This window comes from Gopherus flavomarginatus, chromosome 3 (assembly GCF_025201925.1).
Source record: "Gopherus flavomarginatus isolate rGopFla2 chromosome 3, rGopFla2.mat.asm, whole genome shotgun sequence".
Lineage (NCBI taxonomy): Eukaryota > Metazoa > Chordata > Testudines > Testudinidae > Gopherus > Gopherus flavomarginatus.
The window spans coordinates 6,101,651-6,162,598 of record NC_066619.1 but is presented as its reverse complement, the minus strand read 5'-3'; the positions used below and the strand labels follow the sequence as shown (position 1 = coordinate 6,162,598).

Here is a 60,948-nt window from a genome sequence, read left to right as displayed (position 1 = left end):
CGAGTCTCAGAGCCTGGATCAACTGAACAGAGGGGTAGCTGTGTTAGTCTGGATCTGTAAAAGCAGCAAAGAATCCTGTGGCATCCGCTCCCCCCTCCAGTGTAGACCAGGCCTAAAACTCCAAATGATGGAGAATCCACCACAACTATTGGCAATCTGTTCTAGTAATTATCCTCACTGTTAAAAAAAAAAGTGTGTTTTATAATAGTAGATTTTGTTCTTATTTCAAAATAAATTTATTACAAAAGCTTATGAGGACATTTACAGTTGAACAAAGTGGTGAAGAGGTATCTTCAAAAGAACTCATTGTTTTGACATTGAAGTATGAAAGAAGGAAAGAAGACTCTATTTTTAACAGTAACACACAAACTCAAAGAATAGCTTTCACAACAATTTTCTTTCCAGGTATCTAATGTGAGTGCAAACAGGACTACAACTTGACAGGAATGGCAGCTGCCCTTGAAGGTGCCATCTGAATGTAACATTATGACTTAGTCTCTAAGGTGCCACAAGTACTCCTGTTCTTTTTTAGCTCTAAAACCATGTACTAAGATTTTGTGTGGCCTAAAACACTCTCTAATCTGCCATCCTTATAGGGTTGCCATACGGATCTTTGTTGCACATGGAACACACATCTCTTGACCTTGAATCTCCATATGCACCTAGAATAGGGTTAATCTCTTCCAAATTAGACTGAAATGAGCTGAGATTCAAAGAAAGCTCTGTTTATTTCCTCTACTATGACTGCTCCTCTGATATAAGCAAGAACATGATGCTCTTCATTTCTAAAGGGTGTTCAAAGCCAGCCTGGGTTCATCTCATCCTGTGCTTTTCCTTGTCTTTTAGCAAATCTATTACCAATTGCCAGTGCACTCTATGGGCTGGCTTCTTGGTTTTTGTATTAACAAGAGTAGGTGCATGATTCTACATCTGTAAGAGGTCCTTCCCATATCCCTGATCTTTGCATAACCTCACCTTTGCACCCTAAAGTACAATTCAGAAGGAAAGGAATACAGCATGAAGGTAGCACTCAGCTGCTGTGCCCAGTAAAGGTAGATTTCCCTTTCCTTTTACAGAGTCTCATGAGACAAAAGGGGGTGAGAGCACTCTGACAGGCATGTTATTGTCACTGATGCCTTTCTAAGTGTCAAAGTTTACTGGAAGTGGTTTAAAAATAAACAAAATAAAATTGACACAGTCATTTTACAATCTCAATATTGACACACAAAAAAAGCACGAACGAATACAAAGTTTTACTGACTGTAAATATGTACTGACTATGAGAAACATATTAAAAGGAATTCATGCATTAAAGGAACAGTTATCAAAGGGGTCTCTAATAATATGATGCCTTGGGAATCAGAGAGTGACATTATGCCATCACTGGTATCAAAGAGGGTCACATAGAATGGCACAATGGGAACTAGAGATTCTCTGCCAAGAGGGCATCATGGATCTCAAAGACAATCGAATAACATGATGCCATGAGACCTGGAGCTACAACGTGGCACCATGGGAATTGAGATGCTCTTACAACGTGGTGCTATGGGTATCAAAAATGATCTAATAACATGAGAGTTGGAATTTCTCTGCCAACATGATTGTACTTTGAAAATGCAATGATAGTATCGGAAAGCAGGTCAGTGAATAGACAACTGTATTATGTCACCCTTGAATTAACTCTTCCCTGTCCTGGCATTATGTACATAAAGCTAATGTGAAATTTACACGAACAAACACAGCCTTATCGAGAGTCAAGCACCATGTTTTCAATTAAACATGACTATAAGCTTGGAATCCTGTATAAGCCTCTCTAATGCGAAAGAATCGCTAATGCATTCAGGAAGGAAGCTTTCCCAGGCAAGCTTCTGGTGGATTAGTGTTTTCCTAAATCTTGTCTTCAATGACCTAGTGAACGCTGAGGATCAAATATCCATGTGAAGTGGGCTTGTAAAGATTTTGTCCTTATACAAAATTAAAGTCCAGTGCATTGTTGCATTCTCTCTATTGTGACGTTATACCTAGGCAAAGCCTGATTGATGTGGATCTTAATGCTATGCTATTAATGGCATGCACTACAGATTTAATGGGCTACGGTCATCCCTAGTGTAACACCATTGACCTCAGTGGAGTTGCACCAGGAATGAATTCAACAGCAACCGCCTGCTTCTCTTTTGCATTTAGATATTTTCATTCGTTGATCTCTAAGCCCTTTATAAAGCAGCGTGTGAGGAGGCCTCGTCATCCCCATCCTGCTGATGGAGAAACAAGTTCAGAGAGGTGAAGTGATTTGCCCGAGGTCACGCAGTAAGCCAGTAGCAGAGCCTGATTAGAACTCAGGTTGCCTGAGTCAGGTCAGCACTCTAACGACTTGACTGCACTGCCAACCCCCCCTTTACCAAGATGAGACTATATGGTGCCTTTGGCAAAGGTTCATGGGCAAATTTCTAAAGCAAATGCATCAGGGTGTACAAAGAAACTAGGATAGAATATCTCAAGAAGTGGAGTCTCTTGTTGTTCTTGAATCTTTCTCCTTCTTCTCCTTCTCTTCTTTGGTTTCTGCAGTCCTGTGAAAAGTGTCCATATCTGCCAGCCTCCTCAGACCCTTTCCTTATGCTTCACGTTGGCCAACCTGACATTTTCCTGCTCAGTGGATGGTGGAGACGGCTCATCGTGGCATCCAATCATCAGCTGGTAAACCAGCACTCCAGCAACTGCCCCAAGGAAAGGGGCCACGATTGGGACCCACCACCATTGCTTGCCAGTACTGAAAGACACAAGAAAATGAGAGATGAGGAATGGGTAGCAGGACATCAACCAGAATTACCCAAACCCTGGGCATCTTCGAATATTTCCAATGACTTTCAATCAGATGTAGGCTCCTAAGTGCCTGAGGCCCTTATGAAAATGGGATGTAGGTGCCTAAGTCATCTAGGCACTAGAAAATGTTCACCCCTGAGCTTGACTGACCCAGAGAACTGGGGCTCTCTCTGGCTTTGCTATCACCCTATCAGAGAACAGTGACTTCCTAAGCATGAATACAGCCTTTTAAGAGAGCTGTCAGTGCTGTCCCACCCACATCAGTAGGGAGAGGACTTTCCTCTGCCCTGTTATTTCCCCATCGCTTCCATTTGGCAATAGCCAGGAAAGTCTCCAAATGACCTTATGTTCAGGGAATGGCTGCCCTTCCCCTGCTCACTCATAGGCCCACTGCTTGATAGCAACACCAGGGCATAAGCTCTGATCTCTGGAAAGGGCTCTGCTCTGGCTGTTTCTCATTGCTCAGGAAGGGAGATTAATGCCTTTTAGGAATGTTAACGTGACCCCAAAGGTGCCTCAAAATGCAGAGACTGCTTAGGTGTCCCTTTTTTTAAAAGGCTTGGCAGTATGATCTTAAAGAGATAGAATGTCATCTAGTCCAACCCCCCGTTCAGGGTAGGACTAGTCCCCAAACAGATTTTTACCTGAGATCCCTAAATGGCTCCCTTGAGGATTGAGCTTACAACCTTGGCTTTAGCAGGCCAAGGCCCAAACCTCTGAGCTATTCCTCCCTCCCCTTTTCTAATAGCCACTTCCAGAAGTGCTTGGGTAAGTTACTTTTTGGCCACCATGTGCCTTGATCCCATCAGAGCTGAGTAACCCGCGCTCCATGGAGAAAACACTTACGAGAACACTTCCGTGCCCCAGCCAGCAATGGAGGTGAAAAGACGAGGCCCAAAGTCCCTGGCTGGGTTGACGGCATATCCAGAGTTGAAGCCCATGGATGTCCCAATAACCAGGACCACAAAGCCAACAGTGAATGCCTCTAGGCCCCGGGGGATAGGGTTGTTGTAGGGATCCACAATAGCCAAGACGCAAACAATCAAGGATGCTGTGCCAATGAACTAGCAGGAAAAGGAGGGAGAGAGACGTGGTTGAGGTTTGATCAGTCTTTAAACAAAGTCACCTAGCTACTGGGTGGAATGCTGAATGTTTAGAACTTATCCTCTGGGGTGATGAACAGAGATAGTGAAGGATGTGATCTCATTAAACACAGGGAACACCAAAGGGAATATGAAGTGGGGAATATTATAGCAAAGGGAACATATCCAGAAAAGAACCCACCCTTAGCAATAGCCTCATGGAAACATTTGGAGCAGAGAACATCTCTTTCTCAGTAAAGCTTCTTAGGAGTAGAGAGCTGGGTCTTTGAGTTCCCATGAGTCTAAGGATGCATTCTTAGCCGCATCAGCAGGAGAAACTGCACCACAAGGAGGACATTAAATAGTCCTCTAGTAACCTGCAGTGATACCAGCTCTGGCTAGGATCTCACAAGCTAAACAAGGTCAGTCAGAGTTGACACTTAGAAGGAGACCAAGGTACCACAGAGATCCATGGTTCCCCTCGTGCTACTATTACTATTCCTTCTGTAGGTGTGACCCAGCATGGTGTATAGTGGCACTATGTGTTGGAAGATGCTACTTTTCTGGAGAGAAATAAAACCAGGGTTCTGCCGCCATGTGATCATTACAGATCCTAGGGCACATTTTATTAGAGTAGGGGTCTTAGCCCTGGTGTCCTGGCCAAATTTTAGTCTGTTTTCATGTGCAGACCGCACTCTGGCCACCTATATCCTCCTGTACCCAGGCACACCCTGGCACTCTGATCCTCATGCTGACCAGTGGATTATTGGGTCTCGACTGGTGAATATCACTGATCTAAATCCCAGGAAACGCAGCGCTGTTCCTCTTGAAATTGAGTGAGAGGCCCAGGATTGTCCTGCAAGGTCTCTTACCAGCACCCCCAACTCTCTTACCTGGTCAAAGAATCCATTCACTACATCCAGATGCTCAGACGGGTATGTGGCAAAAATGCCAGCAGTGCCATTCTGTCCCAGTACAAACAACTGGTTATTGCCAAAAGCCCATATGGCATCTAGAATGGAAAACAGGGTTGGGTCAGTCATTCATCGCCTGATTGTTCAACAACACAGGAGAATCCGGGGCAGGGGGTGTTATTTGGGAAGCCTAACAAGTCTTCTGGACTTAAAACCTATGAATATTAACAATAGAGAATCACAATATTTGTCCATCATACACATTACTGAGCACCATACTACTGGCTGCAATACAGCCAACTGCCGCTCAGGAGACACAGTTACTTAGCATATGGAGGAACATCCATATCCATGAGCAATTCCTGGACAGTATCCATGTGGAGACAGCTGATGTAGCTGTCCCAGATCACAGGACTACTGACACACCAGTGGAGGAGGAGATGGCTCAGGGTGTATCTGACACACCAGTGGAGGAGATGGCTCAGGGTGGACACAGCCAGCTGGTTACTTCTGGCAGCAGGCAGTGCTCCACCCCTGCTGCAAACCCTCCTGCTGTGGTAATAGATAACTGTTATGCTCTTCTTGATACAGGAGAGAAGGAATCACCCCCAACAGTTAAGGAGGCGAAGACTCGTACCCCTAAGGCTGGGAGGTCTGCTGCCACCACTGATAATAAGAAACGTAGGGTAGTGGTGGTTGGAGACTCTCTGCTGAGGGGGACGGAGACACCCATCTGTCGCCCTGACCGTTCATCCCAGGAGGTATGCTGCCTGCCAGGGACCCGTATCCGAGATGTTACAGAGGCATTGTCGAAGATTATCCGGCCTTCTGACTACTACCCCATGCTACTCATCCATGTGGGCACAAATGATACTGTGAGGTGTGACACTGAGCAGATCAAGAGTGACTACAGGGCTCTGGGAGTACGGGTTAAGGAGTTTGGAGCGCAGGTGGTATTCTCTTCGATTCTTCTTGTCGAAGGTAGGGGCCCGGGCAGAGACAGATGCATCGTGGAGGTGAATGCCTGGCTGCAAAGATGGTGTCGCCAGGAGGGCTTTGGTTTCCTCGACCACGGGATGCTATTCGAGGAAGGACTGCTAGGCACAGATGGTGTTCACCTTTCGAGGAGGGGAAAGGCCTTATCTGCGCACAGACTGGCTAACCTAGTAAGGAGGGCTTTAAACTAGGTTCGACGGGGACAGGTGAGCAAAGCCCACAGGTAAGTGGGGAACAAGACCTGGGAGATGGGTTGGAAACAGGAGGGAGCACGGGCTATGATGACAGAGAGAAAGGAGGGTCAGGGCAAAGCTGGGAGGCAAGATCAAACCAGTATCTTAGATGCCTATATACAAATGCAAGAAGTATGGGTAATAAGCAGGAAGAACTGGAAGTGCTAATAAATAAATACAACTATGACATTGTTGGCATTACTGAAACTTGGTGGGATAATACACACAACTGGAATGTTGGTGTGGATGGGTATAGTTTGCTCAGGAAGGATAGACAGGGGAAAAAGGGAGGAGGTGTTGCCTTATATATTAAAAATGTACACACTTGGACTGAGGTAGAGATGGACATAGGAGATGGGAGTGTTGAGAGTCTCTGGGTTAGGCTAAAAGGGGTAAAAAACACGGGTGATGTCGTGCTGGGAGTCTACTACAGGCCACCTAATCAGGTGGAAGAGGTGGATGAGGCTTTTTTCAAACAACTAACAAAATCATCCAAAGCCCAAGATTTGGTGGTGATGGGGGACTTCAACTATCCAGATATATGTTGGGAAAATAAGACCGCGGGGCACAGACTATCCAATAAGTTCCTGGACTGCATTGCAGACAACTTTTTATTTCAGAAAGTTGAAAAAGCTACTAGAGGGGAAGCTGTTCTAGACTTGATTTTAACAAATAGGGAAGAACTCGTTGAGAATTTGAAAGTAGAAGGAAGCTTGGGTGAAAGTGATCATGAAATCATAGAGTTTGCAATTCTAAGGAAGGGTAGAAGGGAGTACAGCAAAATAGAGACAATGGATTTCAGGAAGGCGGATTTTGGTAAGCTCAGAGAGCTGATAGGTAAGGTCCCATGGGAATCAAGACTGAGGGGAAAAACAACTGAGGAGAGTTGGCAGTTTTTCAAAGGGACGCTATTAAGGGCCCAAAAGCAAGCTATTCCGATGGTTAGGAAAGATAGAAAATGTGGCAAAAGACCACCTTGGCTTAACCACGAGATCTTGCGTGACCTACAAAATAAAAAGGCGTCATATAAAAAATGGAAACTAGGTCAGATTACAAAGGATGAATATAGGCAAATAACACAGGAATGCAGAGGCAAGATTAGAAAGGCAAAGGCACAAAATGAGCTCAAACTAGCTATGGGAATAAAGGGAAACAAGAAGACTTTTTATCAATACATTAGAAGCAAGAGGAAGACCAAGGAGAGGATAGGCCCACTGCTCAGTGAGGAGGGGGAAACAGTAACGGGAGACTTGGAAATGGCAGAGATGCTTAATGACTTCTTTGTTTCGGTCTTCACTGAGAAGTCTGAAGGAATGTCTAGTATAGTGAATGCTTACGGGAAGAGGGTAGGTTTAGAAGATAAAATAAAAAAAGAGCAAGTAAAAAATCACTTAGAAAAGTTAGATGCCTGCAAGTCACCAGGGCCTGATGAAATGCATCCTAGAATACTCAAGGAGTTAATAGAGGAGGTATCTGAGCCTCTAGCTATTATCTTTGGGAAATCATGGGAGACGGGGGAGATTCCAGAAGACTGGAAGGGGGCAAATATAGTGCCCATCTATAAAAAGGGAAATAAAAACAACCCAGGAAACTACAGACCAGTTAATTTAACTTCTGTACCAGGGAAGATAATGGAGCAGATAATTAAAGAAATCATCTGCAAACACTTGGAAGGTGGTAAAGTGATAGGGAATAGGCAGCATGGATTTGTAAAGAACAAATCATGTCAAACTAATCTGATAGCATTCTTTGATAGGATAACGAGCCTTGTGGATAAGGGAGAAGCGGTGGATGTGATATACCTAGACTTTAGTAAGGCATTTGATACGGTCTCACATGATATTCTTATAGATAAACTAGGAAAGTACAATTTAGATGGGGCTACTATAAGGTGGGTGCATAACTGACTGGATAACCGTACTCAGAGAGCAGTTATTAATGGCTCCCAATCCTGCTGGAAAGGTATAATGAGTGGTGTTCCACAGGGGTCTGTTTTGGGACCAGTTCTGTTCAATATCTTCATCAACGATTTAGATGTTGGCATAGAAAGTACGCTTATTAAGTTTGCGGACGATACCAAACTGGGAGGGATTGCAACTGCTTTGGAGGACAGGGTCAAAATTCAAAATGATCTGGACAAATTGGAGAAATGGTCTGAGGTAAACAGGATGAAGTTCAATAAAGATAAATGCAAAGTGCTCCACTTAGGAAGGAACAATCAGTTTCACACATACAGAATGGGAAGAGACTGTCTAGGAAGGAGTATGGCAGAAAGAGATCTAGGGGTCATAGTGGACCACAAGCTTAATATGAGTCAACAGTGTGATACTGTTGCAAAAAAAGCAAATGTGATTCTGGGATGCATTAACAGGTGTGTTGTAAACAAGACACGAGAAGTCATTCTTCTGCTTTACTCTGCGCTGGTTAGGCCTCAACTGGAGTATTGTGTCCAGTTCTGGGCACCGCATTTCAAGAAAGATGTGGAGAAACTGGAGAGGGTCCAGAGAAGAGCAACAAGAATGATTAAAGGTCTTGAGAACATGACCTATGAAGGAAGGCTGAAGGAATTGGGTTTGTTTAGTTTGGAAAAGAGAAGACTGAGAGGGGACATGATAGCAGTTTTCAGGTATCTAAAAGGGTGTCATCAGGAGGAGGGAGAAAACTTGTTCACCTTAGCCTCCAATGATAGAACAAGAAGCAATGGGCTTAAACTGCAGCAAGGGAGATTTAGGTTGGACATTAGGAAAAAGGTCCTAACTGTCAGGGTAGTTAAACACTGGAATAGATTGCCTAGGGAAGTTGTGGAATCTCCATCTCTGGAGATATTTAAGAATAGGTTAGATAAATGTCTATTAGGGATGGTCTAGACAGTATTTGGTCCTGCCATGAGGGCAGGGGACTGGACTCGATGACCTCTCGAGGTCCCTTCCAGTCCTAGAGTCTATGAGTCTATGAGCAGCTATTGGCTACCGGAGGCCCTATGACTTCTTCAACATCCTGTGCAGACTTCACAGGCTCAGCACCTGCTATAGGATGAATAATCATGTCCCATAATTTAGTAACACTTAACATTGACCTCGGTCTTTCCTGTTGTCTGACTGTGACTTCTCTCCTGAGGGCTATAACAGGTTGGTCTCATTCTGGTTGTTGGGTTTGGTGTGTGGGTAGCTGGGTGGGTGGTGTTGGTGGCCTGTGATACACAGGAGGTGAGACTGGATGATCTGGGGTCCTTTCTGGCCTTGAACTCTATGACTGTTATGGCAGTGGGCAATGCTCTCAATTTAGAGATGATAATGAGCCGGAGTCTCTGCTCAGATACGCATGCACAAGTCCCATTGACTTGAAGGGGATGTGTATCTGAGGCCAAAGTCTGGTTCAAGGAGTTGTCACTGATCTTTAATAAAATTAATTATTTAATTAACAATTGATTATTGAGAATGTTTTCCTAATTTTAAACAGCAACTAGAGGTATAAAACACACAACAGTTAGTAATAGAGCCTAACAACCAATTGGCCTTAACTGTAGCACCCAAGAGGGGCTTGTCTGCAGGGCAGCACGTTGCGGTCTACGGGGATGTGAATTGTAGAGCTCTCTATTGGGTCGTGCTTGAATTACCTCCTGTAGACCCTGCTGACGTGAGCTGAAGGGTACCTAGATTGCATTGATGTAGTCCCTCAAACGGGACTACGTTAACGTGAACTGGTGCCTTTTGGTTCATGCCAGCAAGGTCTACCTGGGTCAGTTAGAGGGCAACACATTAGCATGGTCTTCTATTCACACCCTTGTGGACCTCACAGTGCTTCCATGTAGACAAGCCCTAACCAGCTCATTCAATCAGGAAAGCTGGATCACAAACGCTGTTAGTTACTGATTGTTTGCACTCTGTTAGGTAATGGAGTTAACTGTTGCCTGGATGTTAATCCTTATTTATTCTTTTTCTTGGCTGTGTAAAACAAGAGGAGTTAATTGAGTGTCACCCCAGAGGCTGCCAATCAGGAGACACAAAAACATCAGGCATGGGAGGGCTCCGAATAGAATTTCCTTGATGGGATAAAGCCAACTGTCACAATGTTGTTGCTTGAGCACATATCGTGAAGATGTTACATGGGGGCCTGCGGTTGATTTTGTGAGTTTTGAATGCGAGATCACCCTGGAAAAGCCCAGAGATACTAGGATGACCGTCAGCCCAACTGCAGGAAAATACTCCAATTTGGACGAGGAAGATATTTTTCACAGCACAAGAAAACAGAGTGAGGAGGGATGGCATAAAAGCCGAATGGTTTGTTCACTTACCAAAGTACAAGCCAAAGACGATGCCCGCTCCTAGGAAAGCACCGAGGGTTTGTGCCAGGATGTAAATAGGCAGCTTAATCCACGGCTCCCGGGCCATGAGGCACAGAGCAAAAGTTACAGCAGGATTCAAGTGGCCACCTGGGAAAGAGTTTCTTGTTAGTGCATTCTGGGTTTAGGATCTGGCCCCAGAATACATGGAAAGGGACCAACACGTTCAGAAAGACACGCCTGCATTCATGTAAAAAGCGCAGCTGCTGGCCCTTGAAGGAGGGGCAGCCGCTGAAAACCAGGCCAGATATGTGGCGCTGTTCATTGGAAGCACTAGGTTAATCCACGTGCCCAGAGCTAGGCAATACCTGGTCTTTAGGGAAACACACGGGATAAAGCCTTTGAGCTTGTACTGCAGGGAACGGGACTGGGGAAAGGATTCAATGCTCCAGTAGGCCTTTTTCCATCTCTAATTTCTATGACTCAGTGAGGCTCTCAACAACAATGAGTTGCTCTCTCTGAATCTATCTAGCTATCTGTCTTTGCCATTGACTTCCAACAGTGATAGTCGTGTCCACTCACATTGGTTCTCCTGTGCCAGAAGCAGGCATTCAGCAATAGGGTGGGTGGACAGTTGCAAAGAGCAAGAAATATTGAGAAACAAATGACCAAAAAAGGGTTCTATTCTCTTCTCAGTGTGGGTTCGTCGGTTGCATGCATGCAGAGACGAAACTATGTTATTAACTATGAGTAGGGCCCTACCAAATTCACAGCCATGAAAAACGCGTCACGGACCATGAAATCTGGTCTTTTGTGTGCTTTTACCCTACACTATAGTATACATTTAAAATGGGAGACCAGAGTTTCTCAAATTGAGGGTCCTGCCCAAAAGGGAGTTGGGGGGGTCACAAGGTTATTTTAGGAGGGTTGCAGTATTGCCATCCTTCTGCGCTGCCTTCAAAGTGGAGTGGCTGCAGAGCGGCAGCTGTTGGCCGGACACCAGCTCTGAAGGCAGTGATCCTCCAGCAGAAGCACAGAAGTAAGGGTGGCAATATCATACCATACCACCATTACTTCTGCACTGCTGCCTTCAGAGTTGGGCAGCCGGAGAGTGGTGGCTGCTGACTGAGGGCCCAGCTGTGCAGGCAGCAGTGCAGTAGTAAAGGTGACAATACCTGGCAACAGTGCTGCCTTCAGAGCTGGGCTCCTGGCCAGCATCCGCCCCTCTCCAGCTGCCCAGCTCTGAAGGCAGTGCCACTTGCAGTAGTGCAGAAGTAAAGGTAGCAGTATCGCAACCCCCGCTACAATAACCTTGTGATTCCTCCACAGTTCCTTTTTGGGTCATGACCCCTACAATTACAACACTGTGAAATTTCAGATTTAAATGGCTGAAATCATGAAATTTATGATTTTCAAAATCCTATGCCCGTGAAATTGACTAAAATGGACCGTGAATATGGTAGGGCCCTAATTATGAAGCAATACACTTTGACCTTTGGATCCCCAACTGCGCATGGCCGGGAGCTTAGAGCAAGAGGGAGCCCTAGGTTTGCAGCAAACCCTTGAAGTGGAAGCCACATACCTGACACTTCCCCTGCTATCAGAATTCCAAGGGTAACAGCAAAGCCGAAGGCCAGGTTCACAGTCAAGAAGCCTCCGTGGGTTCCTCTACTGAGAACGATCTGAGCGACCGAGCCACAGCCAAACAACTGAAAGAAGAAAAGAACTGATCAAAACTGGCCCAGTGAGTTTTCTTTCAGGAGCGAGAAACTGGCCAAGGACTCCTGAGTGCTCTCCACTGGAGTTCTCCAGCCCAAGTCCATGACCAACTTCACTAGGTGTGTTTGTGCTGCAGTACAAAATGGGAAAGGCTGCAGGGAAACTTGCTGGCTTGGGTGGAAAATGCCAGGGAGCAGGGTCATGAATTTGCTAGGGACTTGAGCACCTCCATCTTCTGATACCTACAAAATACTTTCCCTTCTGGTCTTCAAGATCCTCCATAGGCTTGCCAGTCTTCTCCAAACCCCTCTCTGCTGCCTCCAGCCAATTCCCTGGTCTCTTAAAACACCAGACTCTTTTCTGTCTCCACTTCTTGTTTCTCCACAGTGGTTGGTACATCCTTCCTCAAGGCTGCCTTCACCAATTCCCTTTCCTGATTATCTGTACCTAGCTGATTCCTTAACCCTTCCCAAAGCCTTCCATCCCAAGATGCATCTCTCCTCTTGGCCTCCTACTTATCCGAACTCTCCCTTTAATAAAACCATCAAAATCTTCCCCCAGAGACCTCCAACTTTCAACCATTCTGCCCTGCATCTCTCTTTTCTCCCTTGCCTAGCACACCTAGGGACACTATATGATGCATTTAAACCTACTATCCCCAGCCTGCAGTCCTTCTTTATATGGAACTGAAATCAGTGGAAGTTTAGGATCTGGACTGGAAACAGGATCAGTTCGTACTTTGCTGGCATTTGCAGAGATGACTATACATGGCTGGAAAACATTGTAACGACAATACACTTGATATAAGGAGTTCCCAGCAGCACAGGTGCTCGTCTGCAGCTGTCAGCAAGGCAAAGCTTGGATGGTGTAAGAACACTGTCCGCCATCAGCTGGTGCTAGGATTTACACAGCAATTCAAACGCTTGATTACAGCCAGCAAACCTGCTTAGGGGGCTTCATGCTGCACGTAACACAAAGCTGACTAAGACAACCACAGACATTAAACGCTTCAGTCCAGGCACCTCGTAAATTACACCTTGTCTCTGGCATTGTGAGAGGCGCTGTGCCTCGCCTCTTCCTTTGGAGGGCTGGAGACTGGAAAGTATTTGGTGAGCGGGCGGTTATTTGCACAGGATGATAAGGGCTGTTTGCATGCAGTGAAAGGAGGAAGCAAGCTGCAGCCCAAGGATGTTTGCTGGGGTCAATCCCTCATTTCCGGCCCATGTCCAAGAGTTAAAATGCTCTCTCTCCTCCTCGTCTCGCTCCACCTCGCTAGCAGTCCAGCCCATTTCAGATTATAGCTGGTGTCTGAATCGTTGGCTTGTATCTAACCCATGGGGGGAGATCCTGATCTCCGGTGTGTCTCCAAGGGCTTCAGTGGAGTTAATCCTGATTTACGCTGCAGAACATGAGCTCTGCTCAGCATTAGGCTCTGTAGCTGTGCTGGACTGCCTCCTTATAATTACACAGAGGACCCAGAGCTTGTATGCTGACTTCCTCCTAAAGTTCAGGGATGCTCACAGCCAGGGCCTGAAGCCTCTTCCATTACTAGTGATATGTGGCTCTTCCCCGTTAGGGCTGAAGGATGCAGCCGGCTGCCAGCCCTAGGAGCAAGGTATCAGACCCAGAATCCAACCCATGTAACCGCTCTTCTCCCATACAATTGACAGCTGATGAAAGAGTAATGAAATAAACACCGTGCCCTGCTATCTCCTGGGCAGAGATTGGAATGGTCTGATAGACTCCAAGTTGACTCACTAGATCGACTTCCCACACCTAAGTCCCTCTGAACTAAAGAGCCCAGGTCTCCACCCACACAGACTCAGGTTGCAGATAAGGAAAACAACAAAGGAACCTACAATGGCACTGTGGTGAACTGACTAGGGTGGATGCAGAGCACCCTCTACTGGATGGAATGAGATCTCCTCGTCTGCACGTCATAGGCCCGGCACTGCTCAAAGCGGTTTTCCTTTAGCGCACTGTGCTTTGGGACCGGGAGGCTCTGAGTACCAACCCCACCAAATACTGAGTGAGCAGCAGAATTGCGGCAGTGAAGCCCCAGCTAAGAGACCCCAGACATGTTCCAATATTTTGCCCTTTGATGAGTGACTGTCACCTAAGGTCTCAAAGAGATCTACAGGCCCTAGGCAGAAGGGGAAGAACTATTACCCGGACTTTACAGCTGGGGAAGCAGGGATGGAGGAGGCCTGTGGCAAAGTTAGAAACAGACCTCAAGCATCCTGATTCCCATTCCTGCGCAGTAACCACTTGACTGCCTTTTCGGCCTGCGCTCAGTGGAGCACCGAGGGTGAAATCCGACGTGCGTTATGAAGCCAACAATTACTAGCTAGTGAGCTAATGGGAAGTTCTTCCCTTTCCTTTCTGACACGTAAATCACTTCCAAGATAATATTAGTTGAAGGTTCGGTTGCTACTGTAGCTTCTTGTTGTACTCCTCTCTCAGGTGGTCCCTTCAGCTGCCGTGTCTGGCCACGCACAGGGAGTGGATGGAGGGCATTCAAAGCTGTAATGTCTGGAGTGTGTCTTCTTTCTTTTAGTTTATTCAGGGTTATTTTCTTAGGCAAATATTTATTTTTCTCATGCTCAACGACCTGGCAGTCCTGCAAATTGATGGAGTTTGATAGTAATCTACATACATTTAGGCTGCAGAATACCACAGTGTAAAATTACCCCACATTTCCCACTAAGCCCTTTGATCTCAGCCTGAATAAATTCCAAATTTGCCAGTGGATGAGATTTTAATGCCCATTTCCCCCATGAATGGTGATAAACTCCTGGCTTGTCCTGGGCAGCGCCTACCAGTCAGGCAAGATGCCACATGGCACCTCTGCCTTGAGTGCTCCAAAGTCTGGTGAGCCCCTGTGCGTGGGACAATCCATTGCGTTAGGGGGCCAATGGGGTAAAACTGGTGTAATGCAATCAGAGGCAGATTAAGCTTTTGTTGTGCCCTGGGCCAGAGCAAGTGGGAGCCCCTCCCCACCCCTTCTGACTGCAGTCCCAGCCCCCCTGCTCCACCTCGCCTACTGGGGAGCTTTCCCGCCCCCACTCCCTGGCAGGAGCACCAGATGGGCAGCTAAGTGAGTCGGGGCATGGGGAGGCCCATTTTTTTGGGGCCCTCCAATTGGCTGGGGACCCTGAGCACAAGCCCCGTTAGCCTAATGGCTAATCTGCCACTGAGAAAATCTGGCCCTACAAGCACAGAAAAGAGGCAGGCAGGCTGGCATTTAGGGCCAAATTCTGCTTGTGATGTGCATGTCTGTATTTTTATTGGGCCCCAGCAAACCAAGCCGAACCTTGATCCCAGTGGCTTCCACAAGACACACACACACCGCACATACACACCTTTCTATCAGTTGCATTTGACCCTAGGAAGCATTTCAAATTGCACTCGCCATGGCTGCTCTGTTGTCCTGCAGTTTACTGAGGGTGTGGCCACACAGCCGCTAGACCCTCAGGCTGGCTGTGCAGATGTCTGGGCTCAGGCTGGAGTCTAGCATCACTGGAATCTAGCCACACTGACAAGGCTCTAAATGCAATTCACTAGGGCCACGGTGAGAGGTTTTCCTTGGGAACCTGCTGCTAGGGATGATGTGTGTGAAATATGGAGACGCTGAAACCCTGCTCTGTTGACTTTAACTAGCTACCCCAGCTCCAGCATTTTCATGTTACCAATAAACTGTCACACATGCCATCGAAATAAAAAGCTTCGGTATCAAGGTTTGCATCACGCACTCTCGCATGATCTGCTATTGTATTTCAGGTCCCTTATGCTCCGCGGGACGATTTCAATGATTATTTTAGGAGTATTAATAAAATGTACGAAACCACTTCACTGTGAAGTATTAACATTACTCCCACGGGCATTTATTAAGTTAAATCTATGCATTTGACTGGTCAGGCAAAGTATTGTGTCCAATTCTGGGCAACACACTTTAGGAAAGTTGTGGACAAATCGGAGGGCAACAAAAAACAGTCAAAAGTTTAGAAAACCTGATCTGTCAGGAAAGGTTAAAACAGCTGGGCATGTTTAGTCTTGAGAAAAGGAAACTGATGGGGGGGACCTGATAACTGTCTTCAAATTTATAGAGGACAGTGATCAATTGTCATTAACACATTGAATCTATTTCCCCATGGTAAGTATTCTCACACCTCTTGTCAAACTGTCTGGAATGGGCTATCTTGATTATCACTACAAAAGTGTTTTCTCTTAATTAGTTAGTCTCTTAGAGTTGGTAGGACAACTCTCACCTTTTCATGTTCTCTGTATGTGTATATCTATATATCTATAGATACCTTCACTATATGTTCCATTCTATGCGTCCGATGAAGTGGGCTGTAGCTTATGCTCAGATAAATTTGTTAGTCTCTAAGGTGCCACAAGGACTCCTGTTGTTCTCTGTGTCCACTAAAGGAAGGACAAGAAGGAATGGGCTTTATCTGCAGCAAAGGAGATTTAGGTTGGATATTAGGAAAAACTTCCTAACGACAAGGGTAGTTAAGCTCTGGAACAGGCTTCCCAGGGAGGCTGTGGAATTCCCACCACTGGAGGTTTATAAGAACAGGTTGGACAAACACCTGCCACTCTCAGGGATGAACTAGGTTTACCTTGTCCTGCCTCCGGGCAGGGGGCTGGACTTGGAGAAGGTCCCTTCCAGCCCGACATGTCTATGATTCTGTGTATGTGCCTACGTAGGGACTGGCTCCACACCTGCTGAAGTCAATGGGAATCTCTCCGCACTGATTTCAAAGGGCTTTGGATTAGACCCTGATAGGGCACGCATCACCGCGGTACCTGAGCACCAAAGGCGATGTAATGCAGCAGATGTACTACTAGGGGGATCCAGAGCAGCAGCTGCAGCACTGTAGGGAGGAATACTGCCCAGTCCTATACTGTCCGCACCAGGGGCAGGCAAACTTTTTGGCCTAAGGGCCACATCGGGTTTTGTAAATCGTATGGAAGGCTGGTTAGGGGAGGGAGTCATGGCCTGGCCCCCACCTCCTATCTGCCCACCCCCAGGACTCCTGCCCCATCCAACCTCCCTTGTTCCCTGACAGCCCCCCCAACAACCCCTGACCCATCCACACACCCTCACTCCCTGTCCCCGGACCGCCCCATCCAACCCCTCCTCTCATTCCTGATGGCCCCCTCAGGACCCTGCCCCATCCAACCACCCCTTCTCCCTGTCCCCTGACTGCCCCCAGAACCCCTGCCCGCCCCATCCAACCCCCCCTCCTTTCGGACTGCTCGTCCGGGACCCCTGCCCCCATTCAATCCCCTGTTCCCTCCCAACTCCTATCCACATCCCCGCCCCCTGACCACCACCCCAAACTCCCCTGCCCTCTATCCAACCCCCCCGCTCCCTGCCCTCTTACTGCGCTGCCTAGAGCACCGGTGGCTGGCAGCACTACAGCCACGCCACCCGGCTGGAGCTGGGCAACGCTACCGCCGCCACCACACAGCACAGAGACCAGGTCAGGCTGCCCCAGGAGCTCACAGCCCCACCGCCCAGAGCATTGCGCTGGCAGCAAGGCGAGTGAGCTGAGGCTGCGGGGGAGGGGGAACAGCAGGGGAGGGGCCGGGGGCTAACCTCACGGGCCAGGAGCTTGGGGGCCAGGCAGGACGGTCCTGCTGGCTGGATGTGGCCTGCGGGCCGTAGTTTGCCCACCTTTGGTCTACACTGATGCAGGTCAGTGTAACGTGCATCGCTGGCGGGGTGGCTTTTTCACACCCCTGCGCAACGTCCTTTATATTGATATACGCAGTCATGTAGACCTGCCCTGGGATAAAAAAACACCCCACGCCCTTCTTAGCGGAGAAGACAAGGCCTGAGTTTGGAAAGGTCCGGAGCTGACGAAGGTAGTACAAGATTTTGGCAGGAAACAGAAATGGGTAAATAATACTGGAGAGATTACATAACCGATGGGTTTATAAACAGCTCTGGAGAAGAGTGACTCTGTTTGCACACTCAAGAAGGGATAATCACCGGCATTCTTCTGCACAACAGCTCTCTGATTAACCTTTCCTTGCCTAGTGGCTCCTTTTGGCATCTACGAAGGAGCCACAAAAGACCTGAAAAAAGAACAGGAGTCCTTGTGGCACCTTAGAGACTAACAGATTTATTTGAGCATAAGCTTTCGTAGGCTAGAACCCACTTCATCAGATGCATAGAATGGAATGTATTTGACCTGAACGTATTTGCTCTTGCATTTACATGGCCCTGATCCCTGGATTAATCTGGGAAGACTTTGTAGCATTGGCACAACCCGACCCAGTGTTATCGTCTGAGAAACAACTGTTCTCTTCAGCAGGCAAAGAGAGCAGGGATTAGGCAATGAACCTTGTGTAAATCTAGCCTGATTGCACCAATGAATGGGAAGGAGATTCGGATGGGGTTGCAGCCAAGTCACCTGAATAAGGCTGTTGAAAACTCTTGAGCTGCGATGACAGGTTGAAGGAGGAAGATTTTCAGCAGCTCCGTGCAGCACATGAGAGTTAAACGCCCACTCACAATGAGAGTTAAAGCTGGACCCCAAACAAGGGACTCTCCCTCCAAATGGGTGAGGCTGGGTGGGTCTGGGGCCCTCATCCTGCAGCTGGCTCTGTTCACCCTCTTCTTTTGCAAAGCTACAGCTTGATTGAAAGCCTACTGAGCAGCGGCGGCTCCAAGCACCAGCGCTCCAAGTGCGTGCCTGGGGTGGCAAGCTGTGGGAGGCGCCCTGCCGGTCCCTGCAAGGGCGGCAGTGAGGCTGCCTTTGGCGGCTTGCCTGCGAGAGGTCTGCCAGTCCGCGGATTCGGCGGCAATTCGGTGGCAGGTATGCTGAATCCGCGGGACTGGGGACCTCCCGCAGGTATGCCGCTGAAGGCAGCCTGCCTGCCGTGCTTGGGGCAGCAAAAAGGCTAGAGTCACCCCTGCCACGGCAAAGCCTCCCTTTGGCTTCCTTCACAGCTGTCCCAGCTACACGCCAGCAGTGAATCAGAGGGATGGTGCTGGTGCAGCTGAGCTCCATGGAGTTTTGGGAGCAACTCAAGTGGCCTGTTATGCTGGCTGAATACTGTGAGCCCATGGCAGTGGCAGTCTCCAATGGTGGAATCAGTGCAGAAGCTGCAAGGGGCTTTGGGCCCTGCTCAGCTTCAAACCTGTCTCCTTTTAAAGTTCAAATCTACATGCGTTCATAGCTTTGAATTCATAACTCTTCAGGCTATAATCATCTTGTCGGTCTGCCCCCTCCCTAGCACAGTTATATTCAGTGTGTTCAGAGCCATATTGCAGCAGCCATCGCAGTGAAAAAGGGGGAGGGGGATGAGGGAGAGTCAGTAACAATAAGGTTTGTAATGGATCTTTCTGAAGAAGAGTTGGAATTCACCCCCTGTGCAGAGGCGCAGCCCAAGGCTTATGCACCACTTAAGAACTCAAGAGATAAGAGGGCTTACGTGGGGTTTATGTGGTACACAGATCTTGGGCTGGCTCCCTGCACAGGGGGTGAATTTCACCCCATGTGAGAAAGTTATAACAAATGGCATTGGAAGAGTCTGTTAAGGCAGAATGTATACGCTACTTTTTTCCCACTAAAGCAAGCTCAGCCATTCCCCACTGATTTGCGGTAGAAAGGCAAATGCACAGGACGAAGGGTCAGGAGACCAGAGTTCCATTTCTAGCTCTGCCACAGACTTCCCATGATGTCTTGGTCAAGTCATTTAAGGCCTGATCCTGCAGCAAGGAAGAAAGACACTGAGTACAGTGGGCACAGGATTAGGCTGTTAATTTGTGCCTCATTTCTCCCATCTTTAAAATGGGGAGATCACACTTCCCTACTTCACTGGAGTGGGGATGGCCTCGTTAGGGCTTGTGAAGTGCTTTGAGATCCTCAAATGAAAGGCACTAGAGGGAAGGTGGTCTTATTGCCATTTCCTTAAATGACTTCCTTGCCAACAAGACACATCCACTATGACCACTCTTTCAGCACTGCGGTATTATGACCTGCATGTGACAGTTTTGCTGGTGTTCGAAGTTGATTGAATTTACACTTAAGTTTTTTAAACTCTAGTAAAATATTAACACAATGCAAGGGCCATGCTTAGCAAGACTGAAAGCAAACCAGCTTTTCCAAGTCCTAGATAAAGCAAATATGGTGTAGCAAACTTCCTAGTATGTCCGAGTACTGCTGCCCTCTACTGGATGGAATCAGAACAGCTTAACTATGTTTCATAGGCCTTATACTGCTAACAACTGAAGAAGATTCTCCTTTACTTTTAGCCCTACAATCATGCTATGAAATTCAGGTTTCCATGGCATGTGGCATAGTTACAACCATGAAGTTCCAATTTATAACAGTAAAGTCTTTCATCAGACCAGTCTTGTTTGAAGAATGACCAAGGGAGTTGGATTCAAAACTGCTCTTTGTTCCTTCCTTGTGTCTAAACAACAGTGAAAACCAGCTAATCCACCATGCAAAGTCCGCCAGAGAGCCGAACTATTATACCAGCCAGATAGGAAGGATACAAAGTCTGAACTTTTAGCTAGCCCCAGTGTTTCAAACAAAGCAGGTCTGTAGCAGTGTAACAGTTGCAACCCTTTTATTTTAGGCCGGGTGCAAAAAGCTGGGCTGATGGAATTTTTTTTTTAATTGGCTGCTACAGTAATGATACAAACAACAACCAGCTTGTGAAATTCGTTTGATATTTGCATTGTTTAACTATTGCCAGTAGGTGACGCCTTGGAGCAGGCAAGAAGGAAGACGAAGTAGGAAAAAAAGATTTTAATAATTTGTTGAACTGCAGGGGCACCAGGGCATAAATCGCCCCCTCCTAAAATGAGAAGAGAGATGGCAGTGACTGGAATCTTTAGGTAAGTTCAACTAATTTCCTCGGCTTCTTTTGCTGCATGATTTCCCTGATTATCTATGAAGGAGGAACATTTATTGACATGCTTCCCGTATGCAGATATTTGTTGCAGGGTAAGGTGCCTCTCTTGGCGCTGAGATCTTTGTGCCAGCCAAAGGCAAGAGATCTGTTGGGGAGAAACTGGGACCATGTCCAGTGCCTTTGGGTGTCACAAATCTTCCATTCCAAAACTCAGGCCTAACGTTAGGTGCACAGTCCCACACCTGTTGAAGTCAATGGAAGTTTGACCTCAGTGAGAGCAGGAGCCAAACCTTAAGCCCACCCTCAATATTAACCTTAATGTACACTAAACCCGGAGAGATGGGGACAAATCCAGCCAACTCTGAGCCTGATCCTACATCTTTTGCACAGCCAAAACCCCCACTGATGTTAATGAAAGTTATGGGTGCAAACAGATGCTGGGATTGGGCTCTGTGGGAGGTTAAAAATTACCCTATAAAAATAAACATATTTCCTTACACATGATCACATGCACCACTCCACACACCAGCCGGGTGAGAGTCAGCCTGCTGGGACTCCCATAAGGGCAGCTTAGCTACCCAGGCTGTGCTCCCACCAGACAGTATTGTTCCTCCAGTGGAGACTGCCAGACTCGGAAAGGTGTCTGAGTGTATTCACACTAAAAAGGTAGTCAGTGGGCTCAAAGCTGGGGATGGAAAGGCCCACAGGCAGATCCCAGCATTAACCAACCCTACCTGCTACCAGGCTTACATGGAAAGGAAAATATGGGCTAACCAGACCCCAGAACAAGGGATGATCTGGGACTGGGAGCAAACTGAAAAAAGCAAGAAGGGAATCATCAATCAGCCTTTCGAAATGGCCCTTTCCTACCTCTTTTCTGACAGCCAGAGATTAAATACAGCCACTGAATACATTTAACAATGTTAGGGGAGACTGAAGCTGGAAATAGCGGGGGGTGTGGAGCAAAGCAGCCTCCCTGCATTGAATCTCTTTGGAAGGTGCTCCTGGCTCCTAACCCCAGCTTCCAATGCAACCCATGATATGTGTGAAGCCTCACAGGCAGTGCCCTGCTATCTGTCTTCAGCAGATCTATTTCCAAGAGAAGTTGTAAAAAAGTTTTTGTCATTTCCACAAACCCTGTAAGCATGAGTTCAGAGTCTGCCAGCCTGACTCTAAATCCTGCCTTTTCTTTGCTAACCGTTTCCAGAAGCTCTGTCCAAACCACTGACCCATGAATGCTGTGCCTCCTCTGCTCATTAGGGCTAGTAAAACACAACAGGTGATGTGCCTCGGGTTGTTCCCATTGCCACTTTCACCAACTTTTACCTACAGCCCCTAGAAGAACACACGGATTTTCCTGGAGTTGTACAGGAGGGGCCTGATCCAAACCCAAGACACACACGCGCACACCCCAAATGCCAGGGGATTTTGGATCAGTCTCTGAGCAGCTGGAATGAGCTTGATTTTCTTCCCCTGCCAAATAGCACCAGTGATTCACAGCCAGAAACTGCACAATCATTCAATCAGCTCCTACCCATCCTTATTCCAAATAATCCTCTCAAAGCAAAGCATGGCCACTTGGCTGCAAGTAGTTATTGCGAAAGTTGGTCTTTCCGCAGATACAAAAATGATGCTATGGGAAACACGGCATCCCCATTAGAGAGGGTAACATTCTACTGCTTCTCTTGAGCAGCGAGATGTACAGCAGATACATCCGCCTCTCTGCCCCTGTTGCTTTTTAAAATGCAAGAGGCCGTGTCTTTCCATTTTCGGGAGGTGGCTGGAGGTGCGTAGAGCTTTTCAAAGTTGCCACCACCCTTAGCTATTCCGGCTACTGAACAATTTCCGAACCAATTCTGATCTCAACTGATATAAATCCACAGTAGCTCAGCTGAAGTTGATGGAATTGCTGAGGATTTACACCTTGGTAAATGAGATCAGAATCTGATCACATATCTTCAAAGTGATGCACAAACATTAACTGGCCAGTAGTAGAATATCAGCAAATTAGACAAATTACACCTGTCTGCAGTGTCATCTATATACCTACCTACCATATGTGGAAGGGCCAATACTTTCAAAGTTGGATGCCTAGAGCAAGAAACCTATATCCATATTTAGCCACTTAAACCATTGTCCTGATTTTCAGAGATGCTGAGTACTAGCAACTACTTTGGAATTAGGCCTGGTTCACACGTAGAAATTAGATCGACCTAGCTACACGGAAAATTTCTCACCTTAAGCACAGTAGTTAGGTTGACTTAACCCTAATGTAGATGCAACTAGGTCGATGGAAGAATTATTCTGTCAACTAGGTACTGCCCCTCAGACAGGTGAATTAACCATATCACTCCGTTGTGGCAGGAAACATCTACACTACAGAGGTGTAGCTGAAGCACTGGAGCAATAAACATACCCCTAGATACCAGTGGTGGAGCTCAGCTCTCATCCCTGTAATCAGATAACTTCGTGATTTAAATGCCCAGATATAGACGCAGGTTCCCAACTTTAGGCACTCGGGTTTGAACCCGTTCACCAAGGCACATATTGTCCTGGGGTCTAAGCACTGAATCTTTTGTGTCTATTTACCATTAACATATGATGGGGGATAGCTCTCCGATCCTAGACATGTGGCAAGCAGAGGTAGGCATTCAGCCATCCCAGTTAGTATTTTGCAGTGAGCCACAAAACAGCCCTGCTATTCCCCCTCTCACTCCATCCCAGGACAGGCTGTTGAGAACTGTTATTAACACTTTCAACACCAGCACATTTTTAAAATGGTGCTTTAAGAAAAACAATCCAAGAAGAGGAACTTTCCCCTTCATGTATCTTCTCTCCTTTAGATGGCTCTTTAAAGGTTCTTTAAAGTTCAGACAGTTTCAAGATCAGAGAAATACATAGAGGCGTGAGAGCAATTTCCTCCCAGCAATACACTTGCTGTTCACACATGTGCCTCCTTCTTTGGTCTACTCTGCTGCTTGTACATACAGAAAGTTAAATCTTTCAATACTTCAAAAGATTCATACATCACACCGAAATTGGAAGCAACTCTAAAACTGACTGGTTACCAACTTTCATACATAATTTCACACAGAACATCAGGGTTTTACTACTCTAGACCCTGTGAGTCCTCTAGTCAGTTTCATCTCTGGTATAAATTCCAGGGATGAATGTGACTCCCTTGTCATATCACTTTAGCTTTGCACCCAAATTACTGCAATTAAACAGTACTGAGCCAGCAAGTCAGAATCTTAGCCAGTTCATGGAATATTAACCTGGTCCTGAATAAGCAACGTACTATGTAGTATGTTAACGTTTTTATTGCAACTATGCCTTAATAAAAACGTTTCCAAAACAACACAACCGTATTCTAAGTAGTAAAAGGCAAACTTACCACCAGAATCAGGGTCCCCAGGCACTCGGCCAGTGCTTGCCTCACAAGTTTGTTTCTGATCCTCAGCATCTCTGCAATTCTAGCGAGAACTTCCTTTTGCCTCCCCATGGTAGCTGAGATTTCCTTCTAGCCCTGCTTTGGCACAGAGGTGGCTGGCTGACTAGCTTTCAGCTCTTCAGCCTGGTGTGGAACTCTGATCCTTGCAGCCCTGTGTTTGCTCATAAATAAGTTGAGATATCCCTGAAACACCGCCCCTAAGTAACCACACCCCTCCCACCCTCTCTTTGACTGCAACTTTTTGTTCTCAGCATAGGACTGAGGGGGTGGTTTGCTTGGTTTTTTTTTTTTAATTATTATTACTCATATAGACAGGCTGCAGATGCAGGAGTGTCAGGAGCTCATTAAGGAGACTCGGGGGGCGGAGGGGGGGAAACAGTGCAGAGACTTGCACATCTTGATTGCAGTATTTCCATGCTCTTCCAAGAGCACATACAGCTGAATCTGCCCCACTCTCAATTCAGATGAGCCAAGAAGACCCACCTATACGAACACAGCAGCTGAACTTGCATGTGCAGACTCAACTCTTGACAATACAATGAATTCTGTTTTCCGCCCTACCAGAGCTGTTCGTAGGTTGTCAGCTTCTTGGTGACTTAAGCTCCTATGCAGTGTGGGGGCTTTTTAGTCGCTCTTGCAATAAAATCATGGGAAACGAGGCCTTGATTCTCCACTCCCTCATTCCGGTTTTAGGCCAGTGATCTCAGTACCTAACACCAGCATCAAACTGGTGTAATGGAGTGAGAATTGGGTCCAGAAACGGTCCTAACTCGAAACCCTCGCTCTAACCTCCAGGTCTGGATGTAGAGCCAAACGTGTGGCATGTCTGCATAACCTTCACAGCTTCCCAAGGCTGAGGGACTGCGCCATGGGCCGTGCATTCATTTCAGCACGCCCCGTCTTAGGAAAGCAAGAGAGAGAGAGAGCAGATCCGTTATCAGGAGCCACCCATAGGTGGTGCTGCACCATGAAATCAGCAAACCGTCTGCCAGAAAGTGCCTGTGCTCCATGCAGGGCTGTGTGCCGGGTTTACACCAGCACTATTTTGGCATGTTTCATGGAATCTGTCTGAAATGAATCATCAGTCCTCATTTTTATTTAATCTCAGCCTCCTCTTTCTGTAATCCCGGGCAGCGCTTTCGAGACAGCATGGATGAAAGATTCATTAGGCCACGTGCTCTTAGTTAAGCCTCATTTCTCCTAGTTAAGTAGTAAAAATTCCAACTTAGGGCCCCAATCATGATCCCTACACGTGGATCCCTGTCTTCACTGGGGCTCCGAGCCAGAGCTGAACAGCAGGATCCGGGCCTAAGAAATGGAATTGGCCAATTTTGCTTGTGAAAAAAAATGTACCCTGCTTTGCTTTCCTCTTCCCCAGAAACACACCCTGCATAAAGCCACACCCTGCACAAAGATTTCCTGGCATTTTTTATTAACCATTGACCTTTTCACCAAACAAGTGGTGATTTTGAGTGCAATCATTAATAGACCTTTATTCCCAATGTAAATTGCAGCCGGACAGAGAAACTAAAAGGAGGCCAGAACACAGGAAAGACTCAACTGCTGTCAAACCATCTGGGTGAAAATGCAACAACAAGAATGTTTATCGCAGGGGTGGCCAAACCACAGCTCATGAGACCCATGTGTCTCTTTGACAGAGTACAGCTCACGGAGACCCCCCCATTCTCTGCCTACTAGACTGGGGGGGACGGACCTCAGGGCTTCTGCCATGCAGCGTTTTTTGGCCACCCCTGGTTTATCATTTCTCTTTCTTCCACATTCCCTGCCATGGGTACAGGTCCCGATCCGATGCCAGTGAGATTAATGAGAGTCTTTCCACTGACTCCAGTGGGCTCCGGATCAGGCCCGGAGACTTGTGTTGCACTTGAGTTTTTTATGAACTTGCCTGCAAGGAACAAAGTTCCTTCTCCTCTCTGTTTCTCTCCGTCTCTCCCTGTTGCTTTCTGGCCATCCATCATGCGATCCACACGGGATCGATCACAGCTCCTATTTCTCATTCATTTCTTATCTCTGCCCCAATCTGCTTGTTCATTTTAATGCCTCCTCTCTGTGTAGGCTCGGCAGACTGCAGTTCTTATTTTTGTATTATTTCAACTGATTATGTTGTTTATTTTTAAGCATTTTCCCCTATTGTTTTCCATTTCAGTTTTCACAGTTGTGGGAGATTATGGGCTGGAAGTATTTTTTTCATTTTATTTGTAACGATTAAAATTTTCACAGTTGTGGGAAATTATGCAGAGTCAGAAAATAGTGGGGGTGCAAACACTCATTATTTAATGAGGAAAAATGCCGATGATCAAAATGTTAAAGCTTTATAACAATTAAAACACAAATCGTTAACATCACATGTCAAAATATACGAAGTCAATACCTTTAATTCATGCCAGAAATTCTCATGCAGTATTTTTCTGCCTTGGCCTCGCTGTAAATTCTGATTATGATCGATGGAAATATTTTTTCGTCTGGTTGTACGTGCCTGGTGAAATCAACATTTACGGACATTTGCCTATAAAAATCTAATCTTTCCAAGCCTAGCTATTTGTAAACAGTGACAGCCAGCAATAAAAGTGTTCTGTTTAAGCCAACAACATCTTGAAGGGCAGCTGCAAGCCCTGGGCCAGCTCCTACAAGCCGTACTTAGACACGTAAACCCAGTGAAACCAAAAGGTCGACGGCCCATCGAGTGCTTTATAGCAAGTATATGGCTGCTCCATTTGCTCAGCTGTCCCAGCAGTGCAACCCCCTTCATCTTAGCATTCATTTATTTCTGACTTGATCTCACATGGTGCAGACTCATACCCTTATTAGGACGATGGTGGCTAGACGTAAGAAGCTACAGCGGTACAGCTGCAGCCGTGGGAGGGTAGTTAATCCATCACCCCCAGAGGCAGTAGCTAGGCAATGAAAGAATTCTGTCAACCGAGCGCTCTCTACAACAGGCAGGGCCGGATTTAGGGGCAGGTGACCCAGATGACTGTCTGGGGTGCCGGGCTTCGCGAGCACCAGGCGCGGGGGGCTGTTTTTGTTGTTGGCGACAAAAAGAAAAACAGAATATTTGAAGTAAAACATTTCAGGTTATTCCGTATGTGGATTCATTTTTCAGTAACCTCCTAGAATGTTCCGGACCTTGGTAGAATCTCATGGAACCTTCCAGATTGTCTGAGAACTACATTTTCCTCGAACCTCCTGTCATAAACAGATAGCTAAGGGTTAATGTCTCTTTCACCTGAAGCACCTGACCAGAGGACCAATCAGGAAACCGGATTTTTTTTTTTTTTTAAAGAAAGCTTTATATAAAAAAGAAAGAAAAATACATACCAATGGTCTCTCTGTATTAAGATGATACAATACAGGGTCAATTGCTTAAAAGAATATTGAATAAACAGCCTTATTCAAAAAGAATACAAATTAAAGCACTCCAGCACTTATATTCATGCAAATACCAAAGAAAAGAAACCATATAACTTACTATCTGATCTCTTTGTCCTTACACTTAGAAACAGAAGACTAGAAAGTAGAAACTACTTCTCCAAAGCTCAGAGAAAGCAGGCAGACAGACAAAAGACTCAGACACTCAATTCCCTCCACCCAAAGTTGAAAAAATCCGGTTTCCTGATTGGTCCTCTGGTCAGGTGCTTCAGGTGAAAGAGACATTAACCCTTAGCTATCTGTTTATGACACCTCCTCAAATGTAGTCACCTATGAGGTGGGGCTTCGCCAGAGAGTCAGTGAGTGAGATAGAAAAATGAGGTGAGAGCTCAGCTGCGGTACTGTGAACCTTGTTTTACTGTGTAATTGGGAAAGTGTACTTTTGTCTGAAGACTTGAAGAGTGTCAGTAAAGGTACATGTTTAATGAGACACCAGAGATATCTAGCAAACCCCATATCTATGCAGCAATATAAAAGAAATATTGTTATTTCTTTTGCTGTGCTTAATGGGTAGTGTTTGATGACTGGATGTTAGTACATTTCAGTTATTCTTAAAATTAAAAAGTTTCCGTACACTTGGAGGAAACTATTTTTTTTATTTGCTTATATACGGTATGAATAAATACAGATTTACAGATCCTAGCATACAAATGTATCATCTTATATGACAGGGATAAATCAGGCATATGAATTGTGCATCCAAGTCGTAAATGGGCTACAAATGCAATAAAAAATAAGATATTCTAAAGTTTAACAAGTGGAGGGGGAGGCGCGAAAGACGCTCCTCGCTTGGGGAGCCATTTGGGCTAGGGCCAGTGCTGAGAACAGCAATTAGGTCGGCTTAACTACATCACTCAGGGTGGATATTTCACTCCTGAGAACCGTAGCTGGGTCGACTTAACTTTTGAGTGTAGACCTGGCCTGAGTGCCAACATTGTGCAGGCACAGAACCAGAGAGCACAGCTGGTGGGCGGTAATGCTCTTTGTCCAGATGCTTACACAGCCCCCCCTCTCACTGGAGTACCTGAGCACCTCTGCTACATACTGGAAAGCAAGAGAGTGGAAATGTCCCCCTGTGGTTTCCTGGGGACCCTAAGCTGATGGGTGCAGACATTATGACAGAGGTGAGGCGGTGGGGTGACAGAGGTAGGCTGATAACAGAGGGTAGTGTTAGTGTCAACATTCGAGATGGGCATGTTCAACTCTCTAGACATTCACGAGATTGAGGGAATGAGCCCAGGCAGAGGAGGCAGGAAGTCCAGAGTTCTCATCCCAAATCTGCTGCACTCTGTTACCTTGAGCAAGTCGCTTCCATCTCCCCAGGCCTGTTTCCTCATCAGTAAAATGGAGACAGTGACATTTGATTACCTCACTGGGTGTTGTGAGAGTGACTCACTGCAGCTAGAGACGCAAGATCCCTACTGGGCCCCGGAGTCACTAATTAATGTTTGTGTCATTCTCGGTGGTTTTATTACCTAGCCAGTGGCTTAGATGTTTGGGAATGGGTTGATGATTCAGATTAATTTCCCTAAGTTTCCCCATGTAGACAAAGCCCTTAGCAGAGAGTCCCCGGACTGACTGAGCCTTGATGGAAGCTGCACTCTATTCTAACCCCTAGCGATGGTCCCTCCAACTCAGTAGCAATGGTCCCCGCAGCTTAGAGTTAAGGAACACTAGCAGATGCAAAGGAAGCTTACACGGCTCTTCTCCATGCTGGGGACAGGAAATATCATCTCTAGGACTTTCAGTCTGCCGCCTTTCACCAGCCCAAGCTTTACAAGCATCTGTATTTTAATCATAGAATCATAGAATATCAGGGTTGGAAGGGACCTCAGGAGGTCATCTAGTCCAACCTCCTGCTCAAAGCAGGACCAATCCCCAACTAAATCATCCCAGCCAGGGCTTTGTCAAGCCTGACCTTAAAAACCTCTAAGGAAGGAGATTCCACCACCTCCCTAGGTAACCCATTCCAGTGCTTCACCACCCTCCTAGTGAAAAAGTTTTTCCTAATATCCAACCTAAAACTCGCCCACTGCAACTTGAGACCATTACTCCTTGTTCTGTCATCTGCTACCACTGAGACCAGCCTAGATCTATCCTCTTTGGAACCCCCTTTCAGGTAGTTGAAAGCAGCTATCAAATCCCCCTTGATTCTTCTCTCCTGAAGACTAAATAATCCCAGTTCCCTCAGCCTCTCATAAATCATGTGCTCCAGCCCTCTAATCATTTTTGTTGCCCTCTTCTGGACTCTTCCTAATTTTTCCACCTCCTTCTTGTAGTGTGGGGCCCAAAACTGGACACAGTACTCCAGATGAGGCCTCACCAGTGTCAAATAGAGGGGAATGATCACATCCCCCAATCTGCTGGCAATGTCCCTATTTATCCAGCCCAAAATGCCATTAGCCTTCTTGGCAACAAGGACACACTGTTGACTCATATCCAGCTTCTCATCCATTGTAACCCCAGGTCCTTTTCTGCAGAACTTCTGCCTAGTCACTCAGTCCCCAGTCTGTAGTGGTGGATGGGATTTGTTTGTCTTAAGTGCAGGACTCTGCACTTGTCCTTGTTGAACCTCATCAGATTTCTTTTGGCTCAACCCTCTAATTTGTCTAGGGCCCTCTGGACCCTATCCCTATCCTCCAGCATATCTACCACTCTTCCCAGTTTAGTGTCATCTGCAAACTTGCTGAGGGTGCAATGAATCCCTCGGTAGGACCCTCCCAGCAGATTTTGCCGCATCTTCTAATGAAGATACGATTTGAGACCTTTTTTTTTGCCTGATTTTGTAGAATGGGGTTAATCTGTTTTTCGTAATTAGCAATCTGCGTAGCTATTTCTCTGGTTAACTAGCTCCTTTTTTTTTTTTTTAGTCTTGACTGTGACACACATCTAAACTCAATTCTGGAGGCTATTCTAACATGCAAGATAATGGCTTCATTGTTTGCTTCAATATCCATGACACGCTGAATTTACTTGTCTCGATTCTATTATAGTTGTAGGCATTTCGATGGCACTCATCTCCACAGCATCTAAGAACCTCACAGACATGATTGGGTTTACTTTCCCAAGGCAGGACAATATCCCTGACCTTACTTTATGGGGAAGTGAAGGACAGAACGTTTAAGGGCCAGATATTCAATGAGTGTAAATTGGCATAACCCCATTGAAATTAGGAGAAGTTATGATGATTTATGACAGCTGAGAATCTGCCCTTACGTCCTTTACCCATGATCATGAGGCAGGAACTGAATCCAGATCTTCTGAGTCCCAGGGTAGTGCTTTACCCACAAACCGTCCTTCCTCCCCTGGGAGTAGTGCAACCATCTCGTCCTCTCACACACTGAGGGCTTGTTATTAGCATGTCCCAGTGAGCTTTGCCTTACTGTTTTACTTCGCTTTCTGCAGAATGTTGTGATCTGCTTCAGGGCACTGAGGCAGCCTGCTCTGTTATTCCTCGCAAAGGACCCAAAGCAACATCCTGGATCCGAGGTCTCGATTTGCATCTGCATTTGCACTCGGATCCATCTCTTGTTATTTCCTTTTTTGGAAAATTGCCACACACTTAGTTACAAAATAAGATCCTCCCAGGCTGCAGAGCCCCTGTAATGCCATTGACTTCAGTGCCAGAGAAACCTTATTAATCCCTTGCCTGCGGTGGACTGATGCTGATTTCTAGCAGTGGGGGAGCTAGCCCCACAAGTTTAATTGCCTTGTTTTACTCCAACTTTACCAGCTTTTTTAAGACTTTTGTCTTGGTTTGGCATGAAGGATGGTTGACAGTTGGAGCGGATTCTCATTGGAGCCAAACTGACTCACCCATCCCTGGATGCACAGGGATAAACGCGTGAATCAAACAAAGCTGTAATGACTCACTCGTTACATGTACACCTAGATCACTACCTGTTGCAAACACCTTTCGGGGAGGTCACCAGGTCGCAGCATCACAGGATTTCACCATTGCAAAATCTCGCTTTGAAAAGTGACTGTGACCATCACGTTTCCCTTTATCTCCATTATCCTGCTGATGCAGGAGGAGGAAACGTTTCTATCTGTAGATGTAGTAAAAAAGAAATGATAGGTTACTTAGCAAGAAAGAGTGGGAAATGACGCAAGCATCTCAAGGCAAGATTAGCTTAAGGGGGCCTAGCTTAGCTGTTTCAACACCATACTGAGGTTCTGCCTCAATAGACAGTCAATGTTCAGTTGAGTCAGCTCAGCCCTGATGAGGTCTGTATGGTCAGGTTCCCCATGGTGTATAATAATGGGCCCGGCCACTGAGTGTTGAGCAGTTTCCTGTGATGGGCTATTCTGGGTGAAACTTTAGAACCTGAAACCCTGTCTGGTCTACGTGAACATGAAGGGACAGCTTTGCCCTAGTGGATTGAGAGGGAGACACTCATTAGCAGTGTGACTTTGGGCAAGTCCCTTAAACTCTCTGGACCAGATTCCCCAAAGTCCAGCTGACCCGTGCACAGCACAGGACCCAAAGGGGGAAAAGGTGGCCCTTGGCCACCCTTCTGTTCACCTGATCCTAGTGTCTGAACCTATGTGTTATGCCAGCGGGCACAGTCCTCTAGGGAACAATCCACCAGCTAGGGAATTGCTAGAATACAGTGTGGGATGGCCACACCCTTAGATCACCTGCTACGCAGAACTGGGGAAGGGTGTTGTGAAATTAGTGTAGCCAGCTCCCACTTGGAATTTCTCTCGGATGGGGATGTTCTCTGTTACTCCTGATTTACCCTCATCAAAGGGCTTGTCTACAGCAGGGAAAGTGACCAGAAGAGCTATTCCGGAATCGCTCCCTGGCAGACAATCTAGTCTGGAATAAAAATGGCTTCATTCCAGAATGACTCTGCTTTGGAGGCGCCAGTTTTCCCAGAATAAAATGACTTTTATGAGGGAAGGGGAGTGTCTACACAGGGCTATTCCAGCCAATTTCCCCAGGTACACACACATTTGACTGACTGCAGTGGGGAGAGATTGCTGATTTACCCTTTACTAACTACAGTGGAGTTGCCACTGGTTTACACTTGTGTGCAATGAGAATCAGGTTCTTTGATCTTCTTTGTAGAAGAGGCAGATTCTCACCTGGGGCCAACTGGCATAATCCCATTGAAGTCAGGAGACAGGCTTTTTCACGGCAGTGAAGCTGCAGTGATTTATGTTAGCTGAGGATCTGGCCCAAAGTGATTTATCCAAATTCATACAGAGAGGTGGTGGCTGACCCCTGAATTCTAGGCGAGGCGAGTGCGTTAACTACAACACCATCGTTCATCCCCTTGGAATACTGACACTGTCTCTCCCCCAACTCAGCCAGCTGGGAACTCTCTGCCAACTGCTGTTTTCTCACAGTCTCTTAGCTCCATCCTCCCCCGCACCCCCACCCCAGGATCCTCTCTAAATCCACCTCTGCTGGAATTACAGCTACATGCCCACATTTTACACAATAGAAAAGAAAACCTGATGCACTGTTCAGGACACCTAATCCCCAGCTGCCCGTGCATGGGCATGAATCCTGGGGGAGTTCACACACAAGATTCTTTTCCCCAGGTAATTTAAGTGTGAAACATCATCCTCAGGTAAACAGGCATTAAGGAGCTGCATTGTAATATGCATTTCTGAGATTCCATAATGAAATAAGCCAGTGGGCCCAGTAAATAACAGCCGGAGTTAGTTTTCAGGATTAGCTCAAGAGAGCCCATGCTGGGTGTGGTGATTGGCGTGGGCAGGCCATCAACAGAATGCCTGTGGCTGTCAGGAGAATAGGAGTGTAAACAGAAGGGCTAGACTCATCAATAGATGAAATACACAAAGTCTACAGAGATTTAAGCACCCACCTCATACCTGACCTGGCCCATCCCGCCAAAGGAGAACCAAAAAATGACCTTGCTTTATAGCTCACATCCTGGAGAAACAGACATTGCCAGAGTTGGGCCAGAACCAAGGATGGCTTCGGGTTTTGTCAAACCAGATCTACAGCTGATTTGGATGCAGGTTCCATTTATACAAAGGCCTGAAGGCTGCAGTGAGGTGGTTCTGAGCTGAGCCCATCTCTCCATGTGGCTAAACTATGTTGATGCTAGGGTCTGGGTCACAGGCTATGCAGGAGACCATCAGGCCCGAGTCGTTTAGATTCCCCATGAGCGACAATTGGCCTGGGCTATCCCAGAGCTGGAAATCCAGCATTTACTCACCATGATCAACCAGCTCCATTCCCTTGGCTCAGTCAATGGATCAGTGAAGTCAGCAGTGTTGCCATCTCTCATGATTTTGTCATGAGTCTCATGATAATGGTTGGTTTCCTTAAAGCCCCAGCTCCTGGAGTCAAGTGGAGATGTGATGATTTCAGCCTCCATTCTTAAAGAAAAAATAAGTTTCTAGCCTTCCTGGCTGTGGGTAAAGCTTCAAAATGTGACCCGAGTGCACCCTAAAGGCTCAAAAAGCAGAAGGCAAATCAAAAAGGACACCCAATCAATTCTTTTTACATCATCTCATTATTTTAACGCCAATCTCATGATTTTTGGTGAGCCTGACTCGTGATTTTTGAACATTTGGAGCTGGCAATACTGAGTCGGTGCCATTGCACCGTCACTCTCACACCCACTGAACCTTTGGGAGTCGAAGAAAACACAGGGAAAGTCCACACTTCATGGGCCAAATTCTGCCGTCAGTGGAGCCTCCCAGGCATAAGGGTGGATGGAGTTTGGACAGTAACACAGAAGTATGTAAGTGCTGCTATATGCAAGCTCTACGATCAGGAAATAATTCTGCTCATCTGCTTGATCCTATGACATGCTGCCCCCGCTTTGCTCCCTCCGTCAGGATAATGATAATGATAATTAACTTTGGCCTCACTGGTGCTCATAAAAGCTGAAAGACTGACAGCATGGCCAGAAATAATCCTGGCATGCGGCTCTGACAGCACCACCCAGCTGCTCCACTCGCTGCCTGCACAGAACTGGTCAAGCCACCTCGGGCTAGATGCACCAAGGTATTTAGGAACCAAACCGCTTTGCGAGGTGTCCAACGGCTGGGGGCCACTGACATTCTTGAAAGCCCCACTCAGCTGCTGCCCAAGCCGGTAGGCACCCAAGTGTCTGCCGTTGGCACGTGCAAAGGCAGTGAAGTCCTGACAGCCCCGCACAACTAGCAAGCTGCTTGGAGCTCATGCCTAACCCCAGTGGGATTCTCACATGATGCATTGACATGCCCAGCTCCCCAGCGGGACCCAATCCTGTAGGTGTTCTCAGGGCGCATCTACTGAGTTGGTTCTCACACGCACAACAGCCAAGAATACCCAGTAGCCGGGGGCTCCGGCCTCCCTTCTGGGAGGTCAGAGACCTGAGTTCAAGTCCTTGCTCCAGAGCAGTGGTTTGAATCTGGGTCTCCTGCCACCCAGTTGAGTTCCCTACCCAGCAAGCTGTTGGTGCTAATGGGGTGGGTTTTTTGTGAGAAAAGGCTGACCTGACTTAGGCACCCAATTCCCGCTGCGGGTTCGCAGCTAAGAGTCTTTTGCAGAGAGAAGCTCCTATGGGTTAGTTCTGCAGAGCAGCCTCCTGCCCTGGGGGAGGTGCAGAGCTTTGAGTAGTGCCAGGCACAGATTTTGGGCAGCTAGGGTTGCTCAGAGACCCTGAGCGGAGGCCCCAAGAAACCTGTGGCCAAGGGACAGGGTCAATGTGGGGGGCAGCGCCGTGGGCTTTGTGCTTTGTAGCAGCCTCTGAGTTGCCCTCAGATTTCTGAGTTCAGGCCTGGTCAGAGCTGGATCCAGGATCAGCCCCCTGCATTAACAGACAGAACCCATCCTCACTCAGCCAGGCTTTCTCGTGGGGGGCCCCTGAGGGGCCTGGGGCATATTGCCCCTCTTGCCCCCCCCCCGGGTGGCCCTGCTGTGGATTGTGTGTTGTGGGTATGTGATAGGGCTGGGGTACAATCTGGGTGTGGACTGTGTGCTGTGGGTGTGTGGTGGGGGTGGGGGACAATCCTGCTGTGCATTGTGTGTGCTGGGGAGTGGAACATAAGAACCTTCATACTGAGTCAGACCAAAGTTCCATCCAGCCCAGTATCTGCCTACTGACAGTGGCCAATGCCAGGTGCCCCAGAGGGAGTGAGGCTAACAGGCAATGATCAAGTGATCTCTCTCCTCTCCTGCCATCCATCTCCATCCTCTGATGAACAGAGGCTAGGGACACCATTCTTTACCCATCCTGGCTAATAGCCATTTATAGACACCATGAATTTATCTAGGTCTCTTTTAAACCCGGTTATAGTTCTAGCCTTCACAACCTCCTCAGGCAAGGAGTTCCACAGGTTAACTGTGTGCTGTGTGAAGAAGAACTTCCTTTTATTTGTTTTAAACCTGCTACCTATTAATTTCATTTGGTGACCCCTAGTTCTTGTATTATGGGAACAAGTAAATAACTTCCTTATTCCCTTTCTCCACACCACTCATGATTTTACATACCTCTGTCATAACCCCCTTAGGCGCCTCTTTTCCAAGCTGAAAAGTCCTAGCCACTTTAATCTCTCTGCATATGGGACCCGTCCCAAATCCCTAATCACTTTAGTTGCCCTTCTCTGAACCTTTTCTAGTGCCAGTGTATCTTTTTTGAGATGAGGAGCCCACATCTGTACGCACTATTCAAGATGTGGGCGTACCATGGATTTATATAAGGGCAATAAGATATTCTCTGAGTTATTCTCTATCCCTTTTTTGAATGATTCCTAACATCCTGTTTGCTTTTTTGACTGCTGCTGCACACTGCATGGATGTCTTCGGACAACTATCCACGATCACTCCAAGATCTCTTTCCTGATTAGCTGTAGCTAAATTAGCCCCCATCATATTGTAGAGGCAGGCAATGTAGGGAGAATGCCCCCTTTGGTGCCTGTGATAGGGAGGAAGAGGAGCAGGTCGCTGCCTGCTCAGCAGTGGAATTGTATTTGTTCTGGGCAGGGCAGGGAGTTTAAAGGTGTTTCCAGTGTGATGACTTCTGAGGGAGCAGGGAATTGTCTCCGTTACTGGGGAGCTGGAGCAGAGGTGGCCCTGGGGAAATGGCCTGAATGTGGCACTCAAGTGCTCAGGGAACTGCAGCTGGCTGAGTGAGGATGGGTCCTGTCTGCTAATACAGAGGGCTGATCCTGGATCCAGTTCTGCCCAGGCCTGAACTCAGAAATCTGAGGGCAACTCAGAGGCTGCTGCAAAGCACAAAGCTCATGGCGCTGCCCCCCACATTGACCCTGTCCCTTGGCCACAGGTTTCCTGGGGCCTCTGCTCAGGGTCTCTGAGCAAACCTAGCTGCCCCAAATCTGTGCCTGGCACTACTCAAAGCTCTGCACCTCCCAGGGCCGTCCTTAGGATTTATGGGGCCCTACGCAGTATTATTAAACTGGTGCCCCTATGCCGGATGGCAGCCCAAGCTCACAGCCTGGTGGGGGAGGGGGAGGAGGGACTTGACAGCAAAGGATAATGAGATGCCCAGCCTGCCTCATGGTGGCGGAGAGTCACAGTTCCCCGCAGAGACTTCCATGCACTCTCCCTCATGCAGAATGGACATGAAGAAAGTACTTAATTAAAAGCACTAAAATTTGGGAATAAAAAATGTCAGTCACAGGTTTTTTGATATGCCCTGAAGTTTGTCAGAGATTTATTTGCAAAAACTTCATAGTAAGGGTGAGTCAGCTGTCCTGCTGAATACAACATTACATATAATGGAATACATGATGCAGCTCTTCTCTGTTTTACATTTTCTTAATCAGTATTTCTAAAATGAATTTATATTTTAAATGTACTCAAATCTTAAGCCAGCATTCCAGATTACTACATATTTAACTCACTGAAACAAAGACATTCTTTTAAATGAATCAGAGAGGTTTAGTGTGTTCATAACAATGTTCATTGCTTTTAGAAAAAGGGAACAGTAATTTACTTTGTGTGATCTCCATAACAAGAGACATGGTTATGAAATTTCAACAACTTTAAAAAAATATATTTTCAAAGATTTTAGGTATAACGTGGATTTTGTCTTTCTAAGGTACTGATTTTGCTGGAGGGTTCTTTTAAAACTAGTTCGTCAGATAGTCAGAAGTAAAAAAAGGGAAACTCTTTGTCCGGCTATCTGGAAGGGAAGGACTGTTGTCCCTTTAAGGGCTCTCTTCAGTGGGGAGTGGGGGGAGAGGTGGTGAAGGGATGGACAGAAAGGACACAGGAAGACTTGGAAGCACTTTTTTTTTTTAACTATAGTAATTAAAATGTGTATTTTAGATAAGGGAGGTCTTTTGAAGGATTTATTTAAAAAACTGTATGTCTGAAGATCCACGCATTTAAGGCTAAAGATGATTGTGCATCTAAAACTCTATGCAAGCATTTTTTAGAAATGTGATTTTATAATCTTCACCAGCTCACTAATGAAATATTTTTAAAGCAAATTTTAAACAAAGGTCCTGTAGACTGACATGTTCTGTGTAAATATTACATTAATGCACAACTGTTTTTGTCAGTAACGTCAGAAACTGACAGTATAAAAATTTATTTGGGCATAAGCTTTCGTGGACATCTGATGAAATGGGTTCTAGTCCACAAAAGCTTATGCCCAAATAATTTGTTAGTCTTTGAGGTGACACACGGACTCGTCCTTGTTTTTGCTGATACAGACTAACAGGACTACCACTCTGAAACCTGTCAGTATATACCTTGGGGTTGGCAAATGCCTGTTAAATGGCTTTATTACCCCTTGAATGTCTCTTTAACAGTTTCAATGTTGTGCTAATAGGTCTGGCAGGCTGGAGGCTTTTTCACTTTTAACTACTAGATTCCCTCCCAAGGAAGACTTACCAGGCTACAGCAGCCATCTGTGGGAGCCTGCAGGAAGGGTCAAAACAGGGATAGGAAACAAGAGGGTGGACACTAAGACCCAGTGGTTCCCCACGCAGCTGCCTATGTTGCCTATGCCTAAGGACAGCCCTGGCACCTCCCCCAGGGCAGGAGGCTGCTCTGCAGAACTAAACTCCTGGGTCAGAGAGGGACAACTCCCCCCTAGGCTCTTGGATTATACAAGGGAGGAGATCTGCATTTGCAAGTCATCCAGGGGTTGTGTAACTGTTTATCCTCCCCTTTGGCACTGGCTAGCTGCATCTCAAGCAGGATATGCAGCATGCCTACTGCAGCACAGGCAGGGGAGCGAGCTGCCCCAGGCTAGCAAATCACTCATGGCTGCTTCTCTGGGGTAGCCTCCCTTCTAACTAGGGCAGGATGGAGCATGCTGAGGAATGACAGCACCCACCGCACATTGGGCTCTAGGAAAATTCTCCCACCATTTCTTATGTCTATCTCGGAGAGCCACTGCAATCATTGAATATCAGGGTTGGAAGGGACCTCAGGAGGTCATCTAGTCCAACCCCCTGCTCAAAGCAAGACCAATCCACAGACAGATTTTTACCTCAGTTCCCTAAATGGCCCCCTCAAGGATTGAACTCACAACCCTGGGTTTAAGCAAGCCAATACTCAAACCACTGAGCTATCCCTCGCCCTTCCTGCCACTTGTTTCCCTGCTGGGCACGGCTGGTGGGAGCTGTGTCAGCCAGGTATATTGCTCTTTGGAACAAAGGGATGTAGGGTCCTCATTCTCCTGGGCATCTGCCCGGCTGCAGCGTGGTCAACACCGGTGGGACAGTCTTTTCAGCACTTCCTGGGGGCGGCGGGTGTCCAACTTTTGCAAGAGCCGCATCTGACACCTGTTATCAAATATGGCACACAGTGGGACGTAGCCGGAGAGGCTAATGGCTAGATGGGCAAAGGGATTTAGGCACCGCAGCACTCAGCATTGCAACACCTAGCTCCTAGGCCCCCTCGTGCAATCCCCAGCCGTAAGTTCGGTGCCCCCGGTCTGCATACAATACATGGGGAGAGCGAGGTGAGACAGCGGACCTCAGAAACCAGCAAGCTGAGTGGGGAGCTGTCTGAGCTAGCCAGGAGTGACACGCAGAGGAAAGGAGCACGGATTACGGCCCAGAGCCCCACTAGTGCATAGACACCTAGCGCCCACTGATCTGGACCCATAGGAGCTTCTCTCTGCAAAGGACTCTTAGCTGCGAACCCGCAGTGGGAATTGGGTGCCTAAGTCAGGTCAGCTTTTCTCACAAAAAACCCAAGACCCACCCCATTAGCACCAACAGCTTGCTGGGTACGGAACTCAACTGGGTGGCAGGAGACCCAGATTCAAACCGCTGCTCTGGAGCAAGGACTTAAACTCAGGTCTCTGACCTCCCAGAAGGGAGCCTGGAGCCCCCGGCTACTGGGTATTCTGGGCTGTTGTGCATGTGAGAACCAACTCAGTAGATGCGCCCTGAGAACACCTACAGGATTGGGTCCCGCTGGGGAGCTGGGCAGGTCAGTGCATCATGTGAGAATCCCACTGGGGTTAGGCATGAGCTCCAAGCAGCTCGCTAGTTGTGCGGGGCTGTCAGGACTTCACTGCCTTTGCACGTGCCCACAGCAGACACTTGGGTGCCTACCGGCTCGGGCAGCAGCTGAGTGGAGCTTTCAGGAATGTCAGTGGCCCCCAGCTGTTGGACACCTCGCAAAGCGGTTTGGTGCCTAAATACCTTGGTGCGTCTAGCCCGAGGTGGCTTGACCAGGTCTGTGCAGGCAGCGAGTGGAGGAGCTGGGTGGTGCTGTCCCTGCAAGGCAATGCTACCCAGGGCCACCCAACCCTAGTCACCTGAGCAGGGATCAGTTGCTTCCCTTATAAGAAGCATCAGGAAGCTGCAGAGAAGAGTCAGGGGATGCTCAGGGAGATCAGAGGCTGTTGGGAGTGTGAATAGGCTCCAGCAGAGGAACCAGGGATTTGGGAGCTAGACTACAGGCAGGAGAGGCCTGGAAATGGCTTGATATGCTGGACTTGAGAGCTTTTACTTTGAAAGCTTGGTATTTACAAAACCAGGACCCAAGCAGAGGTGTGAATGGACAAAAAGGGTGTGGGAACGGAAGGACCCCTCACTGCTAAAGCGGGGGCCCCCCGCCACCGAAGACCCCAGGCCTCGGAATCCTCTGGGCGGCCCTAATCCACAGCCAGATTGTGCCCCACCCACAATACATACCCACAATGCACAATCCACACCCAGATTTCTCACTCCCACAACACACACAATGCACAATCCACCCCAGATTGTGCCCCACACCCACAACACACAATCCATCCCAAATTGTGCCCACACACCCACAATGCACAGCCAGATTGTGTCCCACCCCCACACCACACAATCTACAACCAGATTGTGCTCCACACTCACCACACATTGCAATGCACAATCCACAGCCAGATTAGCCATACCTCCAGCACACACACACAGACACACACCCCATGCAAAGCCAAATCACCCCTGCTACTCCCGCCTCACCTCCACCCACAGAGCACACATTCTCTCCAACAGCCCCACCACCCCACAAGACAGAGGCAGGTTAGCTCCCCTCCATTACCTACTAGGCGTAGACAGATGTAGTCCACCTCCCCTCCCACCACTGTGACTGACTGCATCTCCCACCAAGGGGACACCATTATCCCCCATCCTCATCCCCTCCACCCTGGGTGCACAACTGGATAACATACGCCACACACACACACACATCAGCAGCACATGGGGGTGGGGGGAAGCTCCTCCATCCCCAGGCCCACTCACAATCAATAGCTGGATCACACATCCCTTCCCCCACCAGACACCTTTCCAGCTCCACACACAGCCGTGTGTGTGAGGGGTGATGAGCGAGAACACGCACTGTGGGTAGGGGCGGCTGGTGGGGCAGGGGGTGTGGCTATGCACAAGGGAGGGGGGAGAAGGATAGCAGGGAGGGGAGGATGCCCTACCCTGGCACAGGAGAGATGGCAATGGGATTGTTGGAAATGATTTGGATGCACCCTCGGGGGATGCAGACGAAGACCCAGCTCTGCGTTGTGTGTGTGTGAGATGAGTCCAGTGGTCCCCAAACTTTTCAGGATCGTGCCCTCCCATCCCTTACCCCTGTGAGAAAGAGCTGGGGAAGCAGGCAGTCTGGCTGAGGATGTGTGTGTGGATGGGTGTGTGGAGAGCTGGGAGAGCAAGCAATCTGGCTGAGGATGTGTGTGTGGATGGGTGTGTGAGAGAGAGCTGGGGGAGCAGGCGGTCTGGCTGTGCATGTGTGCGTGGATGGGTGTGTGGGGGACAGCTGGGGGAGCGAGTGGTCTGGCTGTGGATGTGTGTGTGGATGGGTGTGTGAGAGAGAGCTGGGGGAGCAGGCGGTCTGGCTGTGGATGGGTGTGTGCGGGAGAGCTGGGGGAGTGGGCAGTCTCGCTGTGGGTGTGTGTGTGTGGGAGAGCTGGGGGAGCAAGTGATCTGGCTGTGGATGGGTGTGTATGAGAGAGAGCTGGGGGAGCAGGCAGTCTGGCTGTGGATGGGTGTATGTGAGAGAGAGCTGGGAGAGTGGGCAGTCTGGCTGTGGATGGGTGTGTGGATGGGTTGTGTGAGAGAGAGCTGGGGGAGTGAGCAGTCTGGCTGTGGATCTGTGTGTGGATGGGTGTGTGAGAGAGAGCTGGGGGAGTGGGCAGACTGGCTGTGGATGGGTGTGTGGATGGGTGTGTGAGAGAGAGCTGGGGGAGTGGGCAGTCTGGCTGTGGATGTGTGTGTGGATGGGTGTGTGAGAGAGCTGGGGAAGTGGGCAGTCTGGCTGTCGATGGGTGTGTGTGGGAGAGCTGGGGGAGCGAGCGGTCTGGCTGTGGATGTGTGTGTGGATGGGTGTGTGAGAGAGAGCTGGGGGAGCGGGCGGTCTGGCTGTGGATGGGTGTGTGGATGGGTGTGTGAGAGAGAGCTGGGGGAGTGGGCAGTCTGGCTGTGGATGTGTGTGTGGATGGGTGTGTGAGAGAGCTGGGGAAGTGGGCAGTCTGGCTGTCGATGGGTGTGTGTGGGAGAGCTGGGGGAGCGAGTGGTCTGGCTGTGTATGTGTGTGTGGATCGGTGTGTGAAAGAGAGAGCTGGGGGAGTGGGCAGTCTGGCCGTGGATGGGTGTGTGTGAGAGAGAGCTGGGGGAGCAGGCGGTCTGGCTGTGGATGGGTGTGTGGATGGGGTGTGTGAGAGAGAGCTGGGGGAGCAGGCGGTCTGGCTGTGGATGTGTGTGTGGATGGGTGTGTGAGAGAGAGCTGGGGAAGTGGGCAGTCTGGCTGTTGATGGGTGTGTGTGGGAGAGCTGGGGGAGCGAGTGGTCTGGCTGTGGATGGGTGTGTGGATGGGTGTGTGTGAGAGAGAGCTGGGGGAGCGGGAAGTCTGGCTGTGGATGTGTGTGTGGATGGGGTGTGAGAGAGAGAGCTGGGGGAGCAGGCGGTCTGGCTGTGGATGGGTGTGTGGGAGAGAGAGCTAGGGGAGCGGGCGGTCTGGCTGAGGATGTGTGTGTGGATGGGTGTGTGAGAGAGAGCTGGGGGAGCAGGCAATCTGGCCGTGGATGGGTGTGTGGATGGGTGTGTGAGAGAGCTGTGGAAGTGGGCAGTCTGGCCGTGGATGGGTGTGTGAGAGAGAGCTGGGGGAGCGGGCGGTCTGGCTGTGGATGGGTGTGTGAGAGAGAGAGAGCTGGGTGAGTGGGCAGTCTGGCCATGGATGAGTGTGTGGGGGAGAGCTGGGGGAGCGGGCGGTCTGGCTGTGGATGTGTGTGTGGATGAGTGTGTGAGAGAGAGCTGGGGGAGTGAGCAGTCTGGCTGTGGATGGGTGTGTGGATGGGTGTGTGTGAGAGAGAGCTGGGGGAGCGGGAAGTCTGGCTGTGGATGTGTGTGTGGATGGGGTGTGAGAGAGAGAGCTGGGGGAGCAGGCAATCTGGCCGTGGATGTGTGTGTGGATGAGTGTGTGAGAGAGAGCTGGGGGAGTGAGCAGTCTGGCTGTGGATGGGTGTGTGGATGGGTGTGTGTGAGAGAGAGCTGGGGGAGCGGGCGGTCTGGCTGTGGATGGGTGTGTGAGAGAGAGAGAGCTGGGTGAGTGGGCAGTCTGGCCATGGATGAGTGTGTTGGGGAGAGCTGGGGGAGCGGGCGGTCTGGCTGTGGATGTGTGTGTGGATGGGTATATGAGAGAGAGCAGGGGGAGTGGGCAGTCTGGCTGTGGATGGGTGTGTGTGGGAGAAAGCTGGGGGAGCGGGCAGTCTGGCTGTGGATGTGTGTGTGGATGGGTATATGAGAGAGAGCAGGGGGAGTGGGCAGTCTGGCTGTGGATGTGTGTGTGGATGGGTGTGTGAGAGAGCTGGGGAAGTGGGCAGTCTGGCTGTCGATGGGTGTGTGTGGGAGAGCTGGGGGAGCAAGTGGTCTGGCTGTGGATGGGTGTGTGAGAGAGAGAGCTGGGGGAGCAGGCAGTCTGGCTATGGATGTTTGTGTGGATGGGTGTGTGAGAGAGAGCTGGGGGAGTGGGCATTCTGGCTGTGTATGAGGGGCAGGGGTGCGCCTGTGTTACAAATACCTGTCTGCGCTACAGCTTCCATTATAATTATTTATGGTATGTATCAAGGCAGCTCCAACCCCCTGTACTGGGTGCCGTACAACCATAGAACAAAGAGACGACGTTTACAACCTCGCTGTAAGGCGAGGACCAGCAGGTAGTTCAGACAGACAGGCAGAGGGAGCAGGAAGTGACAATGAGAGGATGATGACCAGCTTATAAGCAGCTGTCACAGTGAAACCTACCGTGTATCCAGCTTCCTCCATTGCTGTCACTGCTGGAGAATTAGGTCCCTAGCTTGTCTTTGTGTAAGCAACGCTGCGTAATCAGCAGTGAGCAAGGATTGCTGGAGTCCAAGGGCAGAAGGGACCATTGTGATCGTCTAGTCTGACCTCCTGTAGAACACAGACCAGAATAATCCCTAGAGCAGATCCTTTAGAAAAACATCCCATCTTGATTTTAAAATGATCAAGGATAGAGAACTCACCACGACCCTTGGTACATTTTGCCAAAGGTCAATTATTTTCGCTACTAAAAATTTACGCCTCATTTCCAGTCTGAATTTGCCTAGTTTCAAGTTCCAGCCATTGGATCATGTTACACCTTCCTCTGCTAGGTTGACGTGCCCGGTATTAAATATTTGTTCCCCGTGTGGTTACTTATAGACTGTGATGAAGTCACTCCTGAGCCATCTCTTTGTTAAGCTAAATAGATTGTGCTCCTTGAGTCTCATGGACTCTTCTCTTCTCTGACTCCTCTCTGACTCCTCTCCAGTAGCTAATTAAGAGAACAGCATTTAGATGTATTGGCCTAGTCACCCCATTAAGGCACATGCATAACTCCTGCTGGTCTTACTGGGAGTTATGGGTAGGGTGACCAGATGTCCTGATTTTATAGGGACAGTCCCGATTTTTGGATCTTTTTCTTATACAGGCTCCTATTACCCTCCACCCCCTGTCCCAATTTCTCACACTTGTTGTCTGGTCACCATAGTTATGGGTGAGCATAAGGAAAGACCAGATCCCCTAACTCTGACTGCAGGACAGCTGGGAGCTGGAGGACTCAAGGCCCCTGATCTGATTGCTTCACTGTGAGATTGTTGCATCACAGTTGCAGACATCCCTGGGGCTTAGGTAATCAAGATGTATGCGCAATCAAGTAGCAACTTCAAATTAGCTGTGATGAAACAAAAACAGGATCTGTCCGGATCCCTTGGGTGTCTGATCTCTCTCTTATCCTGGTGTAAATCTGGAGTAACTTCACTGATGACAATGGAGCTACCCCAGGAGAAAATGGATGTAAATGAAGGGAGAACAAAGTCCTTGGGTGTTAAATACGTGACTAAGGGAGATGGATGATTCTGAAGAAATTATAAGGTTTTGCAGGGAGTATGCTGCTTGGTGTATAGCTAGAGGATAACCGTTTCAGAAGTACCTAAGTGACTTAGGAGCCTGTGTTCAATTTTCAAAAATGATGTAAGGCCCAATTTATTAAGGTATTTAGGTGCCTAATAGGATTGTCAAAAGTGCCTGCAGCAGGTGGTTGCCAAATTCTCATTGATTTGTATCTGCCTCCTCGTTAGGTGCCTTTGAAAATATGAACCTGCCAAATCTTTCGAAAATGGGACTAAGACGCTTTTGAAAAATGCACCCGTGATCACCTGAAGGATCTGCCTGGGGATGTTAGTTATGTGTGGAGCATTGAAGAGCTGCAAAGCCGGAGGAATCCCATTTGTTGTGTGGTGAGGGGAGCAGGGGGATGGAAATCAGAATTCCAGGGATGAAATCCAGGCCCCATCAAAGTCAGTTGGAGTTTTGCCATTGACTTCAATGGGGCCAGGATTTCATCCCGAGGTGGTATTTCCGCTGTGTATCTGATGCCTTCAAAATAGGGCTGCTGTTGGACTTAAGCAGCACATAGGCACTCTGCAGCCCTTCTGCATAGGGCTGAATTTCTGCCTGTGTGATCACTGGACTGCTCCATGCCTCAGTTTCTCCATCTTTAAAATAACAGCAACACTTAGCTGCCTTACACAGGTTGTTGTGATGCCTAATTAACGTTAAAAAAGTGCTTTGAGATGCTCAAGTGCTAGGTGCTCTGGGACTACAAAATGTTAATTACTATTTACTTATAATTATTATGAATCAAATAGAGATGCCAGTTGTTTGTTTGCTACCCCTGCTGCTCAGAGGATGGCAGGACTAGAGAAGTGGAGCCCAGTTAACCCAGCACTGCCATGTGGATATTCTGATTACTATTATTTAACATTTGTATGCAGTGCCATTGCTGTGCTTGGGGTCCATCTATACCCCACACTTGTGCACTGGGAGTGCTACTTAGGTGTGTAAATGCTCACTATCCTGGTGGGGGCCAGCAGGAGATTGAGATGTGCTACAGAGTTCTCCACAAAAACAGCAAGGAATCTGGTGGCACCTTAAAGACTAACAGATTTATTTGGGCATAAGTTTTCATGGGTAAAAACCCCACTTCTTCAGAGTTCTCCACATGTCCATTGTATGAAAGTATTTGCTCCCGAGCACATAGGGTAACAATATTCCCAGTATCGATCAGTAACTGGTCATTATGAATGTTCTATATTGTTGCTGTTGGTATTACTGTAATGCCCATAATGTTCCATGTACTTTCCAAACACACAGCCCAAAATAGCTTGCAATCTAAAAAGACAAGCAAGGTCACAAGGGAAGGAGAGGCATTAAACTCCAGGGAGGGGAAAGAGCTGTGGAAGCTAAAGGACAATATTGGTGCAAGACCAAAGGGGGATAAAATGGCTCTGGGTAAATTTAGGCTGGAAATGAGAAGAAGGTTCCTACCCAACAGAGGGAGGTTCTGGAACAGCTTCCCGATAGGAGTAGAGTGGGCAAGAAACCTACCTAGTTTTAGAATGGAGCTTGATAAGTTTATGAACATGATTATATGAGGAGTTTGCCTGAGATAGCCGGGACTAGAGTCAATAGCCCAGCAGGTCCCTTCTAGTCCTATGTTCCCAGGAGAGCTGGTAAAATGTATGATTAGATAGATAGAGGGGGTAGATGGGGATAGATAGATAGATAGATAGATAGATAGATATTCCACTTCCCCTCTACCTCACCATTATGAATTGGAATGATCTTGCAGGTATCATGGTAGAACAAGGCCTTGAGTAGGAGCCTGAAGAGGAACAGGTGGCGGATTTTGTGCGTAAGTGCAAAGCAGATGTTCCGTGCATGAGACTGCATGTGTTACCCGGGGTTCTTTCAACCCAAAGCTCTTGGTAACTTTTACTCAGTGCTAGCTGGTGTCAGGAAATAGATCAGGGGAGACACGGCCGTCTGACCAATAGATGGCTGGCACAAATAGGACAACACAAGAGTGCTTTCAAAGCTACACTTTACTTAGTCTCAAGCTGTTACACACGTCCGGGTTTTTCCAGAGTTTGCAGCCTTGAGACCCCAACAGACATTCCTGAGGCACATCCTGCTCTTTTAAAATGCGCGTATCAGCAACTTCAACACAATTCTTATCAGGAAGGACGTGGGGTCAAGCTGCCCTTTCTGTGGCACCCCAAAATTCCCCCCCACACACCTTGGTCAAGCTGAGATTGCTGAATGGCCAATTTACAGCTTGCTGACTAGGCTGCCTTTAACAATAAGCCATAGTGGTTTCAGGCACTTTACTGGTTTGCCAAAGTCTCCTTGTACACATGGATGAAAGTTCGGATTAATGGGTGAGGCGGATATCATTGGCAGAGAACAATGGACAGGTGGTGATGGATTAAGAGATAAAGTTGGACAAATAGGGGCAGGCAGTCATATGAAGGGCCTTGAAGGTGAGGACGAGACTCACAGAATCAGAGAATTGGAAGGGACCTCAACAGGTCATCTAATCCAGTCCCCTGCACTATTATCTAGATCATCCCTGACAGGTGTTTGTCTAACCTGTTCTTAAAAATCTCCAATGACAGAGATTCCATAACCTCCCTGGGCAATTTGTTCCAGTGTTTAACCACCCTGACAGTTAGGATGATCTAACCTAAATCTCTCTTGCTGCAATTTAAGACCATTACTTCTTGACTTACCCTCAGCAGTCAAGGAGAACAATTTATCACCCTCTTTTTTATAACAGCCTTTTATGTACTTGAAGACTGTTCTCATGCCCCCCGCCCCAGTCTTCTCTTCTCCAGACTAAACAAATCCAATTTTTTTCAATATTCTTTCATACATCATGTTTTCTAGACCTTTAATCATTTTTGTTGCTCTCCGCTGGCCTTTCTCCAATTGTCCACATCTTTCCCTAAGTGTGGTGCCCAGAACTGGACACAATACTCCAGCTGAGGCCTAATCAGCGTAGAGCAGAGCGGAAGAATTACTTCTTGTGTCTTGTTTACAATCCTGCTAATACATCCCAGAATGAAGTACTCTTTGTTTGAAATAGTGTTACATTGCTGACTTATATTTAGTTTGTAATCACTATGACCCCCCAGATCCTTTTCTGTAGTGCTCCTTCCTAAGTAGTCATTTCCCATTTGTGTATTTTGTAATGATTCCTTCCTAAATGTAGTACTTTGCATTGTCCTTATTGTATTTCATACTATTTATTTCAAACCATTTCTCCAGTTTGTCAAGATCATTTTGAATTCTAATCCTGTCCTCCAAAGCGCTTGCAACCCCTCCCAGCTTGGTATCATCTGCAAACTTTATAAGTGTACTCTGTGTGCCAATATCCAAATCATTTATGAAGCTATTAAATAGAATCAGAGCCAAGATAGATCCCTTGGGGACCCCACCCGTTATGCCCTTCCAGTTTGATTGTGAACCACTGAGAACTACTCTCAGAGTACATTTTTCCAACCAGTTGTGTACCCACCTTATAGGAGGTTCATCTAAGCGATATTTCTCTAGTTTGTTTATGAGATTATGTGAGACAGTATCAAAAGCCTTAGTAAAGTCGAGATAAATCACATCTGCTGCTTCCTCCCTATCCACAAGGCTTGTTACCCTGTCAAAGAAGAGCATTATGTTGGTTTGACGTCATTTGTTCTTGACAAATCCATGTTGACTATTACTTATCACCTTATTTTCTTCTAGATGCTTACGAATGGATTGTTTGATTATTTGCTCCATTATCTTTCCAGGTACTGAAGATTCCTGGGTTGTCCTTATTCCCTTTTTTATAGATAGGTACTGTAGTTGCCCTTTTCCAGTTCCCTGGGGTTTCTCCCATCCTCCACAAGTTCTCAAACATAATCACTAATGGCTCAGAGATCTCTTCAGTATTCTAGGACAGCGGTTCTCAAACTTTAGCAACCTGAGGACCCCCGTTTTGATTTAAAATTTTTCGTGCTCAGCCCCGAGACCCCGCTCCCACTCCACCCCTTCCCCCAAGGCCCTGTCCCCATCCCTCCTCTTCCTTTCCCTGCTCTGCCCCTTCTCCCAAGCACGCTCCACCCTCTCTCCTTCTCCTTCCCCCCAGCACCTCCTGCACGCTGGAGAACCGAGGGTACTCCCGGGGTTCACTGGCCCTGCTGATCAACTCCTCTCTCCGCTGTTCCCGGCATGCAGGAGGAACTGGGAGAGAGGGGGAGGAGTTGATCAGCGAGGCCGGCAGCCCTGGACATGATTCCACCCCTTCCCCTGAGCGCGCCCCATCCGCGCTCCTCCCCCACCCTCCCAGCATCTCCTGCATGCCGCTAAACAGCTGTTCCCTGGCGTGCAGGAGGTGCTGGGAGGGAAGGGGAGGTGTTGAGGGAGGAAAGGGGAGCAGTCAATCAATGGGGTTGGCGAACCCCCTGGAGTATCCTCGCAGACCCCAGTTTGAGAAACGCTCTTTCTAGGATGTATTTCATCAGGCTCTATCACCTTGAAGAGATCTAACTTTTTTAAATAATTCTTAACTTATTCTTCTCCTAGTGTAGCCTCAGACCTTACCCTATTTACACTGATGCTCATGATATTAGTCATCCAATCACTGCTAATCTTTTTGGTGAAAACAGAAACAAAAAATGCACTTAACACTTTAGCCTTTGCTACATGTATCTGTTCTCCTTCCTCACTGAGTATTGGGCCTATCTTGTCACTGGTCTTTCTCTTGCTTCTAATGTATTTGTAAAATGTTTTCTTGTTACCCTTTATGTCTCTAGCTAGTTTAATCTTGTTTTTTCCCCTTGGTTGTTTTAAATTTTGTCCCTACATTCTTATGGTTTTTTATATTCATCCTTCATAATTTGACCTAGCTTCCATTTTTTGTATGACTTGTTTTTGAGTTTGTGGTCATTGAAGATCTCCTGGTTAAGCCAGCATGGTCTTTTATTATGCTTCCTATCTTTCCTATATGCTCTGGGACTGTTTGCTCCTGTGCCCTTAATAATGTCTCTTTCAAAAACTGTCAACTCTCCTGAACTCTTTTTTCCTTTAGATTTGCTTCTTGTGGGATTGTACCTACCAACTTCCTGAGTTTGCCTTCTGGAAATCATAGAATGTTAGGGTTGGAAGGGACCTCAGGAGATCATCTAGTCCAACCCCCTGCTCAAAGCAGGACCCATCCCCAGAGAGACTTTTGACACAAGTCCCTAAATGGCCCCCTCAAGGATTGAGCTTACAACCCTGGGTTTAAGCAGGCCTATGCTCAAACCACTGAGCTAACCCTCCCCCTGTCCATTGTCTTCATTCTACTGTTCTCCCTCCTACCATTCCTTAGACTCATGAACTCTGTCATTTCATAATCACTTTCACCCAAACTGTCTTCTGCCTTCAAAGTCTCAACCAGTTCCTCCCTGTCTGTCAGAATCAAATCTAGAACAGCATCTCCCCTAGTTGCTTCCTCTGCCTTCTGTAATAAAAAGTTGCCTCCGATGCAATCCAAGAACTTGCTGGATATTCTGTGCCCTGCTGGACTATTTGCCCAAATCTGGGTAGCTGAAGTCCCCCATGGATGATTTTGTTAGTTGTTTAAAAAAATCCACATCCATCGCTTCTTGCTGGCTAGGTGATCTGTAGTGGACACCAACCATGACATCGCCATTCTTTTTTACCCCTTTTATCCTTCCCCAGAGACTTTCAGCGTGTCTGCCTCCCACTTCTAGTGGAGATACCTTTGATTCACAAAGCAACACCCTCCTTCCTTTTTTCCCCTCCCTGTCCCTCCTGAACAAGTTGTATCCTCTGTACCAATATTCCAGTCGCTTATCCCACTAAGTTTCTCTGATGCCAATTATGTCGTAATTGTGATTAGTCACCAGTATTTCAGGTTCTTCCTGTTAATTCCTCATACTTCTTGCATTAATACACAGGTATTTAAGATGTTCATTGAATTTCCCCTCTATATTCCCTCGTGTCTCTGCTTTGTCCCTGTTGTGATCGCCCATGTTCCCCGTCAGTTTCCAACCCTTCACCCAGGTCTCCATGTTCTGGATCTACCTGTGGGCTTTTCTCTCCTGCCCCTGTTGAACCTAGTTTAAAGCCGCCTCACTAGGTTAGCCGGTCTCTATCCAAAGATACTCTTCCCCTTCCTTGATAGGTGGACCCCATCTCTGCTCAATAGTCATTCCTCTTGGAACTGCATCCCATGGTCAAGGAAGTCAAAGCCCTCTTGACTCTTCTGCACAGCTATGCATTTGCCTCCAGGTTATGTCTGTCTCTGCCTGGGTCCCTTCCCTTGACCAGAAGGATGAATGAGACTGCCTTAGCCCCCAACTCCCTCACTCTCACTCACAGAGTCACTTCTGATCTGCTTAGGGTCATATTTGCATATCATTAGTGCCTACATGGATGAACAGCATGGGGTAGTAGTCAGAGGGCTGGATGATCCTCAGCAAATCTTCCATAATGTCTCAGATATGGGCCCGGCAAGCAGCAGAGCTCCCAGGATAACAGGTCAGGCCAGCAGATGGATGCCTCTGTCTCCCTTAGAAGTGAGCCACCAACCACCACCACCCTTCTTTTCTTCTTGGGAGTGGTGGCTGTGACCCTCCCAGCCTTGGGAGTACATGGCTTCTCCTCCTCCACCACTGGGGGAGATTTCTCAGCCCTCGTTGCCAGGACAGCCGTCTTCCTCCCGGTGAAGGAGACATTTCCTCTGCTGCTGTAGTCGTCTCTGGCTGGATTGCTTCCTCAGCCTTGGAGGTCTCGTTGGGCATGTTTTCAAGAACCTTGAACTTGACGTGGCAGAAAATGGGGAACCAGCTGAAGGGTTCACAGAGAGCGGCAATATGATCAGCTGCCTGGGGCAAGGCAATGTAAGTATGGGGGAGGCCAGAGAGAAGAAGGAGGCTGCAGGCATTGAAAGGAGAGGTGATGCTGTTGTGTGGGTGAAAAGCAAAGGCTGGATTGTGGAAATGTTACAGGAAAAAGTGCTTCAGCCGATACAGAACCTGGCTAAAAATGAAAGCCAAGTATCTTTTATGCTACCTGAATATCAGGAAAATTCACTGCACTCATAGTCTTATTCCTCCTATACCATGGGGACTATATTAGGGGAATAACATTGGGATTTATACTCACAATGGTCCCAAGCCACAACGTTTGGGTCCCAATATTCCGAATGTGCAGAAGCATTTGAATGTGAGGTCTTGTTGGTTCAGAGCTACCATGAGGTTAGACACAGGCTGTAGTTTATTATTCCAGAGGAATTTACCTAGGGCTGAATGATAGGGCAGCTGATAAACCAAATGTCGAACTGATTCCAAGATACCAGAATACATAGCTGGTACAAGCCAACACTGCTCACCATGTAGAGATGAGCCAAAGGCCTCAAGATCCTCCAGGTTCCTGGTAAGTTGCCAGTATGGCCCTTGGGCAAAGTTTGGGTCCCCATGCTTAATCCCACCACGACGTGCCCAGGAGCGTTCTAAGTAGCGTGCGGCTCAGTCTGGTGACCCTACAGTCCTGCCGGCGCAGAAGGGTGTTAGAGATATGCAGGACGCAGAGTTCATTTGTTACAGCCCGAGCAGCTTGCAGCGTCACTGCACCTTTGCTCACTCTAATGGTTCATAAATCATTAGCAATGGTGGAGGACCCCAGCCTCAGCATTAGCGTTTTACACCACTGTTGTGAGGGCGTGTGGCTCCTGACCTGCGTGCCACCCAGGATTGCTTTAGAACTTCCCAAGAGGAGAGGCCCATCTGTTAAGAGCATAGATCCCTTTAGGAAACCATGGCTGTTCTCCAGTAGTAATGCAGGGACTCAGGCCTCCTGTTTCAAAGCTTTGGTGGCAGGAGGGAGGATGGCCTAGGGATTCCTGGGTTTTGCTCCCAGCTCTGACACTGACATGCTGTCTGGCCCAGGGAAAGCCACTGCACTAATTACTGCCTTGGTTTCCTCTGTATCCCAGGAGGATTGTGAAATCTGATTAAGCCTCAGACCTGTGTGCGAGGTGGGAAAGTTTCCTCCTTCCTGTTTTAGAGATGGGGAAATGGAGGTGCAGAAGTTAAATGACTTGCCCGAGACTAGTCAGTGAGTCGGTGTCAGAATTCAGATATTTCTTGTGCTACATTCTAGCCAACAGGCATATATCTTTCCCTTGAACTGTGCACATATTTCTCTTTATAAACTGCTGTTCTGGGAGACAGAATGAGCTTGTGCAGAAGCTGGAATTTAGCACTGATTATGCAGGGCTGCCCCAAAATGCCATGTGCTCTCTATAGCAGCACTAGTTCCAGGACTGGAATGATTTAGCAACGCTCTCCTCCCGTGTTCAGAGGCTGTTGTACCTCCACCTTTCCAAAAACCAGTCCCACTGAGCTGCACTGAGCCCCAGGCTGTCACCTTGTCATGGCCCATCAGGATTGGGCGCCATCATTCCGGAAGAACCAGTACCTCTAAGCAAGGTGAGATTATATCGTACTCTCTGGCACGTCTACACCCCTTTTCTTCTGTGCCTCTCAAAGACCAAGGGGGCAGATTTTCAAGTGATCAGCGCCCAATGGTTGAGTTCTTCTGAGACTCTCGTCTCTTCTTTCAATGCCTTATTGGGAACTGAACTCTTCTGAATATCTGGCCTCAGTTAGGTAGTGTAGATGGCCCCGTACCTGGGTCAACTCTTGGGTGCTCAGCACTTATCATCTGGTCCTAACTGTAGAATTTGATTCTCTTCTACCTCTACCTGAAGTTCCCCGGTGCTGAAGCCTGGAACTGAGGCATTTGCAAACATCCAGAGCCTATACAAAGGCCCAAGTGTTGATCTCACTTGAGGCTGCTTGGGGTTCAGTAGGGGAGGAGAGCCACAGATACGCTGATGAAAGCCGCCTCAGAAGGTAAATCATAGCTGTGCACAAACCACTGTTGTCATCTCTGAGATTGGCCAACGGGCAAAAAGCCAACGAGTTGCAGCGTCTTCAGCTGTCACACGCCATCGCACGCCGAGGGGTTCTCAGACCCTGTAGTGAAGGAGTGGTCTTAGACCAGCTCTTGCCCAGCCAAGGACTGAATGAGCCCTAAAGGTGACACTCCTGTCTGGGCACAGGTTGAAGCACACCGGTGCAGGGTATAGTGGGGGCAGCTGTCACCACCACTGCCCCTGCTGCACTTTTCCCAGCCTGGAGCTCATCCTTAGAGATCAGACCTTCGCCAGCAGCCTCTCAGGATGGCAAGGGTGCTTCTGAAACCCTTGTTGCCTTAGGCTTTCTTTAGGGTCTAAGATAATTGACACACTGTGGGCACCCTGGGCTCTCTCACTAATGCTCCCACTTCCATTGATCTAGCCAAGGGCCTGTCTTCACTGCAGAGTGCACTCGGGCACCGCCCCTGCCTCCCGTCCACACACAAACCTCTCACCTGTGTTTGGTGGTGGCCTCAACTCGGGCTAGTGCTCAATTGTGGGTGAGGCTTTCACTGGGGCTGGCAACACTTCTGATGAGGCTATTGGCTACGCAGCTCCAGGGCTGATAGTCCTCCAGTGCCTTCCCACCTGGCAGAACAGATCAGTTCTCCCACAGTTCACTGGAAAAGGATTGTAGCCACTCTGCTTACTGCAAGGGATGTCCTGCCTAGCGATGCACCTGGGTGAGTGCTGCTACACCAATGAGGACTCAGGACTGGGGATAGGACTCAGGCAAAGCTAAACCAGGTGCTCAACCTTGCACACCGCTCACCCGCATTAACTCTGCAGGGAATTCATACCCTAGGTGCTTAGCATCCCCTCTGTCAGCCACTGGGCCAGTGCTTCGAGGAATTAATATGACTGCCTGCTTAGGCCTGTCCAAAATATTGCTTTCAGGGGACATGGATGTTCAACCCCTGCTCAGTTTGCCGTGTCTGTTGATCGAGTTCAATAGCTTAAGGCGAGCAGCATCAAAGGGTCCATATCTAGGGACCTTCATCCAACTTGTAGAACCAAACCACAGCCTGGGAGAATTCAGGCCAGTGAAGTCAAAATCCGGGGGTGCTCGAGGCAGGTTGGTGTTTGCAGACCTCTGGGGAGCCTGCGACTGGAATAGCAGGGAGCAGGGGAGGCTGCAGGTCAGGACTAAGGGGGGCTGGCAGACTGGGTTGGGGGACCTTTGCAGAGCACCTGCCTGTGCACCACACCCAGCTCCGGTGAGTGCTGTTACTAATCCGTCTCTTTCCCAAGCACTCCAGGAGGCCCAGAGATTAGCAGCTGCTGCTGTATTGCTCGAAGCCAGCCTTGTGCACTCAGGGCTGTATGCGTGGGAAAGACCTTCCAGCTACTTGGGCGGGTTCAGCGCTGAAGCCATGATCGGAAGCAAGTTCCCTTGTTTTAAACAGGCCCAACCTTGATAAACGCTGCTTCCCCCAGAGGGTCTTTTCTCCTGGCACCTCCCCAACATTAACCCCCAGAGGCCAGTCTTGAGTCATGGCCCCCAGGGGTTCACTCAGTCCAAGCCAGCCAGCCCAGGTTGACACCAAACTTCCTGCTGGAAGATGCCAGAGCAGATAAATGATGGGCTGTGAGACAGCAGAAGAGGGTGAGGAAAGCAGGATAAAGGGAACCTGGGTCAGTTTCACACTTTGCTCAATTGCCTGACTAATCCTCCGGGTTACAATGCCACATGTACCTAACAGATGACTCAGTGGAACAGAAGAGCTCCTGCAAGGAGGGAAGAATGCAGCTCTCTGCTCAAGCTGCTGCATTTCAGGCCCCCCACGGCAGCCAGCTCCCACCCCACCTCCTCCCTCCCTCACTCTTTGCTGCCATGTTCCAAAGCTTTGGCCCGCCCGCCCCGGGTTTGCCGGAGCTCACACAGAGTGCCCCCAGGGTGCATGCCTACCTAGAACCAGCCATAGGGCACTCCCTGGGCACAGGGCGCTGCATAGGACCACAGAAATGGAGGGCCTTGTAGCAGGACCAGGTAAATCTAGACCATCCCTGACAGGTGTCTATCCAACCTGTTTTTAACAATCCCCAATAACAGGGATTCCACAACCTCTCTTGGAAACCCACTTTGAGTCTACACTTACAACGCTGCATCGCTGTAGCGTTTAAGTGGAGATGCTCCTTCACCCAAGGGAGAGCTGCTCCCATTGGCGTAGTTAATCCAACTCCCAGAGAGGCAGTAGCTATGTTGCAGGAGAAGCTCGCCCGTTGACACAGCAGGGATGTGGATTTTTCACACATCTGAGCGATGTAGTTACACCTATATAGATCTGCACTGTAACCTGCTCTTAGAACGTTTTCCTAATATCTAACCTAAATCGCCCCTGTTGTAAACTGAACTGATTATGTCTTGTCCTCCCCTGGATGGCCGTGGAGAAGACCTGATCACATAAACAATAACAGCACACAAGACGGGGAGCCAGAAGTGCTGGGATCTCTTCCCACCTCTGACACATTGTGTGAACTTGGGCCAGACCCTTCCCTTCTCCAGGTCTTCAACCGTAGGGTTTTATCCTCCACCCATCACCATAGTGTAAATCAACAGCAGCAGTGCCATCCCCAGCAGACTCCACTGAGTCTTTGGTGTTTCTCCCATTTCCAAGTGAAAACTCTGCTTGGGTTTTCGATGTGGCAGTGTTTAAAATGTGAATTTAACATGATTGGGTTTTTTTAAGGTGGCTTGCATTCAGGGGCTTTGGTAGGTTGAGGTTTTGGGTTTGTGGAAGGTCATTCTTAGGGTGGAACTCATTTTCAAAGAGGAAGCTTTTGCAGCATTCCTAAAGTCTTGGTCTACGTCCTTGCTGCAAAACAGATGCTTGAGCTAGCGCACTAAAAATAGAAGTGCAGCCCCAGTGGTGGGGGGAGCTATCCACCTAAGTACGATCCCCTCCGAGATGCTAAGTATGGATTTGGGTGGCTCAAGCCATGGCCTCCCTTCTGTTCTTAGCACAGTAGCTCAGCCTGGATTCATGTGGCCATGTCTCCTCAGCCTGGAAACTCCACCTCCAGCTCAAAGTGAAGACATCTCCTTAGAATGGGGGCCAAGCAGTGACGCCTTCCACTCCCATTGCTGGAGCGGTGAAACAGGGCCTTCTCCTTCAGCCTCTTAGCCACAGCAGGGGAAATCAGCTCTTTTAGTGATTTCAGCTCTTAGTGATTTCAGCTTGTGGTAGGGGAGCCCCGGTGCTGGCAAGTTGTCTCCCTCTCCACTCCCACTGCTTGTGAGTGAGGGTTGAGGAATGAGTCACTGACCCTATCAAAGAGCTTTTGGAAGCCTAGGGTCCAAGCAGGCTCTAGTCTTGCTTGTGTTTTAAAAAAACCTCTTTGCCTCCTTCATGATGCATGAGGAAGGCCTGAAAGGTTTGTGTGTTTTGTAAGAAGTGTGGGTGGGGGAACAGCTGCTTGATTAGCTCTTCTCTGCTCTGGAAGCAGGGGAATTAGTGAAATGACATCACAAAAGAGGGACCGTTTAGCAGTTGAGAAGGGAAAGGAATTTGCTTCTTGAAAACATTGGGTTTTGTTTGCTCTTGTTAACATCTCCTTGATCCAGTGCTTAATGGACACTAGGGAGAAAGGACATCTTTGGTAAAGACTCACTACCTGTCAGCGTACACACACTTGGGAGAAAGGACAAGCTCTCAAAAATTCACACGCACCCATGCCCAGACACACACTGCCTTTTTAGTTAAGTTTCAAGAACATACAGTACACATCCCTGAGACCTCCAAGGAGTTCTCCAACAAGGACCAGACTGGATAGTCCTACGGTGAAAAAAAAACAACCAGAAAATCAACCAACATGTTTTTTAACCTTTGGCCTTCTTTATCCATCACAATAAAAACACTGCACAACCCATTTTTTTTTAAATCCTTGTAAGTCACCTTTGAGGCCATCCCAGCTTCCTTCAGTGAATTTCAGCACTGGCAGCTCCCTCTCCACCAACTCAGGTCCTTACATGACCCCTGGCATCACAAACACTTTTGTTATTCCATTTCCTCCTTTTCTAGTCTGAATTTTGCAAAGGGGTGCTCACTTCAACCAAAACCCAACTCTACTCACAGTTCTGCAGGCTGGAAACTTGCTGCATCACATGGGGTGGGGAAGGGATGATTCCAGGAACAAAGGGAGCAAGGGAAGATAGATCCATCCCATAATGCTCTGTGTAACCCAGTTAACCCTATCAGGACCACTTTACCCTGAGCAAAGAATTTCCCAGCCAGCCCAGGACTCTCTGTCTCCTCATATTGCTTGATTCATACACATCTCTCTGTCCAATTAGCTGCTCGTCAGCACTTCATTATCTTTAATGTATTTATCCTTGCAACACCGCTGTGCTCTTTATTAGCCCCACTGCACAGAGGGAGAACTAAGGCACAGAGAGCCTGGTGTGAAAAAAAACCACCCCGACTGACAAAAGTTTTACTGACGAAAAGTGCCAGTGCAGCTAGTGCTTTGTCGGTGGGAGGCACTGTTCTGTGCTGCTGTAAGGTGTGCAGTGTAGATATGACCTGAGTGACTTGCCCGGGGTGACACAGGAAGTCTGTGGCAAAGCTGGGAATTGCATCTGGATCCTCTGAGCCGTGGTGCAGTGCTTTAACTACCCGACCATCCTGGCCAGCCATAGGGAAGAGGGCTGGTGCTGCCGGTATGTGGACTATGTGCTGTGTAATAATGTGAAAAAACTCCATTCTTATTAAACAAAGCTGGATCTTAAAGCAATTATTTATAGAGCCACTCCGACAGGGGCTTCGTGCTGAGCCATCTGACTCAGGCTGGCTTCCCCCCTCCTCCTCCCGACTCGGCCCTTGGGGAACCCAAAGTTCCAGGCAGGTTTCTAGACATGCGTACTCCCCCGACTCCTGCATCACATTCTTGTCCCGTCTTCCCTCGCTGGCAGGCAGCCGTCTCAGCTGGGGACAGTACAACCATTACAGCGCAGAAAAGCAAACCAACTGGTAAATTAGGTCCTAGCCCAGTGGTTCTCAAACTTGTGTACTCGTGACCCCTTTCACTTAGCAAGCTGCTGAATGCAACCCCCTCTTAAATATATAAAAAAGTGTTTTTAATGTATAACACCATTAAAAATGCTGGAGGCAAAGTGGGGTTTGGGATGGAGGCTGACCGCTCATGACCCCCCATGTAATAACCTCACAACCCCCTGTGGGGTCCCGACCCCTAGTTTGAGAACCCCTGTCCTAGTGGCATGACATTTTCCCAAGCAGGGAGATGGGGCCATTAACCAGCAAGTGACTTGTGTCTGAATTTTCCCTCTTGATTGAGTCGTATCCTACTTTTCAAAATGATTTTCCTTGAAGTTCTCCGTTTTGTGTTAATAGGAAATGTTACCTGAAAGTGTGCTGCCTGATGCACAGGAGAACATGGTCTCTGCTCCAGAGATCTCACAAGTTCAGGTTTAGAGATGGTCCAGCAAACACAAGTGACTATTCAGCCATTCTCCCTTCCATCCAGGTAGTTATACTGCCGCCGTCCCCACTGTACTTGAGCATTCTGCTTGTGCTGCTCACTCTGCTTGTATGTTGCATCAGTCCCTCCTCTCCCCACATCCATCCTGCCTATTTAGACTGTAAGCGCTTCAAGACAAAAAATGTTGTCTTTCGGGGAGGGGGATTGTCATAAACAGATAGTTAAGGGTTAATAGAACAGGAGTACTTCATGTCTCTTTTGACTGTAAAGGGTTAACAAGTTCAGTGAGCCTGGCTGTCACCTGACCAGAGGACCAACCAAGGGACAGGATACTTTCAAATCTTGAGGGAGGGAAGGCTTTGTGTGTGCTGTTAGTGTTTGGTTGTTGTTCTCTCTGGGGGCTCAGAGTGACCAGACATGCAACCAGGTTTCTCTCCAATCTCTCCGATACAGGCTCTTATACGTTCAAAATAGTGAGTACTAGGTAGATAAGGCGAGTTAGGTTATGTTTGTTTTCTTTATTTGCAGATGTGTATTTGGCTGGAAGGAGTTCAAATTTGTATTTTGCTGAAAGGATTTTAATTTGTACTTGTATACTTAGGTTGGGAGGGTATTCCCAGTGTCTATAGCTGAAAGACCCTGTAACATATTCCATCTTAAATTTACAAAGATAATTTTTACTGTTTTTTCTTTCTTTAATTACAAGCTTTTCTTGTTTAAGAACCTGATTTTTTTTTTTATTCTGGTGAGACCCCAGGGGACTGGATCTGGATCCACCAGGGAATTGGTGGGGAGAAAGGAGGGAAGGGGGAGAGAAAGGTTAATTTTCTCTCTGTGTTAGGATTACTGTCTCTCTCAGGGAGAGTCTGGGAGGGGAAGAGAGAAGGAGGGGGGAAGGTGGATTTTCCTCTCTGTTTAAGATTCAAGGAG

The 60,948-nt window shown here is 47.9% G+C and overlaps 1 protein-coding gene across 1 annotated transcript; it reads right to left on the bottom strand.

The window, feature by feature from the left end:
- Window positions 1–1,484: 1,484 nt before the first annotated feature.
- AQP3 (aquaporin 3 (Gill blood group)) lies at window positions 1,485–24,516 on the bottom strand. Its single transcript, XM_050943685.1, has 6 exons — window positions 24,324–24,516; window positions 11,910–12,036; window positions 10,340–10,477; window positions 4,796–4,914; window positions 3,667–3,884; window positions 1,485–2,767 (listed from the first exon to the last, which is right to left on the bottom strand). Exons 1-6 carry the CDS (start codon window positions 24,429–24,431, stop codon window positions 2,599–2,601), a joined length of 879 nt encoding a protein of 292 aa, XP_050799642.1. The 5' UTR covers window positions 24,432–24,516; the 3' UTR covers window positions 1,485–2,598.
- Window positions 24,517–60,948: the final 36,432 nt, after the last annotated feature.

Bases quoted from the DNA above. Each gene is read 5' to 3' on its own strand.
- AQP3 (XM_050943685.1), bottom strand. From the start codon at position 24,431: ATGGGGAGGCAAAAGGAAGTTCTCGCTAGAATTGCAGAGATGCTGAGG. The intron at 12,037-24,323 runs GTAAGTTTGCCT...TTCTTCTTTCAG, and splicing joins TGGGGACCCTGATTCTGGTG to TTGTTTGGCTGTGGCTCGGT. The intron at 4,915-10,339 runs GTAAGTGAACAA...TTTCCATTCTAG, and splicing joins CGTCTTTGGCTTGTACTTTG to ATGCCATATGGGCTTTTGGC.